The sequence below is a fragment of the Nicotiana sylvestris genome, chromosome 6 (genome assembly GCF_000393655.2).
Source record: "Nicotiana sylvestris chromosome 6, ASM39365v2, whole genome shotgun sequence".
In the NCBI taxonomy this organism is placed as follows: Eukaryota; Viridiplantae; Streptophyta; class Magnoliopsida; order Solanales; family Solanaceae; genus Nicotiana; species Nicotiana sylvestris.
In genome coordinates this window covers 115766506-115838594 of record NC_091062.1, presented here as the reverse complement: position 1 = coordinate 115838594, position 72089 = coordinate 115766506, and the positions used below count along the sequence as shown (strand labels likewise).

Below are 72089 nucleotides of genomic sequence, written 5' to 3'. Positions count from 1 at the left end.
AAGCAATAAACGTGAATACCCTAAAAACAGGATATCTAATGCACAGGTTCAACATGGTTTAAATGCAAATAGACACAGCAATCCTAGAACATGGCTTCTAATGCAGATTAGCAGAATATAAACCTATAGCATGTTTTTCTACCCAGTTTTACCCACAGTATAACACAATTACCCTCCCGTTTCACAAATTACCCCAATATCTGTTTACAAATAATTATCACAGACCAGAATCGAATAAATTACATAAATGCAATATAGATTAAACTATAAGGAGCCTGATGTAGGCCCAAAGCAAACCTGGGGTACTAGGCCTTCAGTAGTCTCAAATGCCAAATGTTTCATTGCCAAATTTGTGTCTAGGTGTGTTAGAGTTCCTGTTACGACCCCGGTTCGCCCTCTGTGAACCATCGTGACAACACATAGTCTTTACGACTAGGTAAGCCTAAAATGCGAGAAATAAACCAACTTGCAAAAAGAAAGAAAACAATTTTAAATATAAATAGTGTAATAAAATAACATTTGAAAGTGCCACTCGGCATACACAGTACCAACTCTCACAAAGTAATACAGTTTTCCCAAAACCCGAAAACCCATGAATCACAAGCTACGAATATAATAAAAATGCTCTAACTCCGGAATGTCAACATCAACAGAAGAAAATAGAAGGGCTATCACAACAAGATAGAATGGAAAGGGACTCCTTGGTCTGCGGACACGGCAGATATACCTCGAAGTCTCTGGAGCAATCGCCTCGCCTCAAGTGTGATAGGACTGCGTCAAAGTACCTGGATCTGCACAAGAAAAACATGCGCAGAAAGGGCATGAGTACACCACAGCGGTACTCAGTAAGTGCCAAGCCTAACCTCGGTCAGGTAGTGACGAGGAACGTCAGGGTCCTACTGAGATAAAATAAAAATATAAGGTATGATAGTATAAGATAAGCATTATAGTTGAGAGCTAACAATAAGCATTTAATATAGGAAAACAAGGAATTCAATAACTGAAACAGAGGCAAAACAATCACAAGGAAATAACCAGAGATCTCTCAGTATCCCGAGGATCTCTTAGTACCCTCAATATATGAAAGGGATCACTTGGTATCCCGAGGATCTCTCGGTATCCTCAATATATGCTAGGGATCTCTTGATATCCCGAGGATCTCTTAGTACCCTCAATATATGCTAGGGATCTCTTGGTATCTCGAGGATCTCTCGGTATCCTCAATATATGCTAGGGATCTCTTGGTATCCCGAGGATCTCTTGGTATCCTCAATATATATGCTAGGGATCTTTTGGTATCCTCAATATATGCTAGGGATCTCTTGGTATCCCGAGGATCTCTTGGTATCCTCAATATCCATGCTAGGGATCTCTCGGTATCCCGCACCTCAGCTCAAATCATAAATACGTGCAGGGGATCTCCCGAGATGTCGTCCCGTAGTCCCAAAGTAAAACACGCAGCAACAACACAAGGAATACTCATTTAAGCTCAATTTCGTACAAAGTAAATAGGTAATTCTAACCTAACATGCTTCACGTAATACAATTAAGGTAGGTTAAGCTAGTAAGAAATTAAGTCAATTAAACATGGTTTTCTAGGCTAACAACATGCTTAAATTGCAAGTAGTATAAGACAGGAAAAAGGAACACAATTAAAATTACTTAAAGAAAATCGGATTTTCAACAATTAGCTCAAGTACGCACTAATCACCTCACGTACAAGGCATTTCAATTATCAAATATAAAAAAACCCTAAGGGGAAGGTCCCCCACACAAGGTTAGGCAAGCCACTCACCTCGAACCAGCTCAAATCAATCTGAAACCACGCTCTTGCCACGAGTACTCGACTCCAAATTGCCCAAATCTATTCAATTTAATTGCATAATGTAAATAAAACTTCAAGTAACTGATTCTACAAAGCAATTCTAAGCTAATACGGGAAATTAGGTAAAATGACCAAAATGCCCCTCGGGCCCACATCTCAGAATCGGGTAAAATTTACATTTCCAGAATTCTCACACTCTCACGAGTTTAGTCATACCAAAAGCACCAAAATCGGACCTAAATGATCCCTCAAATCATCACTCAAAGGTCTCTAATTAGTCAAGCCCTAACCCCCAAATTACCACTGATTTTCCTTAATTTTTCATGCTTATAATGATAAAAATCACTCCAATAACGAGTTTAGGGACAAAAGACCTTACCCCAATGAACTCCTCTGAAAATCCCTCTTGAAAAATGCTCCCCAAGCTTCTTCCTGTTTGAAAAGAGGTGAAAAATAGCTAAATTTCGTGAAGGCAAGTATTTATATGTTTCTGCTCAGTTAATCCGCTACTGCGGTCCCGCTTCTGCGGGGGCATGGTCGTATCTACAACCTTTAACTTAAAGACCAGCTTTTGCACCTACGATTACCCATTCGCAGATGCGGTACCACTTCTGCGGTAAGTCTCCCGCATCTGCGGACCCTGCTGATCCTCCCCAATTCCACTTCTGCAATTTCTCCGCCGCTTCTGTGGCTCCACACCTGCGGGACCCAACCACAGGTGCGGTTACGACAGATATCAGCAGCTTTAGTTGATTCAATCCATTTCCAATTCTTCCGACAACCATCCAAAATCTTCCTGAGGCCCCCAAGACCTCAACCAAAAGCACAAACAAGTCTAATACCACTGCCCAAAATTATACCAATCCTTAAAACAACTAAAACAACATCGAAACGACGAATCAACCACGGATTCAAGCCTAAGAACTCCAAAACTCTAAAAATATGCTTTCGATCAAAAAGTCTATCAAACCTTGTCTGAATGACCTGAAATTTTGCACACACGTCACATTAAACACTACGGAGCTACTCCAACTTTTGGAATTTCATTCCGACCCTCAGATCATAATCTCACTATCGAACCGAAAACTTCAAAATTTGACCTTTCGGCATTTCAAGCCTAAATTAGCTACGGACCTCCAAAACACCATCCGATCACGCCCCTAATCCCGAAATCACCCAACGGAGCTAACGGAACCATCAGAATTCCATTCCGAGGTCATCTTCACACTGTTCCAACTATGGTCAACTTTCCAATACTTAAGCTCTCATTTAGGGAGTAAATGTCCCAAAACTCTCCGAAACTCAAAACCGAACATCCCGGCAAATCAAAATAGCAGAAATAAACACGGGGAAAGTAGTTAATAGGGGATTGGGGTGTTAATTCTTAAGACGACCCGCCGGATCGTCACATCCTCCTACACTTAAACATTCGTTCATCCTCGAACGAGCATAGAGACATACCTGAAGTAGTGAAAAGATGAGGGTAACGGTTGCGCATATCCTGCTCAGTCTTCCAGGTCGCCTCCTCGACCGGCTGATCCCGCCACTGAACCTTCACGGATGCAATGTTCTTTGACCTCAGCTTTCTAACCTGCCTGTCTAATATTGCCACTGGCTCCTCAACATAGGATAGATCCTTGTCCAACTGGACTGAACTGAAATCCAACACGTGTGATAGATCAGCGTGATACCTCCGGAGCATGGAAATATGAAAAATCGGATAAACTCCTGCCAAGCTAGGAGGTAATTCAAGCTCATAAGCAACCTCCCCAACACGCCTCAATACCTCAAAAGGGCCAATAAACCTCGGACTCAACTTCTCTTTCTTCCCAAATCTCATAATGCCCTTCATAGGCGAAACCTGAAGCAGAACCCGCTCTCCAACCATATAGGAAACATCACGAACCTTTCGGTCCGTGTAACTCTTCTGTCTGGACTGAGCTATGCGGAGTCTATCCTGAATCACCTTAACCTTCTCCAAAGCATCTTGAACCAAGTCTGTACCCAATAATCTAGCCTCACTCGGTTCAAACCAACCCATCGGGGATCTATACCGCCTACCATATAAAGCCTCATACGGTGTTATCTGAATGTTGGAGGGATATTTGTTGTTGTAAGCAAACTCCGCCAATGGCACGAACTGATCCCAAGACCTTCCAAACTCAATCACACACGCACGGGCATATCCTCAAGAATCTGAATAGTGCGCTCAGGCTGTCCGTCTGTCTGAGGGTGAAATGTCGTACTCAACTCCACCCGAGTACCCAAATCATGTTGAACGGCCCTCCAGAACTGTGATGTGAACTGAGTACCTCTATTTGAAATGATGTAAATCGGAATACCATGCAGACAAACAATATCCCAGATATAAATCTCCGCTAGATGCTCCAAAGAATAGGTAGTACACACCGAAATAAAGTGCACGAACTGGGTCAGCTGATCCACGATCACCCAAATAGCATCAAACTTTCTCAAAGTCTGTGGGAGCCCAACTATAAAGTCCATGGTGATCCGCTCCCACTTCCACTCCAGAATCTCTATCTGCTGAAGCAACCCACCCGGTCTCAGGTGCTCATACTTCACCTGCTAACAGTTGGGGCACCGAGCTACAAATCCAACTATATCTTTCTTCATCCGCCTCCAACAATAGTGCTGCCTCAAATCCTGATACATCTTCGCGATACCCGGATGAATGGAATACCGCAAACTATGGGCCTCTTCCAAAATCATCTCCTGAAACCCATCAACATTGGGTACACAAACCTGACCCTGCATCCTCAATACCCCGTCATCACCAATAGTCACATCTCTAGCATCCCCATGCTGAACCTTGTCCTTGAGGACAAGCAAATGAGGGTCATCATACTGACGCTCCCTGATACGATCAAATAAGGAAGACCGAGAAACCACGCAAGCTAGAACCCGACTGGGCTCCGAAAGATCCAATCTCACAAACTGGCTGGCTAAGGCCTGAACATCCATCGCCATAGGTCTCTCAAATGATTGTAAATAAGCCAAACTCCCTAAACTCTCTGCCCGGTGACTCAAGGCATCGGCCATCACATTGGCCTTGCCTGGGTGATACAAAATGGTGATATCATTGTCTTTCAGCAACTATAACCACCTCATCTGGTGCAAATTTAGATCCTTTTTCTTGAACAGGTGCTGCAACCTCCGATGATTAGTATAAATCTCACAGGGAACCCCGTAGAAATAATGGTGCTAGATCTTCAAGGCGTGAACAATGGCAGCTAACTCAAGGTCGTGGACAGGGTAATTTTTCTCATGTACCTTCAACTGTCTGGACGCGTAGGTAATCACCCTACCGTTTTGCATCAACACCGTTCTGAGGCCAATCCTCGAGGCATTACAATAGACCGTATAAGACCCCGACCCTATAGGTAGTATAAAAATTGGGGTTGTAGTCAAAGTTGTGTTGAGATTCTGAAAGCTCGCCTCACACTCTTCCGTCCACTGGAACGGAGCACCCTACTAGGTGGTCATAGGGGCTACAATCGGTGAAAACCCCTCAACAAAATGACGGTAGTAACCCCCCATGCCAAGGAAACTGCGGATCTCTGTAGTTGAGGATGGTCTGGGCCAACTCTGCACGGCCTCTACTTCTTCGAATCCACCTGTATATCCTCACTCGATACCACGTGGCCTAACAATGCCACGGAATCCAACCAAAACTCACATTTCGAGAACTTAGCATATAAATTCTTCTCTCTCAGAGTTTGAAGCATAGTCCTCAGGTGCTGCTCATGATCTTCCCGACTCCGGGAATACAGCAGAATATCATCAATAAAGACAATGACGAACGAGTTAAGATACGGTCGGAACACACTGTGCATCAAATGCATAAAGGCTGCTGGGGCATTGGTTAGCCCAAATGACATAACAAGGAACTCGTAATGACCATACCGAGTCTTGAAAGTAGTCTTCGGGATATCTAGCTCCCGAATCTTCAACTAATGGTAAACTGAGCACAAGTCAATCTTATAAAACACTTGTGTGCCCTGCAACTAGTCAAACAGATCATCAATATGAGACAGAGGATAATGGTTCTTCACTGTAACCTTGTTCAACTAGCGATAATCAATACACATGCGCATAGAACCATCATTTTTCTTGACAAACAAGATAGGAGCACCCCAAGGTGATACACTGGGCCGAATAAAGCCCTTATCAAGCAATTCCTGTAACTGATCCTTCAACTCAGGAGAAGCCATACAATACGGAGGAATAGAAATGGGCTGAGTGCCTGGCAACAAATCAATGCCAAAATCAATATCTCTATTAAGCAGCATGCCCGGAAGATCAGCTAGAAATACATCGGGAAATTCCCGTACTACTGGGACTGAATCAACTGAAAGGGTATCAATACTGATATCTCTCACATAAGCTAAATACGCATCACACCCCTTCTTAACCATACGCTGAGCTTTAAGGAAAGAAATAACTCTACTAGAAGTGTGATCTAAAGTACCCCTCCACTCAACACACAGTATACCTGGCATAGCCAGCGTCACGGTTTTGGCGTGACAATCAAGAATGGCAAAATGGGGCGACAACCAGCCCATGCCCAAGATAATATCAAAATCTACCATGCTGAGCAACAATAAATCGGCTCTGGTCTCAAAATCACCAAGAGAAACCAAACACAACTGATAAATGCGGTCCACAACAAGAGAATCTCTCATAGGAGTGGAAACATAAATAAGGGAACTCAAAGAATCCTGAGGTACACCCAAATACGTAGAAAAATAAGAAGACAAATAAGAGTAAGTAGAGCCTGAATCGAATAGAACTGGTGCATCTCTATGACAAACTAGTATAATACCTGTGATGACAGAATCAGAGGCAACAACCTCGGTACGGGCAGGAAGGACATAGTATTAGGCCTATCCTCCCCCTCTAGGGCTACCTCTACCTCCCTGACCTTCATCTCTGGCTGGCTGAGGAAGTGGGGTAGCAACTGGAGCTGTAACCATAGCCTAAGAACACTGCGGGGTGCGATGTGGCTGAAAAGTCTCTGGAGGCGCAATCCTCCCAAGTTTAAGCCAATCCCTCACCACATGGCATGTGTCACCACACTCAAAACAAGCTCTGGGAGGACGTGGTGGATGTGACTGGCTCTAGCCAGGTCTGCTGGACTGACCTCTGAAAGCACCCTGTGCAGGAGACGCGCTAGATACCGGAGGTGCATAATAAGGCTCCTGAGGTCTAGGAGGAGCTGGAATACCACTGGCTGCTGGAAGAGCTGAATAAATAGGGCAAATCATATAACCCCTGCCATGACGGCCTACAGCTGGGGCACGGGCACTAGAATAATAGCCCGACTCTCGAGAACTCTTGGCCTTCCTCTCCTCTCTCTCCCTAGCATGCATACCCTCAATCCTCCTAGCAATTCTCACCACCTGCTGATAAGAAATATCCATCTCCAACTCACGAGCGATGCTAAACCTGATTGTGGGAATAAGGCCCTCAATAAACTGGCGAACCCTCTCACGAACAGTAGAAACCAAGGCTTGGGCATGCCTAGAAAAACTAGTTTAACGGACAGCATACTCTGAGACAGTCAAAGAACCCTGGCGCAAGTGCTCAAACTCTGTGTGTCATGCGTCCCTGAGGCTCTGAGGAAATACACTCTCTCAAGAACAGATCTGAAAATTGTGTCCAAGTCAGGGAAGCAGCCTCATTTGGACTGTCTAACTCATAGGTACGCCACCACTCATAGGCGGCTTCCCGAAGCTGGAAAGTAGTGAAGGAAATCCCGATCGATCCTGATATACCCATGGTACGGATAATACGGTAACACTCATCTAAAAATCCCAGGGCGTCATCCGATGCTAGACCACTGAATAAAAGAGGCTTGTACTTCTTGAACCTCTCAAGCCTTAGTTGCTCACCCTCGGAAATCGCTGCCCTGTCCTTTGGCTGATCACGGACTGTAGGCAATACAAGAATAATCTCAAGGACCTTCCCAACATGCACTCGCTGCTTAGGAGTACAGGCGGCGGGAGTCTGTGCTCCTCCCCCAGCATGAGATGTAGCTGCAGCAAGGGGAGGCAACTCTGCTTGAGCCAAAGTGGTGTACATGCTCATAAACTGTGCCAGATTCCCCTAAAGTGCTGGAGTAGTAGTAGCAGTAGGCGTATTAGGTGCCTGAACTATGGCTGGAACTGCTGGTGGTACCTCGGTGGTAGCTCGCATAGGCGCTCTGGCTTCACCACATGTACATCCTCGGCCTCTACCCCGGCCCCGGCCTCTAACGACTGCAGTAGGGGGTGCGGATGCCTGATCATCTCAGGTAGCGCGTATCCTCACCATCTGTGAGAGAATAGAAAATAGAAGTTTAGAATTGTGATATCAAAATCTCACATGACAAGGAAATCAAATGAAGTGGAATTTTTCTAATAGTTACATAGACTCTCGTAGATAGGTACAAACGGCTCCATACCGATCAGCGAGACTATTAAATTGGCTTGTGATTCAGGACTCCTATGAACCTAGAGCACTATTACCAACTTTTCACGACCCCGGTTCACCCTCTGTGAACCATCGTGACGGTACCTAGTCTCTACGACTAGGTAATCCTAAAATACGGGAGATAAACCAGCTTGCGGAAAGAACGAAAAACAATTTTAAACAGAAATAGTTAAATAAAACAGCATTTGAAAGTGCCACTCGGCATACACAATACCAACTCTCAAAAAGTAATACAGTTTTCCTGAAACCCGGAAACCAATGAATCACAAGCTATGAATATAATAAAAATGCTCTAACTCCGGAATGTCGACATCAATAGAATAAAATAGAAGGGCAATCACTATAAGATAGAATGGAAAGGGACTCCTCGGTCTGCGGACACGGAAGATATACCTGGAAGTCTCTGGAGCAGCCGCCTCGGCTCAAGAGAGATAGAACTGAGTCAAAGTACCTGGATCTGCATATGAAAAATATGCGCAAAAAGGGCATGAGTACACCACAGAGGTACTCAGTAAGTGCCAAGCCAAACCTTTGTCGGGTAGTGACGAGGAAGGTCAGGGCCCTACTGAGATAAAATAAAAATATAAGGTATGATAGTATAAGATAAGTAGTACAGTTGAGAGCTAACAACAAGAATTTAATACAGGAAAACAAGGAATTCAATAACTGAAATAGAGGAAAAATAATCACAAGGAAATAACCGGGGATCTCTCAGTATCCCGAGGATCTCTTAGTACCCTCAATATATGCAAGGGATCTCTTGGTATCCCGAGGATCTCTCGGTATCCTCAATATATGTTAGGGATCTCTTGGTATCCCGTGGATCTCTTAGTACCCTCAATATATTCTAGGGATCTCTTGGTATCCCAAGGATCTCTCGGTATCCTCAATATATGCTAGGGATCTCTTGGTATCCCGAGGATCTCTTGGTATCCTCAATATACGTGCTAGGGATCTCTCGATATCCCGAGGATCTCTCGGTATCCTCAATATATGCTAGGGATCTCTTGGTATTCGAGGATCTCTTGGTATCCTCAATATCTGTGCTAGGGATCTCTCAGTATCCCGTACCTCAGATCAAATCATAAATACATGCAGAGGATCTCCCGGAATACGGTCCCGTAGTCCCAAAGTAAAACATGCAGCAACAACACAAGGAATACTCATTTAAGCTCAATTTCGTACCAAGTAAATAGGTAATTCTAATCTAACATGCTTCACATAATACAATTAAGGCAGGTTAAGCTAGTAAGCAATTAAGTCAATTAAACATGCTCTTCTAGGCTAACAACAGGCTTAAATTGCAAGTAGTATAAGACAGGAAAAAGGAACACAATTAAAATTACTTAAAGAAAATCGGATTTTCAACAATTAGCTCAAGTACGCACTCGTCACTTCACGTACAAGGTATTTCAATTATCATATATACCAAATCCTAAGGGGAAGGTCCCCCGCACAAGGTTAGGCAAGCCACTTACCTCGAACTAGCTCAAATCAATCTGAAACCACGCTCTTGCCACGAGTACTCGACTCCAAATGGCCCAAATCTATTCAATTCAATTGAATAATGTAAATAACACTTCAAGTAACTGATTCTACAAAGAAATTCTATGCTAATACGTGAAATTAGGTAAAATGACCAAAATGCCCCTCGGTCCCATGTCTCGGAATTGGGTAAAATTTAGATTTCTAGAATCCTCACACTCTCATGAATTCAGTCATACCAAAAGTACCAAAATCGGACCTCAAATGATCCCTCAAATGATCACTCAAAGGTCTCTAATTAGTCAAGCCCTAACCCCCAAATTACCACTGTTTTTCCTTAATTTTTCATGCTTATAATGATAAAAATCACTCCAATAATGAGTTAAGGGACCAAAGACCTTACCCCAATGAGCTCCTATGAGAATCCCTCTTGAAAAATGCTCCCCAAGCTTCTTCCCGTTTGAAAAGAGGTGAAAAATAGCTAAATTTCCTGAAGGCAAGTAATTATATGTTTCTGCCTAGTTTATCCGCTTCTGCGGCCCTGGGACTACATCTGCAGTCCCACTTCTGCGAGGACATGGTCGCATCTACGACCTTTCACTTAAAGACAAGCTTTCGCACCTGCGATTACCCATTCGCAGATGCGGTACCGCTTCTGCGGTAAGTCTCCCGCATCTGCGGACCCTGCTGATCCTCCCCAATTCTGCTTCTGTGATTTCTCTGCCAATTTTATAGCTCCGCACCTGCGGAACCCAACCGCAGGTGTGGTTATGATAGATATCAGCAGCTTTAGCTACATCAAACCACTTCCAATTTTTCCGACAACCATCCGAAATCATCCCAAGGCATCCAGGACCCCAACAAAAAGCACAAACAAGTCTAGTACCACAGTCCAAACTTTTACCAATCCTTAAAACACCTAAAACAACATCGAAACGACGAATCCACCACGGATTCAAGCCTAAGAACTCCAAAACTCTAAAAATATGCTTTCGATCAATAAGTCTATCAAACCTCATCCGAATGACCTGAAATTTTGCACACACGTCACATTCAATACTATGGAGCTACTCCAACTTTCAAAATTTCATTCCAACCCTCAGATCAAAATCTCACTATCGAACCGAAACAAAATTCGACCTTTCGGCATTTCAAGCCTAAATTAGCCATGGACCTCCAAAATACCATCCGATCATGCCCCTAAGCCTGAAATCACCCAACGGAGCTAACAGAACCATCTAAATTCCATTCTGAGGTCGTCTTCACACTGTTCCGACTATGGTCAACTTTCTAACACTTAAGCTCTCATTTAGGGACTAAGTGTACCAAAACTCTCCGAAACTCAAAACCGAACATCCTGGCAAATTAAAATAGTAGAAATAAACACGGGGAAAGCAGTTAATAGGGGATCGGAGCGTTAATTCTTAAGAGAACCGGCCGAGTCGTCACAGTTCCCTAAGGACCTCAAGGATCTCGGGCAGTGCTCACACCCAGACTTTCCTTAAATAAAGACTGATTATGTGCAGTGTGGAAGAGCCAGTCCTGATATGCCAGATTTTAGAGAGATCTCAAGGATCTCTAAGTAGTACACATACTAGAGGGGAAGAACTTAACAACCTAAGAGTAAGTGAGAGTGCTTGACATAGTTTGAAAGACTTAGTGAAAATAGTTTAGGAGTGAAAAAGGGTTTTCTAGAATAGACCAGTTTTGAGAAAACAATGAAAGCCAGTTTTTTTAAAAGAATACTGACAGCATTTGAAAACAGTTCAAAAGAGAGAAAATTAAGTAGACATCCAGTTGGAAGGTTCAGATTTACGAGTACTATAGCAGGCAGGCTTGCACACAGGGGTGAAAGGGGATTAGGAACATATGGAATCTAATTGAGGGTACATGATTAGGGGAAGGGAGGTATGTAGACAACATAGAACACTTAGGATCTTCATGGTCTTACTAAATTAACCAGGATAGTAGGCAATTAGAACATGGAGAAAAGATGTAGAAGACTGAATTAGACACACAAGTAGGGTCATGACATAGTTGAGGGATTAAAAATGAATTGCAAACAGGCAAGCATCAAATAACATGTGAAGTGTAGACATGAACAGGGCAGAATTTAGGTATGCTAGATAAAGCAATAGATAGGCAAATATAGTTAGACATGCTAATCACATATTGAGCAGGACAGTGCTAAGCAAGACAGTGAATAAGAACAAGAATGGAACTTATAATTGATGAACTTAAGGCAGTAATGAAACACATAGGGTTTAGATTAAAAAAATAATCACGGGCATACCAGTTAGGAAGAGAACAACACAGAATGTAGAGCAAAGGTTGTGCAATGGTTAGCCTTGGCTTTCAGCCGGCTAGGCCAATGAATGTCACAAGTAGTAGAGAAGAATAGAGAGCTTTTAGAGTATAAGTGTAGTGGTGAACTAATGTTCGTGTCCAGAAGTGAGAATAGAGGAGAGTATATATAGCAGTTTAGGAGCGGAGTAGAATAAGGTAAAAGAAATTAACACTTAGCAATTAGGGAAATCACAGGATCAATTACACACAAAATCAGCATAGTCTTCATTTAATTGAGGATAACTACTCAACGGTTAAAGGACATGAGTCGTTTAAGGAAAGAAATCAAATCAAACCTAAGTAAAGAGGTAAACAAACATGAGTCTAATTAAGGAAATAATCGTGAAGAATCACTAACATTACAAGCAATTAAATAAGGTAAGAAGAATAATTAAAGTCGTAAATAAAGGAATAAATCAAGAATCAACACATAAGTTTTAACCGAGCAAATCAGTAAATCAAAATTCAAAATAGTACTAGTTTAAAGAGGGGAAAAATATCAGTTTCTACAAATAGACAAGTAGGCTAAATAAAATTCATAAACACACAGAAATTAGCCGTAAGATCGACTCAGAAATCCTAGTAGAGATGAACTAGGGTAAGAGTCACAAGATGCTGAATTAGACTAAGGAGAAATCATGAAAGTCAAAGCACAGAACGAAACAATGCAATGAGGGACACGGAAAAACCCAGAAACGAAGCAAAAGTATAAGAAAATTGGGGCTTCAGCATAAATAGACTAGGGTCCAAATAATCTTAACATGAATCAGTTATTAACACTTAAGAACAATGATTAAACACTCGGAAATCAAAAAAATCTTTGAGAAGGTGAGTTCAGTAAACCCTAGTTTTAAGGAAAAATGGAGAATCAATTGAAAAAACCATAAGACTTTTGTGAAAACATGTGAAATATGTTCGATTCATCTCAGACCTAGATAGATGTGCGAAGGTCGAAGGATAAAAATTAGGGTTTTTAGAAAGGCAACATAGACGAGCATAGACTTAGGAAACCATGGATTTAAGACAAAAATGAAAAGGATCTTACTCAAGGTCGAGCCAAATAGCCTGAAACAGGCAAGAAAACCCAAAGGTGTAAAGCAGACTTGCCCTAGTTCCTTGAGAATCTCCTCAAGGATCTAGGAGATGGAGATACCATAGCATGTAGGAGGCCAATATAGGCCTGAGACGACGGAGAAACATCGTAAAACGAAGGGATAAGCTAGTGATGGCACCTGAAGATTAGGGTTTAGGTAGAGAGCGTTTGAGAAAGGGGGGAACAGGTGATGGTGGGGTATGGTGGGGAAATGATTTAGGTTAGGGGAATCGTTTAGAGTTAAAAATGGTAAGAACTAATGTGGGCCGTTGATCTCAGAGATCAACAGCCAAGATTAGAGGGGTATGGGTTTGGGCTTTGGGCCTGGGTAAATTGGGTTAGGGGTTTGGGCTGGTTTTTTGGGTCCGAAAATTAGTATTTTCTTGGGGCTAGATTTTAAGTACCCAATTAATTTAATAAAACAATTTTATAAATGATAAAAATGTGCTTTGTGCATGAAAATGCTTTAAAATACCTACTTAATATTGTAAAAATATGAAAAGTCATTTTCTATATAGATGATATAATTGTGCATATATATAGGCTATTGTTGCAAAAATATGCAATTCTAGCCTAAAAATGCAAATGTGATCGTATAAAAGGCAAATAAAATATTTAAACATTATTTGGGAATAAATGATGAATTTAGATGATTAGATCATCATAAAAATAATATGAGGAATATGTATTGTATATTTTTATAAATAAAAATGCAGAAATAAATTGATTTAAGCCTTTAAAATTATAGAAAAATTATAAAAATACTTGTGCATGTTTACAAATGTGTATGCAATATTTTTAAAGTATGTAGGCATATTTAAATATATGAAGGAAAAATTGGGTATCAACAGCTACCCCTCTTTACTCGCGAAGGATGAAAGAATTTTCAGGTAAAGAAAATGATGGCCAATTTTTACCGAATAGGATGTTTTGAAAGATAGAGGTCGTACTCTGGTTCTAGAGCTGCCTACATATCCCTGGTTTTATAGAAATTAGGTCATATGTATTTATAGACCCATCAGTGAAATGTACCGATGAAGTCATTACAAGAATGGGCACGAAATTTGAGATGGATGAAAGAGTGGTTATGGTGAACAGTCAAGTTTGAGATAGTTAAAGGAACTGGAGCGAGGTCGCTCCTGCTGGGATAGCGGCTGCTTACTAGTTACTTGCAGATAAATAGATGATACGAACATGTATTCGTGTAGACATTTAAACATGATGCAGATTCCCTTCGGACCATGAAAGTTGTCTTTGGACGGTTAACGATAATGTCCTCAGACCATGATGTCTTGGGCCATGAATTGTTCAGTGAGGGATTCACAGGCCATGAAATGATGTTCTCGAGCCATGAAGATGGTGCCTCCGAACCATGATGCCTTTGAATAATGATATGCAAATTTGAGAGATCCTAAGGCCATGGCATAGTGTTTTCCGGCTATGAGGATGATGCCTTTAGACTAAGATGAATTTGGGTAGATTGGCGATATTTTAGCCCATGAGATGCAATAATATGATGCTAAAATGAACAAGGCTTAGCTTTGTGAGGTTAAGGCCAGAGCTTATCCCGAAAGAGGAGCAAATAAATAGTGTCGGAATAGAGCAACATTTATGCAAGGAGGGATAATGCTTAGTCCCACGAGAAGGCAATGCTTAGTCTTATGCAAAATCGGAGACAGAGCTTAGTCTCATGCAAGATGCGGGACAGGTCTTAGTCATATGCAGATAGAAGGCAGGGCTTAGCCTTATGCAAATTTAAAGGCAGGACTTAGCCTTATGTAAATATGGAGGCAGGGTTTAGCCTCATCCAAGATGGAGACAGGGCTTAGTCTCATGCAAAGAATGTAGGATAGGGCTTACTCCCATGCAAATGGAAGGCAGTGCTTAGCCTTATGCAAATATGGAGGAAGGGCTTAGCCTCATGAAAGATGCGGGACATGGCTTAGCCTTATGCAAATATGGAGGCAGGGCTTAGCCTCATGCAAGATGGAGACATGGCTTAGTCTCATGAAAAAAGAAGGCAGTACTTAGCCTTATGCAAGATGCGGGACAGGGCTTAGTCCCATGCAAATGTAAAGGTAGGGCTTAGCCTCATGCAATATAGAGACATGGCTTAGTCTCATGAAAAGATGCGGGACAGGGCTTAGTCCCATGCAAATGGAAGGCAGTGCTTAGCCTTATGCAAGATACGGGACAGGGCTTAGTCCCATGCAGATGGAAGGCAGTGCTTAGCCTTATGCAAATATGGAGGCAGGGCTTAGCCTCATTCAAGGTGCGGGACAGGGCTTAGTCCCATGCAAATAGAAGGCAGATAAGGGTAGAATATTTCTTAGTTGGGGATACATTCAGTATCTGGTGGACGTTTGATAGTGATTTTGCTTCGTGTATATATTTGTGAATGTTATTGCTACGTCAGATGTGCCTGCGTTTAAAGAAAAATTCTATGTTTTGTAAAGGGGAGGTTGGTTCGTACTTTTGTCCATTGGCCTTGCTTCTTTATGCTGGATGCGTTGTTTGAGTTTTAACACCTGGCTGTTACGGAAATAGAACTTTCGAAAATATGCAATGATTGATAAAAATAGAGTCATTTTAGAAACATAGCGAAATATCAAGTAATTTTAGACGAACTAGTGACTGTAACACATTTCAGAGACATTGCAGCTTTCTCATATTAGAATTTTGAGGGTCCTCCTCAAAATTCTGCCCCAGTTTGGTAGATGATCCTTCGGTTGTTTGCGAGTAACAAAACTTATTGAATCTTCTTCGGAATTTCGAGAACCCTTCTCAAAATTCTACCCCAATTTCTTAACCAATTTCTGATTATCTGGTATATGCAGGCGTTGGCTGGACTTGAACCGAAATTTCGAGGGTCCTCCTCAAAATTCTGCCCTAGTTTCTAGTTCAAGGTAAATGAAAATTTTATTGAGATATGACCGAACCCACAGAGCTGCCTACGTATCCCCTCTTAAATGGGAATTAGGTCAAGCATAGTTCAATTACATCAGATGAAGAAATGTAAGTAGTCTAAACATAGTATCTTTTGACTGTGTCTGAATTAATTGGTTTTGGCCAGACTTCTCCGTCCATTTCTGCAAGTATGAGTGCTCCTTCTGTTATCACCCTGTGAACTATATAAGGACCTTGCCAATTGGGAGAGAATTTCCTTTTGGGTTCATCTTGATGTGGGAAGATCTTTTCAATACCAACTGTCCTGGTGCAAACTGTCTTGGCTTGACCCTTTTGTTGAAAGCTCTGGACATTCTGTTCTGATAAAGTTGACTGTGACATACTGCGTTCATTCTTTTTCCATCTATAAGGGCTAATTGTTCATAGCGGCTCCTTATCCATTCTGCATCGATGAGTTCGGCTAATTGAGCTCATTTAGAGGCACTTTTATCATATCGGCATGCACTTGACATTGGTAGCATTTGCAAACATACTGGACGCAATTTGTCTCCATAGTCATCCAAAAGTAACCGGCCTTATGTATCTTCTTGGCCAAGACAAAATCGTTCATATGCAGGCTGCAGGTCCCAGCATGTATCTCCTCAAGTAGCTTAGAAGCCTCTTTGCATCGACACATCTTAGCAATACCAAATCAGGAGTTCTTCTGTACAAGTTTCCTCCGCTGCGGAAAATATGATTGGACAATCTCCGAAGTGTGCGTTTTTTAGTATGGTTCGCATGCTCCGGATATTCTCCTTTTGCCAAATACTCTTTGATGTCATGGAACCAAGGTTTTCCATCTGTTTCTTCTTCAACTTGGGCACAATACACCGATTGATTATGAATTCTCACTGGGATGGTATCAATGAAATTCTTGTCCGGATGTTGTATCATAGATGACAAGGTGGCCAATGCATCGGCAAACTCATTCTGAATTTTGGGCACATGCCAAAACTCTATATTCATGAACCTCTTTATCAATTCCTGTACATGGTACAGATATAGAAATATCTTAGAATTCTTGGTGGCCCACTCTCCGTGTACCTCGTGCACAAGTAAATCTAAATCACCTATTACAAGCAGCTCCTGAATATTCATGTCAACCGCCATGTTGAGCCCTAGTATGCAAGCTTCATACTCTGCCATATTGTTAGTGCACGGAAATCTAAGTTTAGCATATACTAGATAATGTTGAACTATTTCTGATAACAAAACTGCTCCAATGCCCGCTCCTTTGAAATTTGCGACTCCATCAAAGAACATCCTCCAACCGTCGAATACTTCAATAATGTCTTCTCCTACGAATGACACTTCTTCATCAAGAAAATACGTTTTTAAGGGCTCGTATTCTCCTCCCACCGGATTTTCAGCAAGATGGTCTGCCAATCCTTGTCCTTTGACCGCCGTTTGAGTAACATAGATGATATCGAACTCACTTAACAATATCTGCCACTTGGCTAACTTCCCAGTCGGCATGGGTTTCTAAAATATGTACTTTAGGGGGTCCATCCTGGATATAAGGTACATGGTATAGGCACAGAAGTAATGCCTCAATTTCTGGGCCATCCAGGTCAAAGCACAACAAGTGCGTTCCAGCAGAGATTATTGTGCTTCATATGGTGTGAATTTCTTACTTAGGTAATATATGGCTTGCTCCTTTCTCCATGTCTCGTCATGTTGTCCCAAAACACATCCGAAGGATCCATCCAATACAGATAGATAGAGTAGAAAAGGTCATTCTGGCTCTGGTAGGACCAAGACCGGTGGTGTGGACAGGTACTCCTTGATTTTGTCGAAAGCTTTCTGACAATCCTCGGTCCAGCTTGTTTCGGCATCTTTCCTCAGCATCTTGAAGATAGGTTCACATATGACAGTGGATTGTGCTATGAAGAGACTAATATAGTTGAGACGTCCTAGGAAGCTCATCACGTCCTTTTTTCTCCTGGGCGGTGGTAACTCCTGAATAGCCTTAACTTTAGACGAGTCCAGCTTGACCCCTCGACGATTGACAATGAATCCCAGTAACTTTCCTGTGGGAACCCCGAATGCACACTTTGTGGGGTTCAGTTTCAAGTTGTACCTCCTTAACCTGTCAAAGAACTTTCTCAAGTCCGCTATGTGATCCGCGGCCCTCTTGGATTTGATAATGACGCCGTCCATATACACCTCTATTTCTTTGTGTATCATATCATGGAAGATGGTTGTCATGGCCCTCATGTAAGTAGCCCCAGCATCCTTTAGACCAAATGGCATCATCTTGTAGTAGTATACTCCCCATGGTGTAATAAAAGATATTTTCTCTGCGTCTTCTTCATCTATCCAGATCGGGTGATAACCCGCGAAGCAATCTACAAAAGATTGGAGTTCATGTTTAGTGCAATTGTCAATCAGGATGTGTATATGTGGAAAGTCGTCCTTTGGACTTGCTCTATTTAAGTCTCGATAGTCAATATATACTCTGACTTTCCCATCTTTCTTCGGAACTGGCACAATGTTGGCTAACCAGGTTGGGTACTCAACCACCCTGAGGACTTTGGCTTTGATTTGCTTAGTAACTTCCTCCTTGATTTTCAGGCTCATATCTGGTTTTAATTTTCTCAGCTTCTACTTTACAGACGGGTACATGGGATTGGTAGGCAACTTGTGAGCCATTATGGACGTGCTCAAACTGGTCATGTCATCATATGACCATGCGAAAATGTCCTCATACTCCTTTAAGAAACGAATGTACTCCTCTTTCTCTGTCGGTGATAAGTGAATGCTGATGCGAGTCTCCTTGAAACTGAAACATTATTATTACTTTTCCTTTCTACAACATTATTATTACTTTTCCTTTCTACAACAGTTACTTAAACATTCAAACAAGTACGTCTCGATGAATCGAGCATTTATTTTGAAACAAGTAAGTCTTTAAAACAAAATTACTGAAAATCTTAGATGCCTAGAATGGCTATTGAAATAAATCTGCCAAGCTACCCAAGGACTCGGCGGGCCCGGGATGGTATGGCAGTCCAGTTCCTGAGAACAGCTCCCTTCTCCACAGTCTGAATGGTGAGGCCTTCTTCCTCCTCATCTTCAATTATTGCACTGCAATTCATGTCTTCGTCCTCCAGGAACAGATTCCTCAGCCCAACTAATGCTTCTTCTTATGTAGTTTGCCATACTGTATCAGCTTGGTGAAAAGTTTGACCCAGATGTGGTACTGGTTGCTCGAGATGGTAATAGGGTCCACGCCATAGAAGCGACCAATCATCATACTCTTGCCATGTATACTGGTATCCGAGCCCGAAAGTAGTACCATGACATTTTAGCTATATTGGTTTGGTAATACCCTAGAGATTCTTCCCAAGCCCTTTGCCGGGTTCATGCCCACACCATGCGAGTATGCTTTCTATTTTTCTACTCCACCATTTGTCTTTCTCAACGGCATTAACACGTTCGATGTGATGATAGGTTTCCCCTCCTAACCGTCTTTTATTCCCAATAACCGGGATGGTTTGACTGGTGTAAATAGGGTTACTCCCATCTCCGTGAATGATCACCTCCTGATGGTTCCATTCAAATTTCACGGCTTGATGTAGTGTAGAAGCCACGGCCCCAGCGGCATGTATCCATGGTCGGCCCAATAGAAGATTGTATAAGGCTGATATGTCGAGCACTTGGAATTCAACGTCGAACCAAGATGGCCCCATCTGCAGGCAAAGATTAATCTCCCCGATCGTGGCCCTTTGAGACACATCGAAGGCTTTCACGTTCATGTTTCTTGCCCGTATTTCATGGAAACCTTTTGCCAATCTTTTTAGAGTATCCAAAGGACAATATTGAGGCTCGAACCTCCATCAATCAAAACACTGGCAATGAATTTGTCTTCAAAGTGCACCTTGATATGCAATGCTCGGTTGTGATTCAACCCTTCAGGCGGTAGCTCATCCTCGTAGAAGATTATTTTATGACTTTCCAGTACCTGCCCTACCATGTTGGCCATCTCTCTGTAGGTGATATTGTTGGGTACATAAGTTTCACTCAACACCTTCATCAAAGCATTCTTGTGCGCCTCTAAATTTTGCAACAGTGATATGATAGATATCTGAGCTGGGGTTTTGTTCAAATGATCAAGAACGGAATATTCCCTTTCTTGTACTTTCCTCCATAAGTCATCTGGTCCTATTTCAATGACAGACTGCTTGGTAGTGGAATCCTTACTTGGTCCTCCCAAGTGTTCAGATGTATAGATTCTTCCGATCCTAGTCATTCCTTGTTCAGCATCGGATTCCTCAATCTTTGCCTTTCTTTTTTGCCTAGCTTCAGCAATGTAATCCCAAGGTATTACTTTTGAATTGAAAGGAGGTGCGGTTGATACTGTCACTGTGAAAGGTGTGGTCACTTCCACTTCAAATGGAACAGGGGTGGCTGCATGCTGAGCTACCTCTACCTCAAATGGAACCGATGCAGTTACCTCAACATTGATTAGTGATTAAGTCTGTACCACGATATGAGTAAGTGTGACTGCAGGTTTAAAGTCATCACCTTCTCGAATAAGCCTGATTGACCCCTCAGGATCCCATTCTTCGTCCATCTCAATCACATGTATCCCACCACCCCTATGGTCCGGGAGAGGATTGTTGCGGACATTGGGTGCAACTTCTTTCACCTATATGACCTTGTTGTCAATTAGTGTTTGGATTTTATCTTTCAGTGTTCGACACTTGTCAATGATGTGTCTCTTCATACCGGAATGGTATGCACAGGTTTTGTTTGGGTTGACCCATTGGGACGGGTTTTCTACTGCCACAGCGGGAATGAGAGTGACGTATCCAGCGGCTTTCAACCTTTCATACAGTTGGTCGATGGGTTCAGCAATAACGGTGTATTGTTATTGATAACCAATTTTTACTCACATATTTTGAACATATATATACTTTCAAAATAGCACATATGCAGTTATAAGCATGTATAAGTATTTTTTATAATTTTTTCATAATTTTAAAAGCTCCAAATCAATTTATTTCTTCTATTTTTATTACATAAATATTCAATAATTATTATTCGCGATGATTTAGCCATTTAAATTCATTATTTATGCCAACATAGTGTTTAAATATTTTTAGTGCATTTTTATAATTGCATTTACATTTTTTAGGCTAAATTGCATATCTTTGCAATAATAGCCCATACTAATGTATAATTATATTATTTATGCATAAAATGATGTTTAAAATTATTTAGTTATTAAAATTGGCTATTTAAAATCAGGCCCTATTTTACATTCAATTCTAATCCTAAATTGGACCCAACACTCAGCCCAATTTTAAACCCAAAATATACCCAGCCCAATACCCATCTGTCCCAACCCAATACCCGGGCAAATCTTGGCCGTTGATCATTGTGATCAACTGTCCAGATTAACCCTTACCTAAATCAAACCTAATGACCCCCAAAAAAACCTTCTCATTTCCCTTACCTCTCACGCCGTCACCTAATCCTCTCCTCTCTCAAATTCTCTCAAACCTAACCCTAATCGGACCTCGCCGTCACTCATCTATGGCTATCTATGGTGGTTTCTCACCACCCCCAGGCCTCTAATGGCCTCTCTTGTACTGGTATCACCATCTCCAAAGTCCTCAAGGGACCAGGGTTAGTTTGCTTGCATTTATGGTCATTTCTCACCTGTTTCAGGCTGTCCCGATTTGATTCCGAGTAAGATCTTCCTATATCTATGGGTTTCTAGGCTTGCTTCTTCATATCTGTGATTGTTCTTCTCGAAACCCTAATTTCTTTCTTCTGAACTTCTTAGATCTGTACAGATCTGAGATGGTTTGGATCTATTTCATATGAGTTTTACAAGAACCTTTTGATTTTTACAAGAACCGTCTGATTTTCGAATGATTTTTCATTTTTCTCTAAACTAGGGTTTCCGGAAATTTCTTTTTCCAAAGCATTTGGTAGTTTTGAGTGTTTAATCTTTTGTTTCCTATATGTTCTAACCGATTTCATTAGGTTTTCTCTAACCCTAACTTGTTTGTACTAAAAGCCCTAATTTTTTCGACATTCTTTGTTTGGTTTCTAAATACTTGTGTACTGACTTTGTTCTTGCCTTGGTTCTTGTGATTTTTTTAGCCATTTAGATGTCTCGTGGTTTTCTTATCCTAATATGCCTCTACTGAGTTTCTTAGTCTAACTTTTCTACTGATTCTATACGTTTATGTTCATTATGACTATTCATGTTAAGACTATATTTTTCTCGTTAAATCAGGTTTGTTTTGAATTTTCATTTACCAATTTGCTTCGTTTAAAACTATGTGTTGAGCCCTGACTATTCCTTCCTAGCCTGTTTGGATTGTCTACGATATTTGCTGACTCTTTACATGATTTGCGCTTTTAATTAAATCTTGGACTATTTTGAAGTTCTTGTTTTGGTTTGATTGAAACTCTTTTCCTTAACAAAACCTTTGATTCTTACTTCTTTACTCCTTTTGATTGTACTTCTTGCCTTAATTAAGTTTGCTCTTGCCTTATTTGTTATTTGCTGATTTCTTGCCAATTATTTCCTTAATTTAACTCTCGTTCATTCACCCCTAATTACCTACTCTATACTCAAGTCCTACTTGATTTCCTTCCTTAAATATCTGTCCTGCTTTTACCATTGATTGATTATCCCTTGATTAAGGGGAAGACCTACTGATTTTACATGTGTGACTGATTCTGTGAATTTACCTAATTTCTACTTAATTGATCTCTTACCTTATTTTGTTTAACTCTTGATTACTATGTAAACACCCTCTTATTTTAACTTAAAAAACATGAACAATAGTTCAGAATCTACCTTTTTTTACACTCCAAAAGACTCTCTCTACTACTTGTGATTTCTGTCATTATAGTCGGCTGCAAGCCAAGGATGGAAATTGCACAATACCTTTCTCACATCTTGTATTTTTATTTCTTTAACTAGGTATGCTTCTTATTAATTTTATGAATCCAAACCTATGTGTTTACTTACTGCTTTAGCCCATATGGCTTGAGTCTATTCTTACCTCTGTATACAGCTTACTCAGCATGCCTAATACTGCTTATTCAAACCTGTGATTAGCATGTTTTCACTTTACTTGCTTGTTTGTTATCCTATTTAACATGTCTATATATGTAATTAGCATGTTTGACTGACTACTGTTTATCTAGCATGACTAAACTCTGCTTCTATGTAATTAGCATGCCTCCACTTGTTAATATTTGCCTAGCATGCTCATCTAAGTCTTTGCCTGTTCTGCCTCACTCCTGCTAAGTTAGTTGCTCTCCCTAGAATGGTTCCAACATGTTTCTGTTGTGATCTTTGTTGCATGACCTGCATTCTACCTACTAGTTCTATAGAACCCCCTCAAAACTCTATGTATTCTGCTGTTTGTGTGCTCCATTAAGGTGTACTCTCTATGTTCCCAATCCCTCTTCCCTTGTGTGAATGTTGCTTGCCAAAGTACTCCCTAAAACTGTTTGTTCTATGACTTATGTTCTGATTGCAAAATTGTTTCTTTACACTTTCCTCGAACTGTTTTATCACTAATGGTTTTCGGAGATTCTTTTCAATCCTAAGACCTTTCTTTTAAACTCTTTCAAACCAGTATGCACTTTCACTTACTCCTAGAATACTAAGTCCTGCCCCTCTGGTATGTGTACTGCTTAGAGACCCTTGAGATCTTTCTAAACTTTGGCATATCAAGGCTGGCACTTCCACACTGCACAATATTCGGTTGTTATTTGAGAAAGGTCTAGGTGTGAGCACTGTCCGGGATCCTTGAGGTCCATAGGGAACTCTGACACACCTAGACATGAAATTGACTATGGAACTATTGGGCATTTGAGACTACTGGAGGCTTGGAAATCATTTTGGGCCTACTTCAGGCTCCCTATATCTTGATTTTGTAAAAATTGCATGGGGCGCCCTATTTGGTCGCCCCCATTTAACCTATACCCATTTTTTTAAAAACTTTTAACTTGTACCCACATTTTAAATAACTTCAGCTCCCTTTCTCCTCCCCTTCTCCTCCTTAATTTTCTTTTTTTTTCTTCAGCAAAGATGACTTCAACATTGCTCTTTTTGATTAATGAAGCTAAAGCAAATATGCTGGAGAATAATACTACTGCTGTGATATCTTACAAGCGACGAGGACAATTAATGTCAGCAATTTAGCAACGTGTGTTGTGTTCTCTTTAGATAAAGTAGCATTCTTGTTTCTTTATCTACTGGAAAAATCAGCCAACAATATGTCTGCCAAATCTAAGTAAGTTCCCATGAATATGATATGGGTTATTTTTGTTGATCTTAAATCGTGTAACTGCTTTTTGTGCTTGAATGCCTTGTTGCATTCTGGATCATCTAAAACTTGGTCTGATTTTCGCCTCTTTCTTCCTAATGTTGTTAAAAAGCAAAAAAAGATAGATTGGCTAACTGTATTTTGATAAAAGGCTTCCAACTTCGACTTGGATCCTTCTAAATTTCTAAGTTTCCCAGTTACAACACAAAAACTTCAGCTCTAAAGCTGAAGTTTCTCAGTTACAATACAAAAACTTCAGCTCTAGAGCTGAAGTTCGATAGTTAAAAAACAAAAACTTCAGCTCTAGAGCTAAACAAAAGCTTCAGCTCTAGAGTTGAAGTTCGATAGTTAAAAAATAAAAACTTCAGCCCTAGAGCTGAACTTCAGGCCCGGCAACTAGAATGCTGAAGTTTTGCGCGATTGTCTTTGCTACTTCAGCCCCGTATGCTGAAGTTATGCGAAAAAGTGGGTACGCTTGCAATTTTTTTTGTAAAGCGGGCACAAGTTAAAACGTGACACAAAAAGCGGGTATAGATGCAAATTCCCCCTTAATTTTTGTTCTGTTTATGTAATTCATTCAATTTTTGGTCTGCAATAATTATTTGTAAACAAACAGTAGGGTGATTAGTGAAAAGGGGAGGGTAGTTGTATATTGTGGGTAAAATTGGGTAGATATCATACCTATAGGGTCCATGTTTATTCCAATGTGTTTGTTAGATAACATGCCTATAGGATCTGCTTTGGTTTAACTAAGTTATGTTTGCTTTACTTCCACACAATTAGAAGCTATGCCTATAGGATCTAAATCAGCTTTTAATAATTAGAAGTCATGCCTATAGGATCTAAATCAGCTTTTAATAATTGGGTACCATGCCTATAGGAGTTAAACTCACCTTTAATAGAAATCATGCTTATAGGGGTTTCACTTTGGTCAAATGAATTATGCTTGCTTCACATTATGTTTGTTTAGAAATCATGCCTATAGAACTTAAAACCAGTTTGTTAGAAAATCGGTTTAATTCATGTTTATTCTGAATCAGTTTAGTTAATTAATCTGTCCGCTCCTTTAATAAGTTTCTAACGCTGCCTCAATTAATATTACTAGAGAACAGGCCTATAGGATCTAAACTACCGTTAAAAACAAAACAATTGTTTGCTATTTCGTTGCATACTTAATCAATAATAGATATCATGCTCCTAAGATATCACTATTACACGCTTAGGCAAGCCTATATGACGATTAAGAGTCCTGCAAATGTAAAATTGTGTTCTATTATCTATGACTGCTCATAATCAAGAGGTTTAAAAGAATCAGTAGGCAAGTAGGATTCAGTTCTTTGACACTTTGGTCCAAATTCAGTACTGCATATTCTCTGCTCGCCTAGATGTCATGCTCTAAGTTTTTCTCTTAAATACCTGAAACTATTGTTTGAGACGTGCACTTACTTGTTCTGTTTGCCGAGGTAAATGTGAGCCTTTAATTGTCCCCTCTTTAAATGTAGTCCTAACTGTTTTGATTGACACCAAGATTTTTCTCCTTTAAGTACTTAGCATGGTCTAGAACTAACTAAATTAGAGGTCTTAAATACCTCCAGGGCCACAGGGAAGGGACGGGTAGTGCATGCGTAGGATTTTTTAAAGGTTTCTAGAACGCTTTAGGCTATGACCAAGGGGAGGGAATTGGGTAGTAAGGATATGATGACTATGCGCTAATGTCGTGTGTAGCCCCTCATCGAGGAGTGATTATCGGGCATTGTGTGGGTATGATCCTGTAGGCTAACCAACCTAGGACCCCTATTTCCCAACTCCCGTTGTTTAAATAAATTTACTTTTCTTTATAAATGTGCAACTTGTTCTAGCCTTTTCCGTTGTTTCATTACTTGAATCATACATGTGCATAGAATATCAAAATATGCCTTTGCTTGCAAGTACGTGTTAAAACTGTATATTTATTAAAATGACTAATTCACATAGTTTAAGTTCAGTCAGGACCCACCATTGTGGACCGCGAGGGGGCCTAACACCTTCCCCTCAAGGTTATTTTGAGACCTTACCCTAAATCTCTGGTAATGCAAACTAGTCCATGAGTTAATTGCTCAAGGTGCCCTAACGCACCATAATCCGTTAGGTGGTGACTCTTCGAATAACCAATTCCCAAAAAGAAACAAGTTATTTACCCATGAATGTCAAAACCTCGACTTCCTCATCAAAAAGTGGAAAAAAGGGGCGCGACAATTGTCTAGGTGGCTTGCGGTCAAAATTGGGTCGTGGTCTTGGATAATTTTGGCGAGTTGGAGGTGACTGGAAATGAGATGGTTAGGAATTATATGTATGATAGACAGTGGCTGGTTGGGAATATTTGGGAGATGAGGATTGATATGTAAGTGGTGGAGCTTGGTATGTGTGTGGGGGTGTTTGATATGTGGGTGGAGGTGTTTGATATGTAAGTGGAGATTTCGGGCCTGAGCCACCATTACTACTCCAACGTCTTTCTTATTTGATATGTCGCCTGATTGTAATGCCTTGTTTGTGGCATGTAATGCCTCAAAGTTTGTTACCATCCCGCTTTTGATACCTTCTTCGATCATTTCCCCAAGTTTGATGATGTTAGAGAATTTATGGTTTTCAATAACCATCAACCTTTCATAGTATTGCGGATCCTGTGCTCTGACGAAGAATTTGTTCATCTATTCCTCGTCAAAAGATGGCCTAACTTTGGCTGCTTCCGACCTCCAACAAGTAGCATACTCGCGAAAAGTCTCGGTGGGCTTCTTCTTGAGGTTCTGAATGTAGAAAACATCTGGTGCATTTTCTGTGTTGAACTGAATCAGTCCATGAAATCAGACGCCATACTCACCCAGTTGGACCATTTCTTAGGATCTTGGCTGATGTACCAGGACAAAGCTTCTCCCGTAAGACTCCTCATGAAAAGCTTCATCCGAATATTTTCATCCTTTTTGACCTCAACAAGTTTGTCACAATATGTCCTTAGATGAACCCTGGGATCACCTGTATCGTCAAACATCTCAAACTTGGGAGGTTTGTACCCCTCTAGCAATTATACATCTAGCTTTAAGCATAGGTCTTCATAGTTCAAACCTTCTATCCCTTTGCCTCCTTCGACACCCTGAACTCGACTTGTCAACTTCTTGAGTTCCTCAACCATGTTCTTAATAAGCAGGTCCTTCTCAGCAGATTCTGGTGTATAGGAAGTTGGTTGGATAGAGTGAGGTATGGTTTCCACGTATATAGAGTTGTTTTGGTGAGTGCTATGAGCTTGGGTATAGTAGTGGTCATTGGTTGATTTTTGAGGATCGGGAATGGTTTGTGGTGTGTTCTGAGGAGTGTGATAACTGGCGGTTGGTGGATACTGGATTTGTTAATGGTAGTGTTGTGGCGGAGTTGGTATCGGTAAGGGATTGAGATTTTGAGGTGGAGTTGCATATTGATGTGGTACGGGAGGGTTTTGTGGATGCTAGTTTGGTGTGTTTTGGGGAGGCGCTAGGTTTTTAGTGTTTTGTGGGTTGATATCAGGGACATTCAGGGTGCGGGATAGGTTTGCCAAGTTGCGGACCTGCTCAAGTTCTCCCTGTAGCTCCAGTATCTTTTGTTCCAACCTCAAAACTAAATCATTTAGTGCCGGAGTTCTCCGACCGTCTAAAGTTTCTGCATTTTCCACATTCTCCTTTCGAATACCACCTAAGTCATCCATTTTAGCTTTCCCTTTGCTCTTTGTATTACTTGGAGGAGGAGGAGGAGGTGGAGGGCCTCTAGATTTGGTGTGATACGCTGATGATATCAGTATGTGCGAACCAACCTTAGGGAAGGGAATAAAGAATAAAGAAAAACAAAAGGTAAACAAGTCAGTAAGGGTTCTGAAATGTTTGCAGTATTAAAATACATATTGCGGCAATGTATATTTGCGTCCTTATTTGGGTGCCTCATTGTGCCCGAGGTAGGCCTAGCGACAAATAAATTTGGAGAAATTCAGTGCCAATAATTTCCTCATTTCATTAATGTAAAAGTAAACAAAACTAAGTAAGATAATGTTGCTAATGGCACTTGGCCTTATTACATTTTAAAAGAAAGCAAGAAAATCTAATCTATTTGGTCCCAGAAGGACCCTCTCCGGACCGGATGCTATTGTCGATCAACTCTCCCAGCTCGCACAGGTTCAGCAGTAGGAATGCCCTTACCAAATGCCCTCCTTCATTTCCTTCAGCGTTCTGGCAGTCGGTGACCCTCTTCCTTATCTTCCCTTCCAATTCCATTACACTGTACTCCAGATATTTCAGCCTCTCGCTGGATTTAACAGCTCTTTCTTTCCACTCGTTAATCATTTCCATATCGGCCTTATGTTGTGCCACATGCTCCGTTTCAGACTCTCAAACTCTTTTACGCAGCTTGTTGTACTTCACATCTACTTCGGCAAACTCGTCTATGGCCCTGTTTCCTGGACCGACTCTTAGCTCAAAGACCCCTGATAGATTATCATCCAACCATGAGGGGTAAAAGTATGAATGGCCCGCATGATATCGGTCCAGATCGATAGTATCCTTCTCCACAATAATCCTTAAAGTCCACATGTGTTGTGCTTCATTCTTATATGGGATGGTGTCATCCTAGAAATCAGCTATGAAGTGACTCATCTTAGCAACCCGTGGTATGACCTGTCTTCTGCGTGCCTGTCTCATAACCCTTTGGGGAGCATAAGGGTATATCCTTCCTAACCCAATCAACACCAAATGTGGGACATCTCTGGATATTATGATGAACTCGTCGGTAGGGAACCACTCGAACATCCACTGAACCTGGTCCTCAATCAACTTGTTGAAAAAGTGTACCTATCCTACGGCAGCCTTAGGTTGAGAAAACATGTCCGGAATGTATGTCATTCTCTTAGGGTGATGGAAGGCTATGTGGTCATTCCACGGCCTTTGTGGAAACTCTTTGCGGTATTGACCCCTTTGTAGATGTTCTAACATCCATATTTGTAACAGCAAATTGCAACCCTCAAAGAATCTAGATCCATCTGACAGCGTTCCACAGCCCGGTTCATATCCGCAATGATCATAGGGACAATAGTATATGTCTGCCCCTCGATCCTGTCCATCAGAGTTTTGGCCACCATGGCCAGCCTAATATGGATTCTATCCCCTTGGATTGGGAATACCAATATGCCCAAGAAGCACACAATGAACACGAAGACCCTACGATGAACCCAGCCCAGGGAGATGATTGAGAATTCATCATCAAATATACGGTAAGAGCTATTGTGCCCGTATCTTTCATAGAGAAAGTAAAAAGGTATGTAGGAGTTTTTCAGGCACTCCAAATCATCATTTTTCTTCAGCCCTACCATCTTAAGGAACCCTCTGGTGATGCGATTTTCAGGTGCCAACAGACCAGGGCTATCCCATGGCAGCCCAGCAAATCCTCCTATTTCTTCTAGGAGGGGAGTCATATCTATATCCCCAAATCAGAACACAGCCCTTTACTTATCCCAGAACAGAGTAGCGACCTCGATCTACATTTTGTTCGGTTGAAGATCCAATAGCGACGGCAAATTCCCTAAGACTCTTTTCACATAATTTTGGTCATTTGAGGGAAGATCCCTCCACCAATCTATCAAAAGTGGAGGTATGCCAGCGACCATACTGAATCTGGGGACTTCGTACCTCATTTTCTGCAAAACAAGAGATAGTTACGCCATTTCCCCCTCCAAGTTCGCCTATTTCTATAGTAATGATTAGCATATTGGCACTTATTTCTCCAAATTAATGCACACAATCATGATTACGTCCATTGGGATTGTGGAAAACTCGATGGACTTTTGGACGAGGCTTGTCTTAAAGGGTTATTATACGGACAACATATTAACCTGGCTAGGTTTGACCATGATGAATGTACAATTAATTAGAGTAAGGCTGCTATAGAGGTCTAGACTGGGACCCTCAAGCGGGACAACTTGAGGGGGAAAGGCAAAGAACCATCGAACGCACCGCTGATCGATTAGTTTTACCGCAAATATGTCTTTCCGAATTTAAAAGGTGATATATAGAAAGAGTGCAAACACTCATCAAGCGTTGCAATGGGATTGATTACGCACGAGTAAAATATGATGTTGAACATGATTTATGCGACAATAAATAGCATGTTATCAAATATTTGCACAAAAATAATAAATGCAATATTTAAATAACTGAAAGACAGTTATGTAAAAAGAAAACAAATAGACAAGTCAGTTTTAGGAAAATAAAGAAATCATATATAAGCAGTTAAATCCAAATAAAGGGTAAAGGGTACATGGGATAAAGCATGCTTAGACTAATTCACAAAAAATAAGTTTGTTATGGTAAGAGTCTAAGATATCCCCAGCAGAGTCGACATGCTGTCGCGCCCCCTCTTTCGTCGTGGAAGTTCGGGGTTTCGACATTCATGGGGGAACAACTCGTTTCCTTTTGGGAATTAGGTATTTGAATTTGAAGAGTCGCCGCCTGACAGATTAAGGTGCGTTAGGGCACCTAGAGCAATTAACTCATCTAACTAGTTTGCATTACCAGAAATTAGGGTAAGGACTCAAAATAACCTTGAGGGGAAGGTATTAGGCACCCCTCGTGGTCCACAACGGTGGGTCCCGGCCGAACTTAAACTATGTGAATTAGTCATTTTAACAAGTAAACAGTCTTAACACATATTTGCAAATAAAGGTAGTTTTCGCAATCTAAATACATATATGATAAAGGTAATTTAGATAATGAAGGTAAAATAGGTTTGGACAACTTAAACACACATACATGTAAAGAAAAAGAAAGTTTAGATAATTTAAACACATATAGGAATTGGGAAAGGGAAGTCCTAAGTTGATTAGCCTACAGGATCAATTTGTGCAATGCCCGGTAATCTTCCTCAACTAGAGGGCCTACACATGACATTAGCGCACAAGTCATCATATCCTTTTACTACACATTATCCCCCCCCCTAATGATTATATAAGCCGAGTTTGATTAACGACCTCTAAGCGTGTTGCTACCCGTCCCTTCCTTGTGGTCCTGGAGGATCTTAGGACCTCTAAATCTGGGCAGTTCTAGACAAACCTAAGGTATTTAAAAGGCAAAAATCTAGGCGGCAAACAAATAACATGTAGGACAAGCAAATAGAGAAAAAAGCAGTTAAAAGGCTCATATTTACCTCCGCATGTATATAGGCAAATAAACAACACGTCTAAAACACAGATTCAGGTAATTTCTAGAAAGGATCCAAGGACAGGATATCTAGGTGAACATTAATTCACAAATCTTGCAACGATATTCCAAAACTCAATGGCAGGGTCCAAATCAGCTTGCCTACTAATTTTAAACCTGTAAGACTTACACAGTTTATACACAATTGAAATATGGTTTCTAGTTTTATATAAGGACATTAATCACCTAAAGCTTGCCTAGGTGTGGGGACTATATGTAATCACAATTACAGGAACTGTTTGAATAGTTTGAGATTGTTCAACCTATGAGCATGCTGATCTAGGTGATACAGGTTATAACAGATGCTTCATATCAATTTGTATTTAGAGACATGATATCTATGTGGGGGGGCTGTTTAAACCTTTTTAGACGGTGATCGGAATAAACATGATTCAAACAGATGCAAATAGAGTTCCTAGAAAATATGGTATCTAATGCATACAGGAGATGACTATATTTATTAAGGCAGGATTATTAACTTAATAGCAGGATCTCTAAGTGAAAGTACTTTTGCAAAATCAAAAGCTGGAATAGCGATATGTGACATGTATTATGCTAAAGCAATAAACGTGAATACCCTAAAAACAGGATATCTAATGCACAGGTTCAACATGGTTTAAATGCAAATAGACACAACAATGTTAGAACATAGCTTCTAATGCAGATTTGTAGAATATAAACCTATAGCATGTTTTTCTACCCAAGTTTACCCACAGTATCACACAATTACCCTCTCGTTTCACTAATTACCCCAATATTTGTTTACAAATAATTATTACAGACCAGAATCGAATAAATTACATAAGTGCAATATAGATTAAACAATAGGGAGCCTGATGTAGGCCCAAAGCAAACCTGGGGTACCAGGCCTTTAGTAGTCTCAAATGCCAAGGGTTTCATTGCCAAATTTGTGTCCATATGTGTCAGAGTTCCCTAAGGACCACAAGGATCTCGGACAGTGCTCACACCCAGATTTTCCTCAAATAAAGACTGATTATGTGCAGTGTGGAAGAGTCAGCCCTGATATGCCAGAGTTCAAAGAGATCTCAAGAATTTCTAAGCAATACACATACTAGAGGGGCAGAACTTAACAACCTAAGAATAAGTGAGAGTGCTTGAAAACAGTTCAAAAGAGAGCAAATTAAGTAGACATCCAGTTAGAAGGTTCAGATTCACAAGTACTATAGCAGGCAGGCTTGCACACAGGGGTGAAAGGGGATTGGGAACATATGGGAATCTCATTAAGGGTACATGAATAGGGGCAGGGAGGCATGTAGACAACATAGAACACTTAGGATTTTCATGGTCTTGCTAAATTAACCAGGATAGTAGGCAATTAGAACATGGAGAAAAGATGTAGAAGATTTAATTAGACACACAAGTAGGGTCATGACATAGTTGAGGGATTAAACATGAATTGCAAACAAGCAAGCATCAGATAACAGGTGAAGTGTAGACATGAACAAGGCAGAATTTAGGTATGCTGGATAAAGCAGTAGATAAGCTAATATAGTTAGACATGCTAATCACATATTGAGCAGGACAGTGCAAAGCAAGACAGTGAATAGGAATAAGAATGGAACTTATAATTGATGAACTTAAGGCAGTAATGAAACACATAGGGTTTAGATTAAAAAAATAATCAGCAACATATCAGTTAGGAAGAGAAAAATACAGAATGTAAAGCAAAGGTTGTGCAATGGTTAGCCTTGGCTTTCAGCCGGCTAGGACAATGAATGTCACAAGTAGCAAGGAAGAACAGAGAGCTTTTAGAGCATAAGTGTAGTGGTGAACTAATGTTCGTGTCCAGAAGTGAGAATAGAGGAGAGTATATATAGCAGTTTAGGAGCGGAGCAGAATAAGGTAAAAGAAATCAACACTCAGCAATTAGGGAAATCACAAGATCAATTACACACAAAATCAACATAGTCTTCATTTAATTGAGGATAACTACTCAACGATTAAAGGCCAGGATTCGTTTAAGGAAAGAAATCAAATCAGACCTAAGTAAAGAGGTAAACAAAAATGAGTCTAATTAAGGAAATAATCGTGAAGAATCACTAACATTACAAGCAATTAAATAAGTAAGAAGAATAATTAAAGTCGTAAACAAGGGAATAAATCAAGAATCAGCACATAAGTTTTCTTACCGAGCAAATCAGTAAATCAAAATTCAAAATAGTACCAATTTAAAGAGGGAAAAAATATAAGTTTCCACAAATAGACAAGTAGGCTAAATAAAATTCATAAACACACAGAAATTAGCCGTAAGATCGACTCAGAAATCCTAGTAGAGATGAACTAGGGTAAGAGTCACAAGATACTGAATTAGACTAAGGAGAAATCATGAGAGTCAAAGCACAGAACGAAACAATGCAACGAGGGACACGGAAAAACCCACAAACGAAGCAAAAGTATAAGAAAATTGGGGCTTCAGCATAAATCGACTAGGGTCCAAACAATCTTAACATGAATCAGTCAATAACACTTAAGAACAACGATTAAACACTCGAAAATCAAAAAAGATTTGAGAAGGTGAGTTTAGTAAACCCTAGTTTTTAGGAAAAAAAAGGAGGATCAATTGAAAAACCATAAGACTTTTGTGAAAACATGTGAAATATATTCGATTCATCTCAGACCTAGATAGATCTAAGAAGGTCGAAGGATAAAAATTAGAGTTTTTAGAAAGGCAACAGAGACGAGCATAGACTTAGGAAACCATGGATTTAAGACAAAAATGAAAAAGATCATACTCAAGGTCGAGCCAAATAGCCTGAAACAGGCAAGAAAATTCAAAAGTGTAAAGTAGACTTGACATGATTCCTTGAGAATCTCCTCAAGGATCTAGGAGATGGAGATACTATAGCAAATAGGAAGCCAATATAGGCCTGAGACGACAGAGAAACATCGTAGAAAGGAGGCCTAAGCTGGTGACGGCACTTGAAGATTAGGGTTTAGGTAGAGAGCATTTGAGAGAGGAGGGAACGGGTGACGGCAGGGTATGGTAGTGTTACGACCCTAAAACTGGACCCGATCGTGATGGCACATCTCGTGAAGACAAGGCCATCCAACACTTCCCATTTTTCATTTATTAACAATTAAGCAATAAGAAACAGTCTAAACATGAATAAACGAACCAAAGTTTAAGCAAACGATAGTATAATATGCGAAATACAGCCCGAACACAACCGGTACCGGGGTGTCACTAGTCATGAGCATCTAACAAAACGGAATACTCCAATATAGATAACTACAGAGTTTAATACAGAAACTAAGAACATAAAGAAGTAAGATAGGGAAGAGCTCTGGACAGCGAACGCCAACAACTAGCTAGAGACTCATCGGATTCACCTGAGCCGGAATGATCAGCACTCGGGAACGAGACCAGATACGCCTGAATCTGCACACATGGTGCAGGGAGTAAAGTGAGTACTCCAACTCAATGAGTAATAATCATAAATAAAGAGTGAAAGCAGAAAATCACGTAAGACACAAAAGCATGCTATAATGAAGCAGTAAAACCATTTAAAAACAATAAAACCAGTGAAAGATAGGTAAAAATCCCTTAACTCAATTTAACTTCATGAAAAGCCTTTTTTCAACAATTAAGCAGGTAACTGACAGTAAATTATGAAAATAAACACATAAAGGTTCGCCTCTCGGGCACAGTATCAACAAATTCGCCCCTCGGGCAAAATCTCAAAACAGTATCAGCCCCTCGGACAATTACGCAAAACAATACTAGCCCCTCGGGCTCAATCTCAGATCACAATAGGTACCCGCACTCACTGGGGGTGTATAGACTCTTGGAGGGGCCCCTTACGGCCCAAGCGTAATATGAAGCCACCTCGTGGCGTACATATCTCAGACTTTCGGCCTCAAAATCAGTATCAAATGTTTCCTCACAACATAGGCCCTCGGCCTTACTTAGTCAAAATCCTTACAAGCTACTTGGACAATAGTAAAACATGGTTCTCAGCCCAAAAATATTATTTAAAAGATCATGTAAGTGTTAAAAACAGAGTAAGCATAGCTGAGTATGAAAAACAGTGAAATATAAGATGACTGAGTTCAAGTATAAAGTCAAAACAGTGTGAAAATACCAGTAAAACTCCCCGAAGGTTTCAAATAGTTAGTACAAGGCCCAAATATGACATTCAGCCCAAATCAGGATGATAGCAAATAGATTTCAATCAAATACGTGGTAAAATAATCATTCGGGATGGACTAAGTCACAATCCCCAACAGTACACGACCCCACGCTCGTCATCAAGCATGTGTGTCACCTCAATATAGCACCACGATGTGCAACCCGAGGTTTCAAACCCTCAGAACATCATTTACATTCATTACTCACCTCGAACCGGTCAAATCTCTAGCTCGCGACGCCTTTGCCCTTCGAATCGGCCTCCACTCGCATCGAATCTATCCAAAATCAGAACGAGGACGTCAAAATATGCTAAGGGAATGAAGCCCAAGCGAAAATAATCAAAATACGACATAAATCCCAAAATTACCAAAACCCGACCCCTGGGCCCACATCTCGGAATTCGATAATTTTTACATCAATAGATTCCTTATCTCCCCACGAGTTCATACCTATCAAAGATTCTTAAATCCAACCTCAAATGGTCCTTCAAATCCTCAATCAAAAGTCTACGTTTCCAAGCCCTAGTTCTTCAATTTTTAGCTTAATTTCCATGATTGTTTAGGAGGAATTCACATTAGAATCGAGTTTTAAGTCCAAGAATCTTACCTCCAAGTGATTCCCCTTGAATCCTTCTTCAATCCCCTTCAAAAAGCTTCAAAAACGACCAACAATGGAAGAAATAAAAACCATATTTGCGGACAAGACGAACTTTTAAACCTTCTGCCCCGGTCTTAATTTCCTTCTTCGTGAACGCGGTCATCGCCTCGCGTTCGCGAAGCACAAAAAATTTGTTAACCAAAACTCTTCTTCGCGAACGCGACCTCAACATCGCGAACGAGATGCCTCAGCTTCACCAACCTACGCAAACGCGACCAAGCCTCTCGCGAACGCGATGCTTACCATTCCGACCCTTTGCGAACGCGGGACTCCCCTTCGCGAACGCGAAGGCCAAACTTGACGCCTCCTTTCCTGACCCTTCGCGAACGCGAGGGTCTACTCACGAATGCGAAGACCAAAATGCCTGCAACAGCTGAAACCAAAATCTGCAATTTTCTTAACTTAAAAATGATCCATTCAACCCTTCAAAACTCACCCGAGGCCCCTGAGACCTCAACCAAAGGCAACAACACATCTTAAAACCTTATTCAAACTTGTACAAATCTTCAAAACACCTCAAACAACATCAAATCAACCAAAACACATCGAATTCAAGCCTAAAAATTCCAAAATCTTCTAAATTACGCTTTTGATCAAAAATCTAACCAAACCACGTCCAAATGACCTGAAATTTTGCACGCACATCCCAAATGACACAACGAAACTACTACAACTCTCGGAATTCCATTCCAACCCCTATATCAAAATCTCGCCTACCAACCGGAAATCGCCAAAATATCAACTTCGCCAATTCAAGCCTAAATCTACTCTGAACCTCCAAAACACATTCTGATCGCGCTCCTAAGTCCCAAATCACCTCCCGAAGCTATCCGAACCATCGGAACTCACATACAAGCCCCTAAGACATAAGTCAACATCCGGTTGACTTTTCCAACTTAAGCTTCCTCAAAAGAGACTAAGTGTCTCAAATATTACCAAAATCATTCCGGATTCGTCCGACCAACCCGATACCACATAACACGGATAAACGAAGCATAAGGAAGCAAAAATAGGGAAAATGGAGCGGTAACTCATGAGACGATTGGTCGGGTCGTCACATCCTCCATAACTTAAACAAAGGTTCATTCTCAAATGAGTCAAGAAACATACCTGAAGCCTAAACAGGTGAGGATATCTGCTCCACATCTCCCGCTCGGTCTCCCAGATAGCCTCCTCTACAGGCCGACCTCTCCACTGCACTTTCACTGAAGCTATATCCTTTGACCTCAACTTTCGAACCTGATGACCCAAAATAGTTGATGGCTCTACATCATAAGTCAAATCTTCATCCAACTGAACCGTGCTGAAATCCAAAACATGAGACGGATCTCCAATATACTTCCGGAACATAGAAACATGAAATACCGGATGCACACTCGACAAGCTGGGTGGCAAAGCAAGCTCATAAGTCACCTCCCCAATCCTCCAAAGCACCTCAAAAGGCCCAATGAACCGAGGAATCAACTTCCCTTTCTTCCCGAATCTCATAACACCCTTCATGGGCGAAACATTTAACAGAACCTTCTCGCCAACCATGTAGGACACATCTCGAACCTTCCTGTCAGCATAACTCTTTTGCCTCGACTGCGCTGTACGAAGCCTCTCCTGAATCACCTTCACCTTTTCCAAAGCATCCTGCACCAAGTTTGTCCCCAATAGCCTGGCCTCACCGGGCTCGAACCAACCAACTAGAGATCTACACCGCCTCCCATACAAAGCCTTATATGGAGCCATCTGAATACTCGACTAGTAGTTGTTGTTATACGCAAACTCTGCAAACGGTAGAAACTGATCCCATGACCCTCCGAAATCCATGACACAAGCACGCAACATGTCGTCCAATATCTAAATAGTGTGTTCGGACTGCCTATCCGTCTGAGAGTGAAAAGTTGTGCTCAACTCAACCTGAATACCCAACTCTCACTGCACAAACCTCCAAAATTGTGATATAAACTGAGTGCCCTTATCTGAAATGATGGAAACTGGGACACCATGCAAACGAACAATCTCCCGGATATAGATCTCTGCAAACCGCTTTGAAGAATAGGTAGTACACACAAGAAAGAAGTGCGCAAACTTGGTCAGCCGATCCACAATCACCCAAATGGCATCGAACTTCCTCAAGGTCCGTGGAAGTACAACTACAAAGTCCATAGTGATCCTCTCCCACTTCCACTCTAGAATATCTATCCGCTGAAGCAAGTCATCCGATCTCTGATGCTCATATTTCACCTGCTGACAATTGAGACACCGAGCTACAAATCTCACAACGTCTTTCTTCATTCTCTGCCACCAATAGTGTTGCCTCAAATCCAGATACATCTTCGCGGTAACCGAATAAATGGAATACTACGAGCTATGGGGCTCCTCCAAAATCCACTCCCGAAGCCCATCCACATTGGGCACATAAATTCGGCCTTGCATCCTCAACACCCCATCATCATCAATGCTCACATCTCTGGCATCATCGTGATGAACTCTATCTTTAAGGACAAGCAAATGCGGATCATCATATTGGTGCTTCCTGATGCGATCATATAAGGAAGACCGAGAAACCACACAAGCCAATACCCGACTAGGCTCCGAAATATCTAACCTAACGAACCGATTGGCCAAAGCCTGAACATCAACTGCAAGAGGTTTCTCCCCAACTGGAATATATGTCAAACTCCCCACACTCACCGCCTTTTGGCTCAAAGCATCGGCCACCACATTGGTCTTTCCCGGATGATATAATATAGTGATATCATAATCCTTAAGCAACTCCAACTATCTCCGCTGCCTCAAATTAAGATCCTTCTATTTGAACAAGTGCTGGGGTCTACGATGATCAATAAACACCTCACAAGACACACCGTACAAGTAATGTCTCCAAATCTTCAACGTGTGAACTATGGCAGCCAACTCCAAATCATGAACAGGGTAGTTCTTCTCATGGGGATTCAACTTACGAGAAGCATAAGCAATAACTCTACCTTCTTGCATCAATACACAACCAATACCAACTCTCGAAGCATCACAATACACGGTATATGAACCTAAAGTTGATGGCAAAACTAACACTGGAGCTCTGGTCAAAACTGTCTTGAGCTTCCGAAAGCTCTCCTCACACCCGTTCGACCATACAAATGAAGCACCCTTCTGAGTCAACTTGGTCAAGGGCGATGCAATAGATGATAATCCCTAAACAAAATGGCGATAATAACCCGCCAAACCAAGAAGCTGTGAATCTCTGTGGCTGAGAACAGTCTGGGCCAACTCTGAATTGCCTCTATCTTGTTCGGATCAACCTGAATAGCCTCGTTGGACACCACGTGCCCCAAGAAAGCCACTGAACTGAGCCAAAACTCACACTTAGAAAATTTTGCATAAAGTTTCTCCTTTCTCAATCTCCGCAACACAACTCTCAAATGTTACGTGTGCTCCACCTGACTACGCGAATATACAAGAATATCATCAATGAAGACTATGACAAACAAGTCAAGATAAGACCGGAACACACTTGTTCATCAAATGCATGAACGTTGCTAGGGCATTGGTCAGCCCAAAAGACATCACCAAGAACTCATAATGACCATATCAGGTCTTGCAAGCTGTCTTACGAATATCCGAGTCTCTGATCTTCAACTGGTGATAACCGGAACAGAGATCAATCTTGGAAACACTCTCGCTCCATGAAGCTGGTCGAATAAATCATCAATGCGAGGCAAAGGATACGTGTTCTTAATTGTTACTTTATTCAATTGTCTATAATCAATGCACATCCTCATAGTGCCATCTTTCTTCTTCACAAATAGAACTGGCGCACCCCAATGTGACACTTTAGGTCGAATGAACCCTTTATCAAGGAGTTCCTAAAGCTGTTCCTTTAATTCCTTCAACTCCGTTGGTGTTATACGATACCACGGAATAGAAATGAGCTGAGTGCCCGGCACCAAGTCAATACCAAAATCAATATCCCTGTCCGGTGGCATGCCCGGCATGTCTGTAGGAAACACATCAGGAAAATCCCTCACAACTGGAACAGAATCATTAGAGAGAGTATCATCACCGACATCCCGCACAAAGGCTAAATACGAAAGACAAACCTTCCCAACCAGACGCTGGGCTTTCAAGAATGAGATCACTCTACTAGGAACATAATCAGTCACACCTCGCCACTCGATCTGTAGTGCACCCAGTATAGCCAATGTGACTGTCTTAGCATGACAGTACAGAATAGCACGACACGGAGATAGTCAATCCATGCCTAAAATGACATTGAAATCCACCATCCACAATAATAAAAGATCCACACGGGTCTCCAGACCCCCAATAGTCACCACACACGACCGGTACACACGGTCTACAATAATAGTATCACCTATCGGGGTAGATACATGAACAGGTGAAACAAAAAACTCACGAGGGTACCCAAATAACGAGCAAAGTATGATGACACATATAAAAAGGTAGAATCGGGATCAAATAATACAAAGACATCTTTATGGCAGACTGAAACAATACCTGTAATAACAACATCTGAAGTAATAGCATCAGGTCTGCCTGGAAGTGCATAGAAACGGGCCTGACCGTCACTTGATCGACCTCCCCCTATGAGGCGACCCCTAGCTGACTGACCTCCACCCCTAGCTGGCTGGGCGGGTGTTGGTGAAGTAACTGGCGCTGAAGCCGATGATTGACCCCTCTGCTGAGATGAGCTCGCAAGACGACGAGGGCACTACCTCCACATATGACCCAACTCACCACACTCATAACAACTCTCAGGTACTGGAGAAGGGGACTGAAGGGAACCTCTCACACCGGAGTGACTAGTAGATGCACTCGGCATAAAAGAGCCCAAAGTTGATGGAGCACATGATGAACTCTGAGCTGGAAGGGTACTAAGTGATAACTTGCCCTGATGAGAACTGTGAGAACCATGGCGCAATGACGCCCCACGAACTTGGGCGAGCTGGCTGGGCATGCCTAAATAGACGGCCTCTGTCGTGCTGAAACTGACCTCTCGAAAGAGTACCACTATAACTACCAAATCCTCGAGGCCTCTTTGCCTCCCTCTCATCGCGCTTCTAGCGACGAACAAACGCAATCTCACGAGCGATATCCACAACCTCCTCGAAAGTAGCACCAATCACCCTCTCCCGGATCATGAGAATACGAAGCTGATAAGTGAGGCTATCAACAAACCTCCTAATCCTCTCTCTATCTGTCGAAACCATCCAAATAGCATGACGAGCTAACTCAGAGAACCTCATCTTGTACTGCGTCACAGTCATCTCCCTGACGCAACCATTCAAACTCCCTACGCATCTCCTCTTTGTGGGATTGCAGCACATACTTCTCCATAAAGAGGACGGAGAACTGCTGCAAGGTAAGAGGTACTGCACCAACAGGCCTACGCCTCTCGAAAGCCTCCTACCAAGCAAAGGCAGCTCCAGAAAACTGATAAGTAGTGAAAGCGACCCTGCTGGTCTCCAGAATACCTGTCATACGAAGCATCCTCTGGCACTTATCTAAGAAACCCTGGGTATCCTCGCCCTCTGCACCACTGAAGGTCGGAGGCTGCAGTCTACCAAACCTCTCCAACCTACATTGCTCATCCTCCGGCATAGCATAGCAGGAACTACATAGTCCTAAGCAGCTGCAACTAGTTGGGTTTGATGTGCCCCCGGCGTCTGAAGTCCCTGCACGACCTGCTCAGGTGTGCGAGTGGAGGGAGTCTGATTGCCTCCCCCAACATGAGAAGTAACTGCGGCTGTAGTGGTTGAAACCGCCTGAACTAGGCCAGTGCAAACTGATAAGATCTGAGCCAAGGCCTACTGAAGACCTGGAATCATAATGGGCACAGTTGGTGCCTGAGTTGGTGTTGTTGGAGCATCCATAACTGGGACCTGATCCTGAACTGGGCAACTGGTGGATCTGCAAGTGTTGCCCTAGCTGCTTTGCCCTTACCACGACCACGACCACGGCCGCATCCTCGGCCTCTGGTGGCCACGGCTGGTGGTACCAGTGGTCGTCCATCATGGCCGGTAGCGCGTGTCCTCAACATCTATGAGAGAATAGAATAACAGAAGTTTAGTACTCGAATAAAAAATTCACACGACAAAAATTTCAAGAATATGAAGTTTTTCTTAAAGGTTCTGCAGTCTCTCGAAGATAAATACAGACGTCTTCATACCGATCTGCGAGATTCTACAAAACATGCTCATGACTCGTGAAACTTATGTAACCTAGGCTCTAATATCAATTTGTCACGACCCTAAACCCGGACCCGATCGTGATGGCACCTCTCGTGAAGACAAGGCCAGCCGACACTTCTCATTTTCCAATTATTAACAAGTAAGCATCAAGAAATAGTCTAAACATGAATAAACGAACCAAAGTTTAAGCAAACGATAGTATAATATGCGGAATACAACCCGAACACAGCCCGATACCGGAGTGTCACTAGTCATGAGCATCTAACAAAACAGAATACTCCAATATATATAACTACAGAGTTTAATACAGAAACTAACATAAAAAAGATAGGGAAGAGCTTCGAGCTGCGAACGCCAACAGCTACCTAGAGACTCCTTGGATCTGCCTAAGCCGGAATGATCAGCACTCGAAAGCGGGACCAGATACGCTTGAATCTGCACACAGGGTGCAGGGAGTAAAGTGAGTACTCCAACTCAGTAAGTAATAATCGTAAATAAAGACTGAAAGCAGGAAATCACGTAAGGCACAAATGCATGCTATAATGAAGCAGTAAAACCAGTGAAAGATAGGTAAAAATCCTTTAACTCAATTTAACTTCATGAAAAGCCCTTTTTCAATAATTAAGCATGTAACTGACAGTAAATTATGAAAATAAACACATAAAGGTTCTCCCCTCGGGTACAATATCAACAAATCCGCCCCTCGAGCAACATCTCAAAACAGTACCAACCCCTCGGCAAATCACATAGAACAATACCAGCCCCTTGGGCTCAATCTCACATCACAATGGGTACCCGCATTCACTAGGGGTGTACAGTCTCCTGGAGGGGCCCCTTACGGCCCAAGCGCAATATCAAACCACCTCCTGGCATCATCACTAGGCCATCGACTTCATATCAATCAAGTCACCTCGTGGCATACAAATCTCAAGCCCTCGACCTCATAATTAGTATCAAATATTTCCTCACAACATAGGCCCTCGCCCTTACTCAGTCAAAATCCTCACAAGCCAAAGGGTTCAAATAGTTGGCACAAGGCCCAAATATAGCATTCAGCCCAAATCAGGATGATAGCAAATAGATTTCAGTCAAATATGCGGTAAAATAGTCATTCGGGACAGACTAAGTCACAATCCCCAACAGTACACGACCCCACGCTCGTCATCAAGCGTGTGTGTCACCTCAATATAGCACCACGATGTGCAATCTGGGGTTTCAAACTCTCAGAACATCATTTATAATCATTACTCACCTCGAACCGATCAAATTTCTAGCTCGCAACGCATTTGCACCTCGAATCGTCCTCCACTCGCATCAAATCTATCCAAAATCAGAAAGAGGACGTCAAAATATGCTAAGAGAACGAAGCCCAAACGAAAATAATCAAAATACGACACAAATCCCGAAATTACCAAAACCCGACCCCCTGGCCCACGTCTCGAAATTTGATAATTTGTACATCAATAGATTCCTTACCTCCCCACGAGTTCATACATATCAAAAGTTCCGAAATCCGACCTCAAATGGTCCTTCAAATCCTCAATCAAAGATCTAAGTTTCCAAGCCCTATTTCTTCAATTTTTGGCTTAGTTTCCATGATTATTTGGGTGGAATTCACATTAGAATCGAGTTTTAAGTCCAAGAATTTTACCTCCAAGTGATTCCCCTTGAATCCTTCTTCAATCCCCTTCAAAAAGCTCCAAAAACAACTAACAATGGAAGAAATAAACCTCACATTCGCGGACAAGACGACCTTTTAAACCTTCTGCCCAGGTCTTAATTTCCTTCTTCGCGAACGCGATCAACGCCTCTCATTCGCGAAGCACAAAAATTCTGTTGACCAAAACTCTACTTCGCAAACGCGACTTCAATATCGCGAACGCGATGCCTCAGCTTCACCAACCTACGCGAACGCAACCAAGACTCTTGCGAACGCGATGCTTACCATTCCGGCCCTTCGCGAATGCGGGACTCCCCTTCAAGAACGCGAAGGCCAAACCTGACGCCTCCCTTCCTGACACTTCGCGAACGCGAAGACTAAAATGCCTGCAACAGCTGAAACCAAAATCTACAATTTTCTTAACTTAAAAATGATCCGTTCAACCCCTCGAAACTCACCCGAGTCCCCCGGGGACCTCAACCAAAGGCAGCAACATATCTCAAAACCTTATTCAAACTTGTACAAATCTTCAAAACACCTCAAACAACATCAAATCAACCAAAACACATTAGATTCAAGCCTAAGAATTCCAAAATCTTCTAAATTACGCTTTTGATCAAAAACTCAACCAAACTACGTCCGAATAACGTGAAATTTTGCACGCACATCCCAAATGACACACGAAACTTCTGCAACTCTCAGAATTCCATTCCGACCCCTACATCAGAATCTCGCCTACCAACCGGAAATCACCAAAATATCAACTTCGCCAATTCAAGCTTAAATTTACTCTGAACCTCCAAAACTCATTCCGATCGCGCTCCTAAGTCCCAAATTACCTCCTGGAGTTATCTGAACCGTCGGAACTCACATCTAAACCCTCTAATACATAAATCAACATTCGGTTGACTTTTCCAACTTAAGCTTCCTCAAAAGAGAATAAGTGTCTCAAACCTTACCAAAATCATTCCGGATTCGATCCGACCAACTCGATACCACATAACATGGATAAACGAAGCATAAGAAAGCAGAAATAGGGAAAACAAAGCGGTATCTCATGAGACGCCTGATCGGGTCGTCACAGGTGGGGAAATGATTTAGGTTAAGGGAGTCGTTTAGAGGTAAAAATGGTAAGAACCAATGTGGGCCGTTGATCTCAGAGATCAACAGCCAAGATTAGAGGGGTCTGGGTCGGGCTTAATTGCCTTTGGGCCTGGGTGAATTGGGTTAGGGGTTTGGGCTGGTTTTTTGGGTCCGAAAATTAGTATTTTCCAGGGGCTAGATTTTAAATACCCAATTAATTTAATAAAATAATTTTATAAAATAATTTATAAATGATAAAAATGTGATTTATGCATGAAAATATTTTAAAATACCTATGTAAAAATATGAAAAGTTATTTTCTGTATAGATGATATAATTATCCATATATATAGGAGGCTATTGTTGCAAAAATATGCAATTCTAGCCTAAAATGCAAATATGATTGTAAAAAAGCAATTAAAATATTTAAAAATTATTTGGGCATAAATGATGAATTTAGATGATTAGATTATCATAAAAATAATATGAGGGATGTCATATCTCCTTTTTACCACCCGAGGGGTACATAAGAGAATTTTTCCAATTAAAGTGACATTATTCGATATAGGATTATTTAAATTATCAGAGTCGCCACTTGGAATAGTTTATTTGGTGTCCCAAGTCATTGGCTTATTTTAAAATCCCAATTCGAGGAAATTTCGACTTTATTTTATAAGTCTGTGAACCAGAAATTCTAAATAAGGAATTCTGTTAACCCGGGAGAAGGTGTTAGGCATTCCCGGATTCTGTGGTTCTAGCACGGTCGCTTAAACTATTAATAAATGGCCTATTATCTAGTTTACTACACATTTTAAACCTATTGTGCATTTGTAACTTTATAAAAATGCTTTTTAATTATTTTACCGCTTTTAGGATTTATGAAATTATTTCTTGAACAAGTTACGATTGTCGTACACCTGCTGTTTTGGGACACACCGCAAACCACACTACATGAAATGCATCAGCGATTCGCAACATGTTTATTTTATTATTATTCGAAGTTGTTATGATCGGGTCACATGAAATGCACACCCGAATTGGGAATTATGTAGCATGACTATGCCACGGGAACCGTACTCATAATCACGATAGTTAATTATCGCGCCTAAAGCAAGCTACGAATGTGTATCATTGAGCAATTTCCCTTGTGGCACCAGCCTTTTGATACTTTGGAACATGAGAGGTTCTTACTATTTTAGCAGCAGATTTCAAGACAAGAAAATCCTCATCAGGAACCCAACTTCTCCACATAGTATCATTAAAAGGAGTTAACTTTAACCCTCCAACATTAATCATATGAACAGATTCTAATGTTTGTAATGTCATATTCTGACTGAACTCTTGAATTCCCTTAGGACCAATTGATTTAGCCCCATCACCAATTATGTAATCATCAGGGGCTGAAAACACTTTAATTGCATTCACAAAAGCAAAATTGGATTCATAAGTTGGTGTGAACTCAATTAAATGCTCACACTCCCCAACAATTTAAACGAGCTGAAATAGTCATACAGTGATGCAAGTGAGCTTTTCCACATGATTTTTATAAGAGCATATAAAAAAACAAGACAAAAGGATGCAAACTTTCTCAAACATCAATACACGTCTGTTCCAAACTTAAAACAATCATCTGGGAACCATTCTTGATACTACTAGTACATAATAGTTCAAATTACATACCAACATCAAATGATTATCATGATACAAAATCTAAATAGTGGCTCACGACCCTTCATAATACTTTAAATTCTAACTTGAATTCATCACTTAATTTTCAAATTAAAGCAAAACCAACAGTATACAGTCGAAGCTACTGCTGAATCTTACATGAAATGAGTTACATGGATATCTATAGATATTATCTAGGATTAGCCACACATTTCAACTAAAGGAGATAATTGCAAGACAGTGATTCAAATTAGATTGACACGGAACTTAAATCACATTTCATGAATAACAAAGTTCAATTGCCTCATAAATTCAATAATTAACACCTTAAACATTCTGAAATTCATTTGAACCAACAGATATAGGCACACTTTAAACATTCTGAAATTTCTATAAAAATTTCTTATTATATGAACAAGAACTTAACACCATTACATTAAAATTTAAACCCAGGTATTCGAAAACGAGATTCATACCTCAATCAGTAGTAACAAAGTTCCAAATAGCCGAATAAAAGCAAAGAAAGAAGCAGGAAACTCAGCGCAAATGGACACCAACAACCAATAGCTTCCTATACCCACACAGCTTAAAAATACCATAAAAATACACAGCAAACTGAAGGTTATCCGTTACTGGTTCAAGCTTAGGCAATTTCAGCTTCGATCGGCATCGAGAATATTCTGTCTCCTCAAGCCATGGGAAATCTCGAGTAGTAGAGAAATCAAAAGTCACTGAACTTTGCTGCCTTCTCTAGTTTTTAGTTCTCTGATTGTTCAAAGAGACGGGGAAAAAGAAGAAGAAAGTGAGGCTATAAGATCTGAAACTGAAGCCTTTAATTAACGTTTCTATATTCCTCTTTTCTGTTCGAATTTTGAGTGAAGTTCTATGAGTTGTTCGTTTTTTTTAGAGAGGAGGGAGCTGCTAATGGGTGTAGAAGAAGAGGGAATTGGAGAAGAAGAAGGGGAGGGTACGACGTTCAGGTCTTTTTTTTTTTTTTTTGAAAGGGGGATCTCTGTTCATTTCTAGAAAATGAAGAAGAAGGCCCAGGAACGGCGCCTTGGTTATTGAGATGGGGCGTCCTCCCTTTTTGCTAGGTCTCATATCTTGGTTTTAATTGTACGGGGATAGTTTGGGTTGATAGTTTAAGTGTATTTGGATTGGGGTTGATTTGAATTTGAGCTTGGATCTGGGTTAGTTTTGGAGAAGAATTGGATCAATTTATACAAAGAATTAACTCAAATTCATATTAAAACCTCTTTTTTTAATTACCTCTTTTATTCCTTTTTCCTTTATTTTTCTTTCTCTTTTTTTTTAATTAAAAATCCTAAATTAATCTAAATTGTAAAAGTAACTAATTATAATAATTATAAAAATTACTTGATCCTAAATCAAAAGAGAAAAATCAATAATCTAAATATTAAAAGGTAAAAATGTAAGATGAGCTATTTTTATGATTTTCATTTTTAGTACAACAATTAATTAACTAATTAATCCTATAAAGTATAAAAACAAAATCTAAATGTAATGCATGGTATTTTCGTATTTTTCATGATTTTCATGATTTTAGAACCTCACAACTAAAATATTAAAAAAAATCTAAACACCCTTCTAGAAAATCTAAATCCTCGATTTATAGAAAAGTTAAATAAAGAAATCAAACTTATTTGAAGATGTCACTGTATTGGGAAAAATTGAGTTTACATATTGAAGTGATTGAAAGATGACGTGTCATGACATGGAGGCTGGTCAAAGGATGATGATTAGCAAAGAGGCACGAGTTGAAACAGATACGAGCAGCGGCACATGAAGTGGCACGAGCGGTTACTCAGAAGACTCAACGCTCGTACCTATTTAATCCAAAAATCAAGGAGAATGAATCTGACATCACAAGAGAGTACAGATACAGTATTTAATAAGAATTAAATACTAAAAAGTTAGGGAATTGAATCACAATGATTATATAACGTAGAATTTAATGTCTTTAATTGTCTATAATAGCCTTATTATGACAAAGGCATAACGTATAACTTGGAGATAGCTATAAAAGGAAGAGAATGGATCATTTGTAAGGACACGAAATACTATCTGAATACATTGGTTTACTTTGTTTTCTTCTGATTATCTTATTGTTGGCAAAATCACTTTCCTTTATTCATTCTTTGATTATCATTAACCCGAGTTCTTCTAAATTAAGGCTTTAACCGAAATTCCACTTTTTGGTTAAACAAATTAGTTTTGTTACCGGGAATCTGATAATCTATTCGTTCTTAGCCTAATCTTTTTGTTACATCAGTCATGTCAAACATTAATGACAACACCCAAGGAAACCAAGGAAATCATCAACTCCAAGGGAATCTTCAGGATGAGCACACTCCGAACCCTTCTCAACAAAACTTCCCTCGATGGTCTCGAGAGGGCACTCCTGATGGATCTCATGCAAATGAAAATGCTCAATTTGAAAATGTTGAAGCTATTGATGAAGCTTTGCAAAAGCTAATCGCTCAACAAGTCAACAAAGCTCTTGAGGCATTTGTTAATCAATTACCTGCCGCACCACCCACACCTACTCCAAATAACAACACTTTGGAGAACCCTCGTTCTGGGCTTGCTAATTCAGGCAGTGGTGGAACCCCCACTGAATAATGAGAAGGAGAACCAGGTAACTTAGTTAATTCTGGTTTACAAAATTTAGTACTAACATTGCAGAAACAGCTCAAGGAGTAAAGTGACCGCATAGAGTAAATTCCTGGGATGCCGCCCGTAATTAAAGGGATAGATATGGATAAATATTCACAACAACCTTGGAAGCCAAGTGCTACTCCTCCCCCAAATCCAAAGAAATTCAAAATGCCTGATATCCCAAAATACGATGGAACAACTGATCCACGAGACCACGTGACTGCATTCATAACAGGCGTAAAAGGCGACGACTTGACCAAACAGGAAATTGAATCAGTATTGGTCAAAATATTCGGTGAAAAACTCACTAAGGGAGTATTAACATGGTATTCTCTTTTACCTGAAAATTCCATAAATTCTTTTGATGAGCTTGTAGATTCTTTCTTCAAAGCACACTCGGGGGCTCAAAAAGTCAAAAAAAGAATGGAAGATATTTTCAAAATCAAGCAAGGGGACTCAGAATTGCTTAGAGAGTTCGTGGACAGGTTCCAAAGTGAAAGAATGACGTTACCGCGTGTACCTGACAATTGGGTAGCTATAGCCTTCACAAATAATTTGAATGAAAAAAGTTCAGAAGCTACGAGGCGACTCAAGGAAAGTCTTTGTGAATTTCTAACCACAACATGGAGTGACGTTTACAACAGGTATAGCACGAAGCTAAGGATAGAAGAAGAGCACGAAGCTAAGGATAGAAGAAGATATTATCTCACGGTCTCAAAAAGAAGAAAAGGTAAGTTCGAGACGGGCGGAAACCGAAAAAAGGTCCGGTAAAAACAAGTACGAACCATACATGAGATCAGCAAGAAAAGACTCACAATCAAAACAGGACAATCAAAGGTACAATCACAGGTCGAGGAATAGAGAGTCGGGCTCGTTATCAAGATTTGGGAATGATCGAGGCATGTGAGAGGCACAGAATGATGATAGAAACTTGAAGGCGAGGTTTGGCGGTTATAATTTTAATGTAAGCACTTCCTAACTCGTAGCTGTTTTAAGAAGCATGGGTGACAAGGTACGGTGACCAAAAGAGATGAGATCAAATCCAAAAAGGCGCAACCCTGATCATTGGTGCGAGTTTCACAACGATCACAGGCATAAAATGACAGGTTGCAGGTTACTACAAGGGGAAGTTGATCATCTATTAAAGCAAGGGTATCTCACTGAATTATTCAGTGAGAGAGGCAAGCAAGCATGCATGAAGAATAGGCAGGAGCCCCCAAAGCCACCTTCTCCCAAAAGGACCGTTAATGTCATAAGCGGAGGTGAAGACATCATTGGTGTGACGTACACAACAGCCAATAAAATTTCTAAAGTCACAATTACCCAAGGGAAGCGGGTGCGACATGTCTTAGAGGAAGAAATCATTACGTTTGATGATGCAGATGTCGATGACGTATTATCTCCTCATAACGATGCACTGGTAATATCTCTACTTGTACATGATACTAATGTAAAACGAGTTTTGATTGATCTAGGTAGTTCCGTGAACATTATTCTATTAAGAGTATTACGTGAAATGCAAGCTGAAGATAAATTAATACCAAAGGCGCATACTCTATCTGGATTTGACAATTCCAGTGTCGTGACGAAAGGAGAGGTAATACTCATTACATTCGCAGAAGGAGTTGTCAAAGATACAAAGTTTCAGGTAATAGATATGGAAATGGCTTACAATATGATCCTTGGGAGACCATAGATCCACGAGATGGATGTCGTTCCGTCAACCTTGCACCAAGTTATTAAATTTCCATCACCATGGGGAATATGTCAAATCTGTGGGGATCAACATACATCCAGGAACATCAACTCTGTAGTGGATTCAAGTACGAGAAACGAAGAAAAATAGCAATCATAGAATCCAGTTGAGGGTACCACAACACAAACCTCACCTGAACAAGGGCGAACAGATATGGACTCAAGGCCTGATACCATTCAAGAACCAGAGGAAACGAAAATATCAAGACAACAATTAAAGAACCGAAGGCTGTAATATTATTTGCACAATGGCCTGAAAGGAAAGTTTACGTAGGGGCCAATCTAAGCCAAGGCATGAAAGGTAAGGTGATTGAATTTTTAAAAACTAACATGGATTGTTTTGCTTGGTCCCACTCTGATATGACAGGAATACCACCAGAGGTAATGACTAATAAATTAAATGAAGACCCATCATATCCACCTGTCAAACAAAAGAAGAGAAAACAAGGAACTTTCAAAAATAAGGTGATTCAAGATGAGGTTCAAAAATTACTAAAAATTGGGTCTATCCGCGAGGTAAAGTATCCTAATTGGTTAGCCAATACTGTTGTAGTACCAAAGAAGAATGGTAAGTGGCGAGTTTGTGTAGATTACACGGACCTTAACAAAGCTTGTCCTAAATATTCTTTCCCATTACCACATATAGATCAACTAATTTAACATGAAATTAAATCCTGAGAAATGTGCATTCGGTGTTGCATCAGGTAAGTTTTTAGGTTTTCTTGTTTCTAACCGTGGTATTGAAGTGAATCCCGCACAGATTAAAGCCATTGAAGAGATCACTGACATGCTTATAAGTAAAAAAGAAGTGGAGAGGTTGACAGGAAGAATTGCAGCCTTGGGGAGATTCATTTCTAAATCATCAGAAAAGTGCTTTAAATTCTTTTCAGCTCTTAAAAAGCAGGACCATTTCGAATAGAATGAAGAATGTCAACAGGTACTCAAAAATTTGAAGACATACTTATCAAATCCACCATTACTCGCAAAACCAAAGGCTGGGGAAAGACTGCTCATCTACCTTGTTGTCTCAGAAGTAGCAGTAAGTGCTGTTTTAGTCTGTGAAGACCACGTAAACAATCTCCGATCTATTATGTCAGCAAATCTTTATTAGATGCGGATACGCAGTATCCTCAATTAGAAAAGCTTGCACTTGCATTAATTATGGTATCTAAAAAATTAAGGCCTTATTTTCAATGTCATCATATTGCCGTAGTGACTGCTTATCCATTGCGCAATATATTACACAAACATGAGTTATCGGGTAGGTTAGCTAAGTGGGCTATAGAATTAAGTGAATATGACATCACATACCAACCTAGAACCGCGATTAAGTCTCAAGTGTTAGCAGATTTCGTGGCTGATTTTAGCCAAGGAATGCAATTAGAAGCAGAAAAAGAATTACGGGTCCTCAACGGATCTAATCCAGGAATTTGAACTTTATTCACTGATGGTTCATCTAATGTGAAGGGTGCGGGCTTAGGAATTATTTTGGTACCACCTACGGGTGAAACCATTCGACAAGCCATTAAATGTCATTCTATAACTAACAATGAAGCAGAGTATGAAGCTGTAATTGCAGGTTTAGAACTGGCACGAGAACTCGGCATTAATCAGATTGTAATCAAAAGCGATTCGCAGCTTGTGGTTAACCAAATGCTGGGGACTTATACAGTTAGGGAAGCACGAATGCAACAATATTTAGAGAAGGTACGTGATCTAATCAGGCAATTCCAAACCTGGAAGGTTACGCAAATACCAAGAGATGAAAATGTTGAGGTGGATGCCCAAGCTAATCTCGCATATGCGGCAGACGAGGCAAGCAACGAAAATGCTTGTGTAATTCATTTGTTTCATTCAGTTCTCGATCCTGATAAAAATGAGGTAAATTTTAATAACTTAACTTGGGATTGGAGGAATGAGATTGTTGCTTTTTTGCAGTATGGAGTCGTCCCTGAAGACAAGAAAAAATCTCACGCGCTTCGAAAAAAGGTTGCTCGATATTGTTTAAAGCAAGGCAATCTTTATCGAAAAATGTTTGGTGGTCCCTTAGCAAGATGCCTCGGACTTTCTCAGACAGAATACGTAATGAGAGAAATACACGAGGGGCATTGTGGGAATCACTCAGGAGGAAGATCATTGGTAAGAACCATAATTAGGGCAGGTTATTATTGCCCCAAGATGGAAGAAGAAGTGGAAAATTTCGTGGCTAAATGTGATAAATGCCAAAAGTACGGTAATAACATGCATAGACCTGCGGAGTTGTTACATCCGGTCATTGCACCGTAGCCATCTATGAAATGGGGGATGGATATCGTGGGTCTGCTACCACAAGCAAAAGGACAGGTAAAGTTCTTACTCGTACTCACTGACTATTTTACTAAATGGGTGGAGGCAGGAGCATTTAAACAGGTACAAGAAAAAGAAGTTAGAGATTTCATTTGGCGGAATATCATATGCCGGTTCGGTGTGCCAAAGGAAATCGTGTGTGATAATGGCCCTCAATTTATAGGCACACAAATCATAGAATTCTTTCAAAATTGGCAGATCAAAAGGATTACATCCACACCTTATCATCCAGTGGGTAATGGACAAGCGGAGTCAACAAATAAAGTCATTATTAGCAATTTAAAGAAATGTTTAGAGGAGTCCAAAGGTAATTGGCCAGAAGTATTACTTGGTGTTTTATGGGCATACCGCACAACAGCAAAAACAAGTACAGGAGAAACACCATTTTCATTGGTTTATGGAGTTGAAACTTTGATTCCAGTTGAGATAGGAGAGCCAAGTACAAGGTTTACACAAGCGTCAGAAGAGTCTAATGATGAAGAAATGTGCATAAGTCTTGATCTACTTGAAGGAAGAAGAGAAGCTGTGTTAATAAGAATGGCAGCACAGAAGCAGGTCATGGAACGTTACTACAATCGAAAAGCACACCTAAGATTCTTTAAGATTGGGGATTTCGTGCTCAAAAAAGTTTTTCAATCTACAAAGGCAGCCAATGCGGGGAAATTAAGTCCAACCTGGGAAGGACCCTACAGGACTCATGATATCGCAGTGAAACGATGGATGGTAAGATATTGCCTTCACATTGGAATGTTGTTCATTTGAAGAGATACTATTTCTAAGGAATACCCACGGTCAGGTATCTATGTTTTAAAATTCTATTTTTGAATTATTAAAATTTTACTAACGATTTTAGATGATAGGCAAAAAGCTAGCCCGTACTAAATGATGAGTCACGACCTGCAAGGCACGTGGAATAAATTAAACTTCCCGGTCTAGGGTTACAATTATTCTGATAGAAATTCAAACGGGTTAAGCGGTCTTCATCTATAATCGCACCTTCGAGTCCCGTATGTTTTTCCTTTTCTGGTAAAGGACCAAATGAGAGGAACAATCAAGTTCTTACTATCATGGTCATGTGGTACCATACAAAATAAATACATACACTATTATTTCATTAAAACATCCATATAAGAATACATATATTTTCTCAACTTATAATTTTCCTAATCTCATAAAAAGAGTACAAATTTTCGTATGCTTAATTCTTAAGATGGTAAAAAGATAACCTTCTTTTTTTGTGAAGAAAATAATTGCTATCTTTACAATAAAGAAAATCTCATAACTTTCCTATATTATGTGTATAATTTACCATATCCAAAAATAGTAATAATGGTAACTATCCAAAATTATATTTATAAAACTTTTACTAAAATATTCCACTTAAAAGAAAATACCACACTAATATAATATCTAAGAAAAACATTTGGACAAAATTATAGTATGATATTAGTTCTCTTCCATTGTTAAAAATATTTTTCAGCAAATCAGAACTAACAAATGCCTTATCGCCTCTATGCAATCTCAACTTTTATTTATAATACCTTTTATGCCTACCAATATTGCCAGTCTTTATGACTCGCCAGATTACTACTGTTCTACACCCACCTACTTAAAATGCTTCCTATAAAATACTCCCGTTAATTCCTTCGAACTCATGTGGATTTACTATGACACATCCTAATGCGAAGGTACGTGATGTAACATATTTGGCTCCAGGTACCCAGCCTGTATCTATTCCACCATACTGTATGGCTCCGAAAGAGTTGAAGGAGTTGAAGGAGCAGCTTGAGGAGTTGTTAGCAAAGGGGTTTGTTAGACCAAGTGTGTCACCTTGGGGTGCACCAGTGTTGTTTGTAAAGAAGAAGTATGAGACCATGTGGATGTGCATTGATTACTGCCAACTGAACAAGGCTACCATCAAGAACAAGTGCCCGTTGCCGCGCATTGATGATTTATTTGACCAGTTGTAGGGTGATAGGGTGTTCTCTAAGATCGACTTGAGATCAGGGTACCATCAGTTGAAGATTCAGTATTCAGATGTTCCGAAGACTGCTTTCCGTACTAGATATGGTCATTATGAGTTTCTGGTGATGTCTTTTGGCTTGACTAATGCTCCAATAGCATTTATGGACTTGATGAACCGGGTGTTCAGACCTTATATTGATTCCTTTGTTATCGTCTTAATTGATGACATCTTGATATACTCACGTAGCTTGGGGGAGCACGAGCAGCACTTGAGAGTAGTGCTTCAGACCTTGCGATAGTAGAACCTATATGCTAAGTTCTCCAAGTATGAGTTTTGGCTAGAGTGAGTGGCATTCTTGGGGAATATTGTGTCAGGAGACGGTATTAAGGTGGATCCGAAGAAGATTAAGGTAGTTCAGAGTTGGCCACGTCCTACTTTAGTGACCGAGATTAGGAGTTTCCTAGGATTAGCAGGTTATTACCGTCGATTCGTGCATGGCTTTTCATCTATTGCATCACCTCTGACTAGATTGAGCCAGAAGGTTGCTCCTTTCCGTTGGTCCGATGATTGTGAGGCGAGCTTTCAGAAGCTCAAGACAGCTTTGACTACAACACCAGTCGTAGTGTTACCTTCTAATTCGGTGATGTATACTGTGTATTGTGCTGCTTCACGCATTGGCTTGGGTTGTGTATTGATGCAGGAGGGGTGAGTTATTGCATATGCTTCGTGTTAGTTGAAGATTCATGAGAAGAATTATCCTGTGCATCATTTAGAGTTGGCCGCGACTGTTCATGCTCTTAAGATATGGAGGAATTATTTGTATATGATGTCATGTGAGGTTTATACTGATCATCACAGCTTACAACATTTTTTCAAGCTGAGGGATCTCAATTTGAGGCAACGTAGATGGCTTGAGTTACTGAAGGATTATGACATCACCATTCTTTATCATCCGAGCAAGGCAAATGTGGTCGAGGATGCCTTAAGCAGGAAAGCAGAGAGTATGTGTAGCTTGGCGTTCATTCCAGCGGAGGAGAGACCACTAGCTTTGGACATTCAGTCCTTGGCTAACAGACTTATGAGGTTGGATATTTCAGAGCCCAACCGGCTCCTTGCGTGTATTGTTGCTCAGTCTTCATTATTGGGGAAGATCAAGGCCCGACAGTTCGATGATCCACATTTAGCAGTTCTTAGAGAGACGGTGCTTCAGGGTAGTGCCAAGGAGGTTTCTATTGGCGAGGATGGTGTTATGTGACTCCAGCGTCGCCTATGTGCTCCTAACATTACAGTTCATGGTATTCCATTCATCCGGGTGCTACGAAGATGTATCGTGACTTGAGGCAGCATTATTGGTAGTGGCGGATGAAGAAAGACAAAGTGGAGTATGTGGCTAGGTGTTTGAATTACAACCAGGTTAAGTATGAATACCAAATGCTAGGTGTCCTACTTTAGCAGATGCCTATACTTGAGTGGAAGTGGGAGCGCATTACTATGGACTTCGTAGTTGGGTTGCCCCAGACCTTGCGGAAATTTGATGCAGTGTGGGTCATTGTTGACAGGTTGACCAAGTTGGCACACTTTATTCCGGTTGTGACTACTTATACTTCAGAGAGGTTGGCTCAGATTTACATTCGAGAGATAGTCCGATTGCACGGTGTGCCTGTTTCCATCATATCAAATAGAGGCCCTCAGTTTACTTCCCATTTCTGTAGAGTCGTTCAGAGCGAGTTGGGGACCCGTGTGGAGCTCAGCACAACATTTCATCCTCAGACCGACGGACAGTCGGAGCGGACAATTTAGATTTTGGACGACATGCTTAAACTATGTGTGATTGAATTTGGAGGGCAGTGGGATGAGTTCTTGCCCTTGGCAGAGTTTGCTTACAACAACAGCTATCAGTCCAGCATCGAGATGGCTCCATTTGAGGCTTTATATGGTCGGCGATGTCGTTCTCCTATCGGGTGCTTTGAGCCTGGTGAGGCTAAGTTGTACGCTACAGACTTGGTGAAAGATGCCTTGGAGAAGGTAAAGTTCATTCAGGAAAGACTTCACACAACTCAGTCCAGACTGAAGAGTTACGCGGATCAGAAGGCGCGTGATGTATCTTTCATGGTCGGCGAGAAGGTCCTCTTGAAAGTTTCACCGATGAAGGATATCATGAGATTTGGGAAGAAGGACAAGTTAAGCCCAAGGTTTATTGGCCCACTTGAGGTGTTGAAATGGGTTGGGGAGGTTGCTTATGAGCTTGCTTTACCTCCCAGCTTATCGGGAGTTCATCCATTTTTTCACGTGTCTATCCTTTGGAGATATCACGCCGACTTGTCTCATGTGTTGGACTTCAGTACTATTCAACTGGATGAGTGTTTGGGTTATGAGGAGGAGTCAGTTGCCATTATTGATAAGCAGGATCGCCAGTTGAGATCCAAGAGGATTTTCATGGTAAAGGTCCAGTGGAGAGGCCAACCAATCGAGGAGACGACCTGGGAGTCCGAGGAGGACATGTGGAGAAGATACCCCCATTTTTTCCCTAGCTTAGGTACTTTTTTATGTCTGTTCAAGGACGAACGTTTGCATAAGAGGTGGAGAATGCAATGACCCGACTGTTCATTTTGCTTTCTAGGACAGCGTTCCTCTAAATAAGACATCCCATATTTGCTTTAACTGATTTACGACTTGCGGGTATGGTTGGTTCGGGATTTGGAAGAGTTTGGATTCAAATCAGAACACTTAGTTCCTTAAGGTTGGCTTAAAAGTCCAAGTTTGACTTTGGTCAACATTTTTAGTAAACGGACCCCGACTTGTGTTTTGACAGTCTCAGAGGGTCCGTAGTAAAATATGGGACTTGGACGTATGCCCGGAATCGAATTCTGAGGTACCTAGCCCGAGTAATGAATTTTTGTTAAACATTGTTAAACCGAAAATCTAAGGATTTAAAGAAATAGAATAATGTTTGATCATGTTGGTATCGGGCCCGTATGTTGGTTCCGAAGCTCGGTATAGGTCAAATATAACATTTAAGTCATGTCTATGAAATTTTTTGAGAAACAGGACTGATTTGACGTGATTTAGACGTCCGGTTGAAAAATAGGAATTTCAAAGGTTCTCAAGTATTTCATGCGTTTTGGTGCTAAATCCGTAGTTTTAGATGTTATTTTGGCGATTTGATCGCACAAGCAAGTTGGTATGATATTTTTAGACTTGTGGGAGTATTTGGTGTGGAGCCTCGAGAGCTCGGGTGAGTTTCAAATGCGAGGGAGGAGTAGAAAACACACTAGATTTCTGGTGTTTTTGATTTCTACAGCAGATCTCGCAATTGCAAGAGATTTGTTCACAAATGCGAACCTCGCATTTGCGAGGAGGGCTTCGCAATTGCGAAGCAACCCGACCCAGGCAGAGTTCGCATTTGTGATCCCATCAGAAGTTGCAATTGCCACCACAGCAGCATAAGCCCAGACTTCGCATTTGTGAGGCTTTTGTCGCATTTGCGACCTGGCATTTGCGAACCTGGTGTCACAAATGAGACATCAGAGGCCTGGGCACAGCTTTTAAAAACGAGACTTAGGCCATTTATTTCATTTCACTTCTACACTTGGGTGAGTTGGGAGCTTTCAAAGAGGGGATTTCAACCTAGCATTGTGAGGTAAGTAATTTTCTACTTAATGGGAGTTTAATCCTTGGGTTTTGGGTCGATTAACACACAAAAATTAGTAAAAATCTTGGGATTTGAGTAGAACCTAGGTTTTTAATAAAAACAAGATTTAACCATGAAATCTGTTATGGAATGAAGTAGAATTATATATTTTTGATCCTTAGGTTATAGGTGACGACTTCCCTTAAATATTTCTGGAATCCGGGCACGTGGGCCCGGGGATAGATTTTAGGAAACTTGTGTTTAGGGTTGGGAAATTACTTAAATAGTTAGAATATGAACTATTGAGCTTGTATTGACTAGTTTCTGCATCGTTTAATTAGTTTTGGGATCGTTTGACTCCAAATTGAGGGCTTGAGCACGTTCTTGATATTGAAAGTACGCTTTGGAGCGAGGTGAGTCTTCTTTCTAACCTTATAAGAGGGAATTGTCCCCATTGGTGAAATAATTGAATAATTTACCACTAAATGCGGGGACTACATACACACAAGGTGACGAGAGTCCGTGCGTAGCCACTATTATGCTTAAGTCCGGGTAGTCTAGGACCCAAAAGTATGCTTTATGTGCTATTCTTGTAACTTTGTTGTCAATTTAGATTGCTTAAATCATGTTGAATGTGGTAAATGAATTTATAAAGAGGAACATCATTTTCTTGACCTTTTAAAGAGAAGTTGACATTTCTTTGAGTAATTCGTTCACCGGTATATTCCTTCCTGACTGTTTGTTGTGTTTAATTATTTTTGACCGTGTCACATGTATGATTCACGAGCGGGATAATAGATGCATCTATGGTTCGCGCCATTCGACCCTCCGGCAGTGCACACTTTATTTTTAAGTTAGATCCAGTCGTACGACCTCAGCACTATTTGCGCATGCTTCTTGCTCGGTACTTCCTGTGATTTGAATTGTGTTAAATGCCCCAAAATGTGAATGGTTATCTGTGATATTATCTAGGAAAGGACCTGTAACTTCTTGCTATAAATTGTTATTTATTTATGACATCCATGCTTAGCATAACACTTTCTTATATTATCTAACCCTAGTAAGTGTCAAGTCGACCCCTCGTCACTACTTCTTCGAGGTTAGACTGGATACTTACTGGGTACATATTGTTTATGTACTCATATTACGCTTCTGTACTTAATTGTACAGGATCTGAGGTAGGTACATCTGGCTACCCGTCTGGTGTGCATCCTTGATAGTAGGTCGAGATTCCACGGTGAGTTGCTCCCTTCCTATGGCGTTCAGCAACTTGATGAAGTCTCTCTTTGTTTTTGACTATCTATTCTATTTAAGATAGTAGGATAGATTTATTCTTTTGTATATTCTACTAGATGCCCATATACTTGTGACACCAGGTCTTGGCACACATATTGGTAGACTACTCTTTTGGGTTGTATAACTATTATTTTATGTTGCTAATTATCACTTGTTTTAAATTCAAATTTAGAAAATGATGGAATTATTTTGGTAAAGTAAAATGAGAACTCACTAATATCTTTGGGTTGGCTTGCTTGACAACGGTGTTGGGCGCCATCATGACCTGTAATGAAATTGTGTCGTGACAACATGATATCTAGTGCTTATTTTGATGAGGTTATTGACATAGCTCGACAGATTGAGATGGTTCGTGGTCAGTAGAGGATTGAGAGGGAGGATAATAGGCCTCGTGGTTAGGGTGGATTCAGTGGTACTCCTCATGGGGGTCAGTTTCAGCATGATAGAGGCCGTCCATTCAGGCATGCTCAATCAGCTCACCCAGTTTATCGTGGGTCATCATCGAGCCGTGGTTCTCACAATTCACATCATGGCCATTAATCACTTAGTGCCCTTCAGACCAGAGTTCATCCCGTGCTCTATCAGGTCAGGGCTCTTCCATGCCAGGTTCTTTTGCTAGTCATCCCAGTGCTAGGAATTCCCTTCAGTCCACGTCTCCAGCACCAGGGGTTTGTTATGAGTGTGCAGAGTTGGGGCATATGCTGAGGTGGTGTCCTCGTCATCATGAGGGTCTGCCTCAGTAGAGGAGTCAACTATCGATTTCAGCACTAGTTACTTAACCACCCTCCTAGTCAGCTAGAGGTGGAGGATAGTCAACTAGGGGTCGCCCCAGAAGGGGAGGTCGATCAGGTGGTGGTTAGATCCGTTTCTATGTACTTTCAGCTAGAACCGATGCTATTGATTTAGATGTGGTGATTACATGTACTGTATCAGTTTGCATAGAGATGCCTCTACGTTGTTTGATCCTGGTTCCACTTTTCATATGTGTCATCATATTTTGCTCATTATTTGGATATGCCCCATGAGTCTCTTGTTTCATCTGTTCATATATGTAATTTGGTGGGTGATACTGCTGTTGTGGATCGCGTATACCAGTCATTATGGTGACTATTGGGGGTTTGGAGACCCGAGTAGATCTTTTGTTGCTTTGTATGGTGGACTTTGATGTGATACTAGGCATGGATTGGCTATCTCCGTGTCATATTTTTTTGGACTGTCATGCTAAGATAATGACATTGGCTATACCGGGTGTGCCACAGATTGAGTGGCGTGGTTCGGTCAATTTTGTTCCAAGTAGGGTAATTTCATTCTTGAAGGCCCAACGAATGGTTGGGAAGGGTCGTCTTTCTTACTTGGCTTTTGTGAGAGATGTCAGTGCAAATACTCCTACCATTGATTCAGTCCCGATAGTGAGGGACTTTTCGGATGTGTTTCCTGCAGACCTGTCGGGTATGCCATCGGATAGGGATATTGACTTTGGTATTGATTTGGTGTCGGGCACTTAGCCCATTTCTATTCCACCGTATCGTATGGCACCGACGGAGTTGAAGGAGTTGAAAGAGGAACTTCAGGAACTCCTTGATAAGGGGTTTATTCGGCCTAGTGTGTCGCCTTGGGTGCGCCAGTTCTATTTGTGAAGAAAAAGGATGGCACGATGAGGATGTGCATTGACTACAGGCAGTTGAACAAAGTCACAATCAAGAACAAGTATCTTTTGCCTTGTATTGATTATTTATTTAACCAACTTTAGGGAGCGAGAGTGTTATCCAAGATTGATCTCCGATCGGGGTATCACCAGTTGAAGATCAGGGGCTCAGATATTTTTAAGACGGCTTTCAGGACCCGATATGGTCATTATGAGTTCCTTGTGATGTCTTTTGGGTTGACCAATGCCCCAGCAACGTTCATGCATTTGATGAACAACGTGTTTCGGCCTTATTTCGACTCGTTTGTTATTTTATTCATTGATAATATTCTAGTGTACTCGCGTAGTCAGAGGAGCACGCTAAGCATTTGAGAGTTGTATTGCAGCAGTTAAGAGAGGAGAAGCTTTATACAAAGTTCTCCAAGTGTAAGTTTTGGCTCAATTCAGTGGCTTTCTTGGGGCACGTGGTATCCAGTGAGAGTATTCAGGTTGATCCGAAGAAGATAGAGGTGGTTCAGAGTTGGCCCAGGTTGTCCTCAGCCATAGAGATTCGCAGCTTTCTTGGTTTGGAGGGTTATTACCGTCGGTTCGTTCAGGGATTTTCATCTATTGTATCACCCTTGACAAAATTGACTCAAAAGGGTGCTCCTTTCAGATGGTCGGATGAGTGTGAGGCGAGCTTTCAGAAGCTCAAGACTGCCTTGTCCACAGCTCCAATATTAGTTTTGCCATCAGCTTCAGGTTCATATACAGTGTATTGTGATGCTTTGAGAGTTAGTATTGGGTGTGTGTTGATGTAGGAGGGTAGAGTGATTGCTTATGCTTCTTGTTAGTTGAAGCTCCGTGAGAAGAACTACCCTGTTCATGATTTAAAGTTGGATTCCATTGTTCAGGCGTTGAAGATTTGGAGGCATTATATTTATGGTATATCTTGTGAGGTGTTTATTGATCATTATAGCCTCCAGTACTTGTTCAAGCAGAAGGATCTCAATTTGAGGCTGGGAGATGGTTGGAGCTGCTAAAGGATTATGATACCACTATCTTTTACCATTTGGGGAAGGCCAATGTAGTGGCCGATGCTTTGAGTAGGAAGGCGGTGAGTATAGGCAGTTTGGCATATATTCATGTTGGGGAGAGACCTCTTGCAGTTGATGTTCAGTCATTGTCCAATCAGTTTGTGAGATTGGATATTTTCAGAGCCCAGTCGGGTCTTCGCTTGTGTGGTTTCTCGGTCTTCCTTATTTGATCGCATCAGAGAGCGCCAGTATGATGATCCTTATTTGCTTGTCCTAAAGGACAGAGTTTAACACGATGATGCTAGATATGTGACTATTGGTGAGGATGGGGTATTGAGGATGAAGGGCCGGATATGTGTGCCCAATGTAGACCAGGTTCAGGAGTTGATTCTTGAGGAGGCCCACAGCTCGCGGTATTCCATCCATCCAGTTGCCGCGAATATGTATCAAGATTTGAGATGGCATTATTAGTGGAGGATAATGAAGAAGGATATTGTGAGATTTGTAGCTCGGTATCTCAATTGTCAGCAGGTAAAATGTGAGCATCAGAGACGGGGTGGCTTGCTTTAGCAGATAGATATTCCAGAGTAGAAGTGAGAGCGGATCACCATGGATTTTGTAGTTGGACTCCCATGGACGTTAAAGAAGTTCGATGCTATTTGGCTGATTGTGGATCGGCTGACCAAGTCCGCGCACTTCATTCTTATGTGTACTACCTATTCTCTAGAGCGGTTAGCAGAGATTTATATCTGAGAGATTGTTCGCTTGCATGGTATCCCAATTTCCATCAGTTTAGATAGAGGTACTCAGTTTACTTTGCAGTTTTAGAGAGTCGTGCAGTGACAGTTAGGTACTCAGGTTGAGTTCAGCACAGCTTTTCACCCTAAGAATGACGTGCAGTCCGAGCGCACTATTCAGGTATTGGAGCACATGTTGCACGCTTGTGTCATTGATTTTGGGGGTTCATGGGATCAATTTCTACCGCTCGTGGAGTTTGCATATAACAACAGTTATCAGTCGAGTATTCAGATGGCTCCATATGAGGCTTTATATGGGAGGCGATATAGATCTCCAGTAGGTTGGTTTGAACCGGATGAGGCTAGACTTTTGGGTACAGACTTGGTGCAGGATGCTCTGGACAAGGTGAAAGTGATTCAGGAGCGGCTTCGTACAACACAGTCAAGACAAAAGAGTTATGCTGACAGGAAGGTTGTGATGTGTCTTACATGGTTGGGGAGAAGGTTCTACTGAAGGTTTCAACCATGAAGGGTGCTATGAGATTTTGGAAGAAGGGTAAATTGAGTCCTCGGTTCATTTGAGCCATTTGAGGTACTTCGGAGGATTGGGGAGGTGGCTTATGAGCTGGCTTTGCCACCTAGCTTATCGAGTGTGCATCCGGTATTTCACGTTTCTATGCTCCGAAAGTATATTGGCAATCCTTCTCATGTTTTGGATTTTAGCACGGTTCAGTTAGACGGTTATTTGACTTATGATGTGGAGCCAATGGCTATTTTGGAGCAGCATGTCCGAAAGTTGAGATCAAAGGAGATAACTTCAGTGAAAGTGCAGTGGAGAGGTCAGCCCGTAGAGGAGGCTACCTGGGAGACTTAGCGGGAGATGCAGAGTAGATATCCACACATATTCAAGGTTTCAGGTATGTTTCTTAACTCGTTCGAGGACGAATGTTTGTTTAAGAGGGGGAAGATGTAACGACCCGACCGGTCTTTTCATGCGTTACAACCCCATCTCCCCCATTTCTGCTTCCTTGTGTGTTGTTTAGCGGTATTTCATCACATCGTATTGGTTGTGGTGTGTTCGGAATGGTTTTAGAGTGGAATGAGATACTTAGTCTCTTATTTGGAGGCTTAAGTTGGAAAAGTCAACCAGATGTTGAGTTATGTGTAGAAGATCTCGGATGTGAATTCTGATGGTTCGGATAGCTTCTTTAGGTGATTTGGGACTTAAGAGCGTGTTCGGAATGTATTTTGGAGATCTATGGTAGATTTAGGCTTGAATTTGCGAAATTGGAAATTTGGCATTTTTCGGTCGGCAATGGAAATCTTGATATCGGGGTAGGATTGGAATTCTGGAAATTGGAGTAGGTTTGTTGGGTCATTTGTGGTGTATGTGCAAAATTTCAGGTAATTCGGATGAGGTTTGATAGGTTTTTGCATCGTTTGCGGAATTCGGAAGTTTGGAAATCCTTAGGCTTGAATCCGAGGGTGATTTGGTGTTTTGATGTTGTTTTGAGTGTTCCGAAGGTTGGATTAAGTTTGAATAGTGTTATGTAACTTGTTGTCATGTTTGGTTGAGGTCCCGAGGACCTCGAGATGAATTTGGGTGGTTGACTGAGAGTTTGGATTTGAGTTGGAGCCGCTGAATTTTGCTGCTTCTGTTGTTTCCGCACATGTGGAGTGGGGACCACAGGTGCGATGATCGCAGGAGCGAGAAGCAACTGCAGATGCGGTATTTGTCGCAAGAGCGGAGGTTGTGATCGCATCTGCGAGTCCTAGGGCGCAGGTGCGGAAGCTATAGCCTTAAGTAAAAACCGCAAGTGCGGTTATTTTGACCGCAGAAGCGGCCCGCAGGTGCGAAAGTGCTGGGCAGAATGTATAAAAGGCCCCTTCGCGATTTTCAGCCATTCTTTCACCATTTTTGTGTAATTTTAGAGCTCCAAGCTGTGAATTCAAGGAGGAATTGAGGGGTTTCAGTGAGGTAAGTTGCTTGGAATTTGAATGTGGTGTTTGTGATGAATTATCCACTACTTAATCGTGAAACTAGTGGTGAATTTGGGGTGAAATTGAAGGTTAGGGCTTGAGTTTTGGAGGGCTTTGATTGGGGATTTGAGAGGTCATTTGAGGTCCGATTTTGGTATGCATAGACTCGTGAGGGGAAAAGGATTCTAGTATTGTGATTTTTATTGGATTCCTAGACGTGGGCCCGGGGGTCGGGATTGGCCAATTTCGGAATTTTTGAGTAAATTTGATTATATTCGCTTGGGCTTTATTCCTTTAGCGTGTATTAATAATGTGATGCTGAATTTGGTAAGATTTGGAGCATTTGGAGGCTGAGTCGAGAGGCAAAGGCATTGCGGGTTAGAGTTCGGTCCGGATTGAGGTAATTAATGATTGTAAATGTTGTCCTGAGAGTATGAAACCTCGGAGTTCACATCGTTTCACTATTTTGAGGTGACGTACATGCTAGATGACGATTGTAGGGGCATACACCGTTGGGGATTGTGACTTGGTCCGTCCCGTACAACTATAATTAAGTCGCATATTTGACAAAAAACTATTTGATACTATTGTGTTTTGAAAAGCATTACTATGTTTTGGGCTGAATGCCATATTTGGGCCTCGTGCCAAGCTATTTGGACCCTTAGGGGCTTTTTACTACTATTCCTCACTATTTTAATTTAATATTTGTACTCAGTCATGCTGTGTTTTACTGATTTCATAATTCAACATTATTTACTCTGTTTTGATACTACAAATGATATTTTGGGCTGAACACTTTGTTTTACTATTAGCCCGAGTGGCTTAAGAGGTTTCTGACAGAGTAAGGCCGAAGGCCTGTGTTGTGAGCATATTATTGGATCGGGCGGTGCGCCGTAGCATGTTGTACTAATTTGTGATATATGAGAGGACGAGGGCCTGATTTATTATGCCACGAGATGGTTTGTTATAGCGCTTGGGCTGTAGGAGCCCCTCCGGAGTCTAAACACCCCCACTGAGCGCGGGTACCCAGAGTGAGTGATATGTTGTTGTCCAAGGGGCTGATTCTGATACATGTTATGCTCGAGGGGCTGATTACGAGTGATTGTGAGGTAGCCCGAGGGGCTGGTTCTATTGATATTATGCCTGAGGGGCGGTTTATGATACATGCTTTGCCCGAGGGGCTGATTATGATTTTCATTATTTTTACTCTAAACTTCTTTAATTCTCTGTTGAAATAGTAGAAAGATATTTTTCAAAGTATTTTTACTGAAACTGAGTTTTTATGAGATAGTTGATTTCTACACTATTTTGGAACCATACCATATTTGTTGTAGTGCTATGACGTGGAGTTATCTGATTTCTTGCTGCTCATCTTTCATTTACTTTGATTACTTACTGAGTTGGAATACTCACATTACTCTCTGCTCCTTATGTGCAGATCCAGGAGTTGCGGGGTTTGATAGCGAGCATTGATCTTCATCCAGTAGGTCATTTGGAGTCGACAAAGTAGCTGAATGGCGTTCGCAGCCTTGCTTTTCTCCCTCTTATCTTCCCTAGATTAGATTAGTGTTGATCCCAGACTTTGATATTTATTGTACTTAGTCAGACCTTGTAATTGCTCGTGACTTGTGACATCCGATGTCGGGCATGTATTGTTTTCTGCACTTGTTATTTAGACGCATATTTTGGGATTGTAGTAAATTTATAGTTAAAAAATGTCTTTTATGAAAATTCTGGTTTGATTTGAGATTTGTGTCAGCTGGCCCAGTTTCACTATAGGCGCCATCGCGATCGGGTTGGTTTTGGGGTCGTGATAAAATCATAATAACAACGATATCTAGACACAATTCCTGAACTGGTGTCACAAGTCCACGAATGACTATAACCTTATAATATTAAGCATAATAACTCATAATAGAAGGACATAATCAGAATTCTAGATATTAGTCTTATAATCCTATTAGTTTTAGGACATAATACTACACGTTAGGAATCCTACATGATTACCTTTAGGAATCCTATTAGTATAATTACTTTTCGGCTGTCTAATTCATATAATATTGAACAAGTAAATATCTGTAGTCATGTAATCCTATTACTTTTAGGATATACTTCTTAAAAATTTCTTTTACTAATTTAATTTGAAAAGGTATTCTAATGTCCTATTACTAATTTTGATTTGAGAATGTATTATAATGTCCAAATCCGTTTAGAAAAAGGAGAGCATATATTATTATAAAAGTATAAATATAATATTAATATATCAAAATAGCCCTAAAATATTAAACGGAAGAACTCATAGGGAAAGGGCATAAAACTTATTTTTTGGACTATAATACCTTCTACGCTAATTTTTAATATTTAATATTTTAAATTTAATAAAATTTGTCTATTAGATTCTTATTAAAATATGTAGGAAGGTTTAATAAAATCAATTTCATCAGAATCCTTTGTATTGACAATACATTACCACCCCATAATGTCCAGTACCAAAAAATGTAATATTAAATGGACACATAAAGAGTTAACATTGAGAAAAAATACCTCCACGATAATACATTTTTATATTATATTTGAACTATTTTTCTATTCAAATAATATTTTTTAATAATTAAGATTAAATATTCGAAACAAGAGATGAACTAATATTAAGATCTGAATAAACATAGAATAAATTATATTTTATGTTAAACCCAAATAATTAAATCTTATAATTAATTATTTAGCAAGAGAATCCAATTCAGTTATTCTTTAAATTTATCATATGAGTAAAATTCTTATTCAAGTCAAAAAAAATCTTAGGGTACATAAATTTATTCCATGAAAAGAGCGTTAGAACACAAAGTAAAAAGGTTAGTATATTATTAAGAATCAAAATGCTATAACGGGATTATATTATAAAGAGTCGACTCTGGTATAACGGGATTATTCTTTATAGATGCCTCCGGCAGAATGGAAATAATATTTCTATGTTATCCATTACTTGCAAAGATCATATCAAGATGCATGACACTAATAGGAGTAATAGCAAGTGGTGTACCAACAACAATTTTATGGTGAGGTCACCCACTTTAGACTTGATATACCTCTTCAAACAACTAAAATAACTATCACAAATATATCAAAGTAGAGCAATGGTGCTAAATTTATAAGAAAGCAAAATTGATAATATGGGATGAAGCACATATGGCTAAGTGTCAAACATACGAAATAATTGTTTGAAGTTCTAGAGATATATTGGATATTAATGAACCATTTGGTGAAGAATTAATGGTTTGGGAGGTGACTGTCAAGTACTACGAGTAGTTCCAAAATCGACAAAACAAAGACTTAAAAGCTAGCTTGTCAAAGTTATACTTCTGGTCTCAAACGAAAAAGATTCAATTGACAAGAAATATAAAGTACGGACATATCCAGTATTCAGTGTCTTCTGGCTTCGTGTGGAAAATGAAGAAGAACGTCCAATAAAAGATGATTTGATTCTTCATGAACACTTGGTTATCAATACTAATGGTCATAGTAGTGCATTTAATAAGAAAAATTTTTCTATCATTAGATGAAAATGCAATTTGTGAAAATCGCATGATATAATTAAAAAGATATCTTAGCTAGCATAAATGAATATGTTAAGAACTAAATAAAATGTTGATTGTAAAATTTATAGTAAATAGAAAATATTTTTCAGTTTTTTACTCGGCAGAAAATAATACCAATAATTACTACCAAGAATAATAGTTAAATACTTTATTACTAAGGTCTTCTACCATACATATTTGTTATCAAGTTTCTTATTTCTTACATATGTTAGTGTCACCACACACACACACATATAGGGTCTTGCTAAAATACTACATAAAGGTAGTAAGTTAGCACGATACCCATTTTTGCTTTACCCAAAATACCCCTTATTGCAAACAAAAAGTGTGTTAATGTGAGGGACTGTTTTGTCCTTTCACCAAAGGCCAAATGCAGCTCTCCTTCTCTCTCTTCCTCCCCTCTCCTCGTTCTCTCAGATTCAACTCTCTTTTCCAATCCAAAGCTTTTTACACTGCTAAATTGTTGATTTTCTCATAGGTTTCAACCAATAAAATTTTCATAATGCTACACTCAAAGAGCAACTGTATTGAAAATCCGAAAAAACAAATCAAACCCATATTGGTTAGAATTAGAATTTGAGATTTAAATCACTCATATTCACCCTAGACAAATTTGTTGTTCATGTTCTTTCCTATGCAATTATACTCTTCTTCAAATTTACGGAGAAAACACACACACACACACACACACACACACACACACACACACACACATATATATATATATATATATATATAATAGACTAAGTTAAAATTGATCTTCCATTGTATATAGGTTAATTTTGAAGAAAAATATGCCCATAATGCTACTGAAAAACTTAGATACGCCGAATATCTTATGTAATTGTACAGATATGGTATATAGATGTTTTGACAATAACGTCATACACGCAAAAATTATCATGATGTGTAAAGTGCTTCTAATTATATTCTTATCCCTGAATTCAACTTTCATCTTCCGAAACTAAGGAATATCCTTTTAAATTTGTGTGAAAATAATTTTTAGTATGTTTATATTTTGCAAATATAATAAATAAAGCATAAGGACAAATATTATAAATATTGTACTATATTTACCGCAATATGTTTTCTTGCACGAACAATTGTATGTTGAACTTTCAAGAGGAATATCAAGATCGACAACACGAGTTCTGGTTAACGCAGAGCAACCAACGCATTAGGAGGAAACATACACAAAAAATATTGTCCATAAAGAAGTGTTAGTTAAGATACCATCATATTAATTTCTTTTAAACTATAATATATAATTATCTAGATAACATGAAATAGTCGATCATTTGTGTAAGTTTTGATGATGTCCTTTTATTTTAAATTCATGTATTATGTTAATGTAATAATATTTTTCAGCATTTAGATTATTGTTGTATTATTATACTTAAAATTTCTCTCATTTATTAAATTTTATTATTCCTTCATACAAAAAAATGTTTAAATCATCACGTGTCATTATTAACGTGCAACGCACGTTCATAGATACTAGTACAAATAATGGTCTGAATGAAAACATGGCTATTTCAAATGAAATAAATAGCTAGAATAAGGTAGAAGGGGACGTCAGGGCTGAGAACGCCTTGCAACTGTACCTCAAGTCTCCGTCAGGCAATCGATCCGAGCAATCTACTGACCGCCGCCAGGACCTACTCCAAAATCTGCAGAAAAAGTGCAGAGCGTAGTATGAGTACAACCGATCCCATGTACTTTGTAAGTACCGAGCCTAACCTCGACAAAGTAGTAACAAGACTAAGGCGGGTCACTTATAATAACCTATACAATATAATAATAATAATAAAAAGAAAAGAAACACCTAAAAAAAGGCGGTTAACTTATGAAAATAAAGTCAATCCTCGAAATCATTAAATCCAGAAACATCAGTCCTCGAATTCTCGTACGAAAATACTGAAAGTTAACACAATGCAACAATGAATACAAAATACACAATTCGTTGCGGCGCACAACCCGATCCCACCACACAAACACAATCCTCCCTTATTTCACCGTATCAATATCAAGAATAATATGTAAAATCCGTTGCGGCGCGCAACCCCTTCCCACCATATAATCAGAATCAATATCATAATCTTCCCTTATTTCACCATATCAAAATTAAATATAAAATTCGTCGTGGTGTGTAATCCGATCCCATCATATCAATATCAATCCTCCCTTATTCCACCCATTGCGGCGTGAAACTCGATCCATAAACAAAATTAATGATTGTAATCCATTAAACAACTCAATTCATAGGAATCTCTACGATTAAAGAATA

At 40.4% G+C, this 72089-nt stretch overlaps 1 protein-coding gene across 5 annotated transcripts; it reads right to left on the bottom strand.

Annotated features, from left to right (window-relative positions):
• Window positions 1–32479: 32479 nt before the first annotated feature.
• On the bottom strand, window positions 32480–48333 carry LOC138870023 (uncharacterized). Of its 5 annotated transcripts, none has more exons than XM_070147492.1 (5): window positions 47632–48333; window positions 43063–43179; window positions 36095–36162; window positions 35089–35137; window positions 32480–32757 (listed from the first exon to the last, which is right to left on the bottom strand). In XM_070147492.1, the coding sequence occupies exons 1-5, from the start codon at window positions 47752–47754 to the stop codon at window positions 32752–32754; spliced, it is 363 nt and encodes a 120-aa protein (XP_070003593.1). In that variant the 5' UTR covers window positions 47755–48333; the 3' UTR covers window positions 32480–32751. The 5 variants fall into 5 exon arrangements, 1 of the variants encoding a protein (XP_070003593.1); XR_011400206.1 differs by lacking the exons at window positions 32480–32757; window positions 36095–36162 and adding exons at window positions 41051–42593; window positions 43997–44064 and having other exon boundaries at window positions 34862–35137; XR_011400204.1 differs by lacking the exon at window positions 32480–32757 and adding an exon at window positions 41051–42593 and having other exon boundaries at window positions 34862–35137.
• Window positions 48334–72089: the final 23756 nt, after the last annotated feature.

Excerpts from the sequence above, each read along its gene's own strand:
- LOC138870023 (XM_070147492.1), bottom strand. The coding sequence starts at position 47,754 with ATGGTATTTTTAAGCTGTGTGGGTATAGGAAGCTATTGGTTGTTGGTG. Across the intron at positions 36,163-43,062 it reads CTCTTCCCTATCTTTTTTAT|ATTCGATGCGAGTGGAGGCC; the intron begins GTTAGTTTCTGT and ends GATTTTGGATAG. Across the intron at positions 35,138-36,094 it reads AGAGATTTGACCGGTTCGAG|ATTCAGGCGTATCTGGTCTC; the intron begins GTGAGTAATGAA and ends CCATGTGTGCAG.